Genomic DNA, 60,948 nt, shown 5'->3' on the forward strand with positions numbered 1-60,948 from the left:
ATATTTAGTTTTCTATATAGCTGAGATTATGATGTGAAATATCATATCAGTGTGTATCTTATTCATTTACTATTAAACTATAAATATTTTTCAAACCCAAAAAATATTATTTGAGTACATAATTTCTAGCGACTGTATAATATTGTATTGAAGTTATAACGCACATGAGCATCCTTCTACTGTTGAACACTTAACTTCATAAAGAGGTTAAGAAGATGTTTTTAGAATCAATGGCTTGGTTCAATTCCTGGCTAGCTCTGCCACTTATTAGCTATGCGACCTGAGTCAAGGTCTTAATTTCTCTAAACTGTAATTTTCTTATCTATAAAAATTAGGATAATAATACCAGCTACTTTATAGGGTTGCGATAGTAAACAAGATGCATACAAAAGAGCTAAGCACAGTGTCTGCCTTTTCTCATTAAATGTTAATTATTTTGATGCTATGATAAACATCTTAGGTCAGACAGCTTTGTTCTAGTTTTTTATTTAATTTAGACAATTGCCAAGAAGATTTGAAATAGAATAGGGGAGTATATTTTAAAAAGTACTTCTCAGCTTTGAGTACAACCAAGAGAAATTGTTGAACAGACTAGACTTTGTCTTAATATCTTAGATTACTGAGGGTAAGCAAACTAGCATGACAACATGGAAAAGCTAATGGATTTAAATGTTTCGGGAACAAAAACATTTTGTGAATGCCATTTTCCTTGGAATTATTCATTCATTTCTCAGATGAGTGTTAAAAATAGAAAGATGACTGGTCCACTCAGTAAAAGATGTTAGTTGAGAGACAGATAAAAGATAGATGATAGATGATAGACGACATACAATATTTTGTACATATCTTAGAATAAAATATTTAATATGAAGTAACTCTGACCTGTTCAGGCTTTCCATCTATCTGAACACTCTCTTCTTTCCTTTTGTTCATCTCTTACCCCACAGCTAACCTAGAGAAGTAGCTGCTAATTGCTGATCTTCCATACAGATGTTGACTTCACTGAAAAATACTTTCATACACACAAAATCTGTTTACTCCATAACTCATCGAATTTGAGAAAGAGGAAAAAAATGAGTAAAAGGAACTTAAAAATATCCAAACTCATTAATTCTTTTCTTTTTTCTTTTTTTATTCTTATGTTAATCCCCATACATTACCAAACTCATTTATTCTCACAAATCTCTGAAACACTTGTAAGAAATAGAAGTTAGTTACCCTAAAAATTAATTTATTGCATTTGTCATATGAATACACATGTATTAAATAGGTAACTTTTTTCCTTATCTACATTAAAAAACAAAAAACAACAATAAAAAACCCCCACAAAACTTGGGCAATTGAGTTTAAAGAGCAACTGTGGCAGCCAACCTCCGGGATGGCCCTTGAATAGTCACATCAAATTCGGTTCACATGCATAGCCAACAGGATACCTTGGAAATGACTGAATGTGATTTCAGAGGCGAGGTCATCAAATATATTGTAGCTTCCACCTTGCTCTCTCCCGGATCACTCACTCTGGTGGAAGCCAACCACCATGTTGTGAGGACACTTAAGCAGCCCCTATGAAGAGGGCCATGTTGTGAAGAGCTGAGGCCTCCCGCCTCTAGCCAGCATCAACTTGCCAGCCTTATGAGTGAGCCACTGTGAAGCAAGACCTCTAGTCCCTGTTGAGATGTTCTAGCTGACATCTTGACTGTAACCCTGTAATCCTTGAGACCCTAAGCCAGAATCACTTAACTAACCTAGTTTGGGTACCCCCAAATTCTTGACGTACAGGAAATTTGTGATATAATAAATGTTTATTGTTTTAAGGCAGGAAGTTTCGAAGTAATTTGGTATGTATGCAATGATATATAGATAATACAACTGAAGTTCGTGCTCTTACAGCATTACTGTTACTAGAGTACTCATTTAATTCACACTAACCAAGTAAAACTTTCCTTCATGATGTATAAAAGGAATATAGAAAAACAACTAAAAAAATTTAACTTTGGGGTCAGGTAGGTAGAATATTCAAGTTTTCTGTAAATATATGAAACAAATACTCAACCTCATTAGTCATCAGAGTGATTCAAATTAAAACCACAATAAGATACAACTATACACCCACTACAAGTACTAAAATTAAAAAGAATGATAATACCAAGTGTTGATAAGGATATGAAGCACCTGGAATTCTTATATACTACTGAAGAGTGTACAACCACTTTGGTAAACTATTTGGCAGTACAAACTAAATTTATCCATGCCCTACCACCCAACCGTTGCACACTCCTTGTAAGAAACCCAACAGAAATATACACATATGGGCACGAAACAATGTGTACAAAAATGTTTATAGTCAAACATTGGGAATAATCTACATGTCCCACAGCTGTAAAATGGATAAACTGAGATGTATTCATGCAATGAAATACTATACAGCAGTAAGAAATAAACAAATTACAGACATACTCAACAATAAGAATGAACCTCACATATTGAATGAAAGAAGCCAGTCTTTTAAGGCAAAAAAAGAAAAAGAAACAAAGAAAAAAAGAATGCAGTTATGTAATTCTGTTTATATAAAGTTCAAAACCAGACTGATCTATGTTGATAGAAGCCAGGACAATGGTTATCTTTGGGGAGGAGGAGGTAAAGGAGGAAGAAGTGACTGGGAAGGGCCAGGATGGGGAGATTTTGGGTGCTGATAATGATCTATTTCCTGATCTTCCTGGTGGTTACTTTGGCATGATCACTTGGCAGAAATTCATCAAGCTGTGTATCTATGATTTTTGTACTTTTTTTGTATGTAGGCTATTCTTTGATAAAAATTTCACTTAAAAATATGCAACATGCTAAGTATCAACCTTATTTTCTTTATTTTCATGGTTGAACTTCCATTAGATGGGAGAGAACTCTTGTTTTTAGGAACCACATATTGAAGTATTAAGGGAGAAGAGGGCACATGTCTGTAATTCTCAAGTGGCTTAGGAAAAAAGTAAAATATATAAATTATATATATATATAATTATTTTTTTAGACATTTTTCTCATCACTGGGTTTCTCCCCTTTTATATATATAAAATGTATATAGAGAGAAATAGTGATGAGAAAAATGTGTTAAAAAAGTTAACAATTGGGAAGTCTGGGCCAAAGTATGTGAGAGTTCTTTGTGTTATTCTTATAATTTTTCTATGAATTTGAAATTATTTCAAAATAAGAAGTTAAAACGCATATTTAAAATACATTCAACAGTTCCACTTACTGACTGCATTTCCATGAGTTTATAGTCAAATTAATAGGTAAACTTCTCTACGCCTTAGAAAGCATAGAAATGGGGATATTTGTATCTGTCTTTCAAGGCTATTATAACGTTGTGAAAAAATAAGAGAACTAATAGGTAACAGTTACATAACTTGCCCTATCTCATATACCTAGTAAGTGTGAGCCAGAATTTGAATTCAGGAACTCTGACCCAAGACTCTACACTGTCATCTAGCATACAAATCAGTCAACCAAATGACACAGTGAATGCCATGTAGCAGATGTCATTAACAGTATCTGTGATGATCATGATGATGATGCTTGCATTATTAGTTTGCTAGGTCTGCTATAACAAAGTACCACAAATTGAGAGGTATAAAACAATGGAAATTTATTCCCCCATAGTTCCGGAGGCTAGAAGTCCAAAATCAAGGTGTTGGCAGGCCCATGATCCCTCCAAAGCCTCCAGGGGAAGATCCTTCCTTTTTCTCATCTATTATAAGGACACTATTCATATTGGATTAGGGCCCTCCCTAATTCAGTATGACCTCTCTTAACTTGATTATACCTGCAAAGACCCTATTTCAAAATACAGTCACACTCACAGGTACTGAGGGTTAGGACCTCAACCTATATTTTGAGGAGACACGCCCATAAAAAATGCTTAAGAACTTTGTCATGTTCTTGCCAGAGGAAGTTTAACTGAAAGAACTCTCTTGCTGATTCCCGGGAAGAGAAAAATGATACTTGGAGAAGAGGAAAAGAAACCCTCTTATGGCTCTTCTTCTGCTTAAAAAAAAAAGTAAAATAAGTTGTTCTATTTTGCTTTCAGAAATGCAGTCATTTCAAAGTTTATGCAGTTCCTTCTGTATTAAAAGCTACAGAACAAGGGCAAATGGCTCTAGAGTACTTAAAAAAAAGGCATAGTTTTGAGGAAACCTCATTAAAGGGTACCTCAGAATAATAAATATAAATAAAGTGTTATATATATGTGAGCAGTGACCCTGTCAAATTGCTATATTTAGGTAAATGTTTCTCTTCCTCTCTGAGAAGTACTTTTTTTTTTTTTTAGATTTTATTTATTTATTTGAGAGAGAGAGAGTGAGAGAGAGCATGAGAGGGGAGAGGGTCAGAGGGAGAAGCAGACTCCCCACTGAGCAGGGAGCCCGATGTGGGACTCGATCCTGGAACTCCAGGATCACGACCTGAGCTAAAGGCAGTTGCTTAACCAACCGAGCCATGCAGGCGCCCTGAGAAGTACCTTTATCCTTGGGAAATATGTGTGTCTGTGTGTGTATTCATTTTGGTAATTGGAGACTTCCACTGAGAGAGTATATATCTATTTAACATTGGAGGAGGAATGGGAAAGAGAGAATAGAGAAAGAGGTTTGACTTAAATCTAGCACCCACCTTCGTCTAGCATGCTGAAGCCCCCAGGGGTGATATCCTAGCTTGAATAACTCATATTTTTAGAAATATGCCCTGCATTACTATTTCTAGAGATTGCATGGTAGAGGAAGATCAGACACATCTCTGCGAATAGAGAAATGGGTTTCCCAAAAGGGGATTAGAGGTTCGTATCGTATAGGCATGAATAAGAAAGCAATTGCTGAGAAATGTGGTGTAGAGAGCAGGAGATCAAGGAAGGAACCTGAGTTGTGCCCATGAAGGAAATCCTCCACAAGGGTTCTAGCCTTTGGGAGCTTTTCCCTTGGGCAGTGAGAAGAATGACATATAACATACACTTTAAAATTTTTCTCTGAGTCATCATTCTCTTTACTCCCAACACAATAAGTGAGTCAGATATATCTGTACAGCCTAGTGAGTGAGGTATGGGATTAAGGAGTAGGGTAATAAAGGCAAGTGTAGCCAGTTGTTCATCTATCTCTCTGCATCCAATCAAGGGAGGCCTATTTTCCAGAAAATGTAAGCATTGTTATTGTCAAAAAAGAGTAGTGATCAGTTCCAAAGCAGAACAGCATGAGATGAGAAAGATCAGAAAGCCAACAAAGGCAAAAGTCCAGAGGACTATTCAGGAGTTGGTGTAAGATAAACAAAATTTCCTAAAAAAAAAAAAAATCGATCTTGGGAGATCTATGAATAGAGAAAGGGAGTGCGTGATATTACACAGTCCCTGCAAAGTTCTCCCACAAAACCCCACCACTTCATCATTTACACTTGTACTGTATGTTCACATTTTTATGACTTGTATTAAGAAAAGTTACCAGAAATTTGGAGAAAAGATGATGTTGTTAACTTTTTAATATCACGTAAATAAGACCACGTAAGGGCCATCTAACCAGAGAATGTAACTTTCTTTGATTTACTTACTATTCACTACTCATTAGGGTCTGATGTTGGTTAAGTTAGGTGTTTAACTTGTAGAAACTGATCAATTGCAAATGATGTCTGTCCTAAAGAGAAGCTAACCCTGAAAGTTACGGTTTACTGTCATGTTGGAAATTAACTAGATTTGCATGTAATTTAGCAATTGAAATTCAGGACTCCTTTTTATTTATATATTTTACTTACCATATGTAACAGGCCCATATTCTTGTCTGCACTGGTTTTGTTAACCTACTCATTAAATAACATTAAATATGATCTGTGCTATCTACTTGTATACAAATTACATTTATATTTTGAAATTACATTAACACCTGCATACATTTGTAGCATATCTTATTAAAAGACAAATATTTTGGGGTGCCTGGGTGGCTCAGTTGGTTGGGCCTCCAACTCTTGATTTTGGCTCGGGTCATGATTTCAGGGTCGTGGGATTGGGCCCCATGTTGTGCTCCATGCTGGGCACGAAGCCTGCTTGGGATCCTCTCTCTCCCTCTGCAACCCCCCCTTAAAAAAAAAAAGACAGAGACAGGGGCGCCTAGGTGGCTCAATTGGTTAAGCGTCTGCCTTTGGCTCAGGTCATGATCCCGGGGTCCTGGGATCGAGCGCCGCATTGGGCTCCCTGCTCAGTGGGAAACCTGCTTCTCCCTCTCCCTCTGCCTGCTTCTCCCTATGCTTATGCTCTCTCTCTCTCTCTCTCTCTCTGTCAAATAAATAAATAAAACCTTAAAAAGAAAAGACATATACTTTCAATTTTGAGCCTGGTTGGTTAGAGACAGAATGGACAGAAGGGGGAAGAGCAAAAAAGAATATATTGGACATTTCAGGAAGTTCATTTATGGTTTGTAAAAGCAAACAATATGATATTTTATATTTGACTACAGTAAATAAAGCTTCAAAATTGATTTTGGCTGGTGGGAACATGTGGATGACAACAATAATTTTCAAATGGAGCATGATAGTTTTAGGTTTATTAGAAAAGGGGGATTATGGTCAAAAGAATTCCAAAATGTTACTTTAGGAAATTGTTCAGTATTGTAAACCTCATGCCTGGAAATATCATGCACTATTCTGTTTATTATTTCCCTTATTTTTAAATCATATAAATAAACCAAAATGCTGTGCTTGACACAAATATACTTTAAGACTTTATCTTTGGTGTTCCATAAATAATCATTTTGTAAGTTACTATGGTGTGTGACCAATTAGCTCATCTTGTTAGTTACTGTGCTAAGGAGGCCAAGGCCTCAGATCTGATCCCCAAACGATCAAGCTAGTCTCACAAACTCATGCTGTATCATTAGTCACAAGAGGGATCTAACATTTAGTAAGAACGTGGATGCAGCAGCACAAATCCATCAACCCCAAAATAACCTCAACTGAACACCCCAAATTTCACAGCTTGATAGTATTCTTTATTATAATGTGCAGGCTATAGAAACATGTCAAACCTGGAGCTGACTATGGCCAATGACTTCTTTTCCTAACTAATGAAAAATAAGAAGAATGTTGACCATAAAATTTTACAGAATGCTTTAGTTTTAATAATACATTCACCAATATTAATAGCTAGGGTTTCTCTTCTATTGAGAAATTGATTTTGCTCTAACCATCAGTTATTATAAACTGGAGCTCCATCTGATGCTGACCTACCCTCGGCTTCTGTTTAACTCACTCTGACTTATTTGGTTTATCCAGGGATTGTGGATTCTGTCATCAAACTAGAGTGTTAAAACCCCTTGCAGCCCTTCTTCCTTTGCCATAGGCTTTTGATGGCTTTAAGAAAAGGCACCTGGGTGGCTCAGTTGTTAAGCATCTGCCTTCAGCACAGGTCATGATCCCAGGGTCCTGGGATAGAGCCCCGCATTGGGCTCTCTGCTCAGCAGGGAGTCTGCTTCTCCCTCTCCCACTACCCCTGCTTGTGTTCCCTCTCTTGCTGTGTCTCTCTCTGTCAAATAAATAAATAAAATCTTAAAAAAAAAAAAAAATAATAATTAAAAAAAAAGAAAATGTACTCCCTTCTCAGTATCTAAGGACTATCTTCGTTGGTCTCTTTACAAAAGGAAGAATTTTGTTTTTCTGTTCCATATGACAAAAGCAAAGGGGGGGGATAATCCTTTTCTGAATATAATGACATATTCTTACCACATATCGGATATTTTTTATTGATTGATTTCCTACACCAAGTCCAATAGGATTTCATATCAAAAGCAGCAGTTTCCCTAAAAATTTGTTTGGTACTTAGTTTTTTCAAGGCTATTCTCTATTAAAGAGATCATATTTTTTCGAGCAACATTTTACATGCATTCAAAAGAGAAAGGCTCCTTCTAGAGGTTTCTCAGAGGCTAATTTTATTCTATTATTTCATTATGGAACATGAAATAAGTTAATAAAATCATCTTCTCATTTACCTATGAAATTTACAGTATATGAGATGGTGATAAGGCTCTATATAGAGGAAATGGTGTAAGAAATGGGGAGAAAGTATAGGAGGATGTGAAGGGGATTTGCAAACACCTTAGTAGCTCTCTTTCTTCACCCTCCAATCTTTCCTCTTAGTGAAGCCTGCCCTGGTCATTGCAATTATATCATTTTGATCTTCTATCATGTGTTCTGCTTTTGTCAATAAGACTCAGGGTCAAATTTATGTCTTTATTATGTGCATTGCTTATCAGATGCCTTCCATTACTCCATGAGGCAAGAATTTTCATCCATTTAATTCACTATTGTATCCCAAGATTCTAGAGCATTACATAATACAGAGTAAGGGCTCAATAAATCCATATATATGAAATGAATGGAAGGTGTAGTCAGGGATGGCTTCTCTGGAAAGCTGACAATGATGTGAAGTTGGTGAGAGGATGAGCCTTGAAGGTGGACTCATGCCTGGAGAGTTGAAGAAATGGTGGAGACTCCACTGTGGTTGCAGTGGAACAAGAGTGGGAATGGTGGAAGAGGACAGGGAAGTAAGGGGCCAGATGCACAGTGTCTGGAGGTCCTTGTAAGTGTTTCGCCTTTTACTTGGATGAGAAGAGAAGCCATTAGCAGTTAGAGCCGAGTTAAATCAGGATTATATATGCATTTATTTTTTTTAAGATTTATTTATTTTTATTTATTTGAGAGAGAGCATGCACGAGTGTGGAGGGGCAGAGAGAATCTTCAAGCAGACTCCCCACTGAGCGCAGAGCCTGATGCAGGAATTGATCCCTGGACCCTGAGATCATTACCTGAGCTGAAATCAAGAGTCAGCCACTTAACCAACTGAGCTACCCAGGCACCCCAGGATTCTATATGCTTTTAAAAGGATTTCTCTGTCTGGCTACTCTTTTGAAAATAGACTGCAGGGGGAAGACATGAGAAAAACATATAGAAGACAGTTGCAATAATCCAGACGGGAGATGACAATTATTTGGTGGTAGTAGAGAGTGGTCAGATTCTGTACTCATTTTGAAGATGTAGTTGATGGGATTTATTGACAGATTGGCTGTGGGGTAGGAAAGTAAGAAAGAAACTCAGGGTGCCTTCAAAATGTTTGATCTAAGCAAACATTTGGATATAGATGCCACTGACTAAGATGTAAAGACTATGGAAGACATTTTGGGGAGAATGAAAAAAGGTGTTGGAAATCAGTATTTTTTTGCTAAATTTTGATTTTGATGGTCAAAACGGTCTGAATTTCTTGTCTTATTTTCCCAAGCCACCTGGCAGTTTATGCTGTGGACTTACCTCCAGGTTTTGTGAGTTCCCTAATGGCTGCCACCCATTGCAGATTTCCAATGTAAGTACCACAGAACCTTTCTAGAATACCAGAACCTTTCTGGGAACATATGTACATATATATAAAGTTTGTTTGCATCAGAGAGCTGCACACAAGGGAGCAGAGCTCAAATCTGAGAGTGATTCACCCATGGCCCTTCAGTAAGAAAGGGAGGAACAGTGAACTCAAAGGGTTCAGTGGGAACCTTGCCTGTATGCCTCATCCCATAGGCCAGTAGCAGTCAGCTTTAGATCACATTCTTTGTCGTGAAAAGCTGTTTAAAAAATGATTAAGGAAGACAATTTAGGTGATACAAACAAACTTTATTTAACACTTCATGAAGTAGACAGTCTCCTTCTGGAGAACTGCAAAATAGGGCAGAAGACAGGAAGCTTTTATAGAATAAAGAACAAGGAACAAGGAAAACACAAATAGAAAGCATCTGATTAGCAGACGCCCCATAGTCAACCTTGTTTGGCATGAGAAGGAACAAGGAAGTAAGTATAGAGCCCAGAGTTGGCTTTTGTGGATTGGCTAACTGGTTAATACTGTGTTTTAGTTAAGTGGAATCTTTCCAGGCACACAAAAATTATCTAGCTTTTCATTTGCTGATGTGGCACCCCAGGCAGGAGCAGCTCCATGTTGGGCCTAGAAAGTTACTTCAACACTGTGTAATGAATTACCCCGACATTTGGCAACTTAAAACAACAAACATTTTTAACCTCGTAGTTCCTCTGAGTCTGAAATCCAGCAGGCTTAGCTGGGTGGTTTTGGCTCAGGGTCTCTCACAAGGGTGTGGTCAAACTGCCTGCCAAGGCTGCAATCCTTGGAAGGCCTGACTGCAACTGGAAAAGGAGAACTCACGTCAGTTCCTCACTACTTGGGCCTCTAACTACGGCTGATCATAACATGGCTGATAACCTCACCCAAGGGAGTGATCCAAGACCAAGGAAGAATGAGAGAGTCCCAGATGGAAGCTTCCCCATTGCCTCTGCGGTATGTTATTGGTCATACAGACCAACCCTGGTTCGGGGTGGGATGGGAGCCACAAAGGTGAGAAGACCAGAAGATGGACATCATTAGGGACTACTGTGGAGGCTGACTGCACAAATCCAAATTTATCAATTTCCATGTTTTTCTGAATAACTGTGTATCATCAAGATAATAGAATAGTTGTTAAACAGCATTTCACTATTATTCCCTTATTTAAGAAAGCTGGGAGAAAGATCTTCTACTGAGCTACCAGCACCCAGTTTGCATTTAACATTGGCACTGTCTTGATCTTATCACGTGACATTGAAAAGTTTGTTGGTTTTTCTTTTTTTTTTTTGCTTGAAAATTATTTCTTAATGTTCCCAGTGCCAACCTAGTATAAGACAATAGTAGGTGTTCTATGAATGCTTATTGAATGTATAAATCTTTCAAATGATCTAATCTAATTCCTTCATTTCCTTAGCCCATGGTTTTTCAGCCCTTTAAAAACCCTGAGTGTCAGAACAATCATATTTTCTGCATGCTAAACATCATCTGGTCATAGGTCACCTGGGTGGCTCAGTTGGTTAAGCGTCTGCCTTCGGCTCAGGTCATGATCTCAGGGTCCTGGGATAGAGCCCCACATAGGGTTCCCTGCTCAGCGGGGAGGCTGCTTCTCCCTCTGCCTGACTCTCTCTCTCTCTGACAACTAAATAAAATCTTTTAAAAAGATAAAAATAAAAAAAATAATAAAAATAAACAGCGTCTGGTCATCACTGGCAGATGGAAATACATGTAAAGCAAAAAAGGGGTGGTCTTTCATAAGAATACAAAATAAGGGTGAAGAATGTATCCACTCCCATAGTGTAATTGAATGGTACTGCAAAGTCCACCTCCAGCAAAATATCTTCTCTTTTGCCACCAACTACCACTATTACATGACCTGAAATTTAACATTGCCATTTTAAAGGAATAAATGCTTTTGAGAAGGGAAGACACCTTAGGATCCTTCCCTAACTTTATTAGTAAATCAGGAATCATCTGGTAAACATCATATTGAAATTTCAAGTGAGAATTGGCCCTAAGGTGTTATAGAAGATAAACACACTTTAGTACAAAACAAGAAGAGGGAGAATTAGAAAGACAAGCCCAAGAATGAAAGAGTACAGTTCCACTATCATTTTCTTTAAAAGGTTATCAACACACACACACACACAAATATGAATACACACACATATATAAAATTGAATTATTTATATAAACTATTTCCTTAAGTTTACAACATACTTTCTTTTTTTATATTTTAATATTCTGAAATTAAATGCAACTTAAAATTAATGTGGAGTGTTATACTTCTCTTCCTACCTAGCAACAAAAAACCTGATATAAAATTGAAGGTATACCTTAGAATTGAAACATTCATTGGTTGCCCCTTTCTAGGCTAAAATTTATGCTCCCAGGAGGGTGCCTTTTATCACATGCTCATGGTTCCCTATTGGTACCAGCACAGAATTTGGGGTGGGAAAAGGCAGTTTCAACTCTACTACTTCCTGGCACTATGACCTTGAGCTTCTATGGGCCTTTCCTTTCTGCATCTGAGAAATGGGAAAGAACAGGATATCCCTGATTGTGTTCTAATGGAAATGAGTGATAAGAACACTTCATTGACTGGAAAGCATTGTGCAAATGTAGTTGGCTATTTTTGACTGAGATTCTGAGTTGATGCTGATGACCCAGGGAACAACCTCTGCTGCTCCCTAGTGGTGGTATGTTCTCCTGGGAGCGCTGGTCTAAAAATAAATCACCTTCGCTTTCATCGCTCTGAGGAAATGCTTTCCTTTTGATATGCTGAATACTGTGTGTAGAACTGCATGAACTCATTGTATGAATATGTAGAGAATAACCTAAGCCAGAAATGGTTTATGTATTCTTCTGTGACTACACTTTCTTGAACAACCCCATTTCTCTGCCTTCATTAAGCTTAAATGACCTAAACGGCCTCCTTTTATGCATTCCAATCTCCTTGCCCTTTTTTTAGAAAGCATGAATTTTTGGTGATTACACATTTATGTTGAGTGGCCCCTTTCTAGTTTGCATTATCCTTAAAAATGAAAACTAATAATTTCATTTAAATATAGCTTTTCTAGCTTCCTTTCACTCTTAACCAGAACAAGTTAAAAGTTTTTCCTAAGAGCAAAAATCATGTTTATTCTTTATTATGTTATTTAAAGGAACTAGTCATTGCCCTGTACTCTCCTGTTATTATACACATGTTGAATCACTATCGTCTCAAAAAACAAAGGAGCCACATTCTTAAATACTTATTGAAAACTTGGTATCAAAGAACCCAAACACATTACATTTGGGTTTCACAAAATTTACATGTAAAAATCATCCCTTTGCATTTAATGACCAAAAAAAGTAATAATAAATTACACTGATGCTATTCTGAAATAGTTCTTTTGCTTGGAAGTTCTTTTGACATCCAGGTTCAACGATAAATTGATGCTGCATGTGTTCTCTGGGTTTGATATTTAATCTTAAACTAGATTCTTTGAGGGGAAAGGAGACATATGACAGATGACAATTGTATTTCATCTGTAATTGCACATATGGAGTCTTTTTTTCTACTCTTGAAGGTTTACATGGGTTTTTTTTTTTTGCTGCAAGAAAAGCATCCAAGTATCTTATTATGCTCTTATTATTTCTAGTGATCCAAAATATTTTTCTTTTGCTATTGATTTTTATATGGAACCTTTCCAGGTGTTAGATTGAAGATTTTATTTTAACCTTGCAAACTGACCTTTTCTTTTCAAACACTAAGGATATTGGTTTTAAGTGCTAAAAATATGATATAATATTAAAGATTTGATTTTTATGAATAAATTCTGAGAAAATACAGCTGATTAAATGAATTGATCTATGTGAAGTATAGAGAGCAGTGTGCAGCATGTAGTAAGTAATATATAATTATTAGCTATATATTTATAATGACACATAAACATTGCTATGGCTATACTTTTGTAATGGGGATATATATATATTGCTAGAAATCAGTAAAACATATTTTGCTGAAAGAAGTTATATAAAATTAATATAAATCCATACAAATTATTTCCTTTAAAAATTAATGCAAACAAGAGTTTTATAAAAACCTTAAAATACAGAAATTTACTTTCCTATGTGTTCAGCCAAAACATACACTTCAAAATCTATGTACGTGTTCAACTATTTTATTTCTAAATTTAAAAACTGACATACTGGCAAGCAACCCTGAAATAAAATAAAACTTTTACATGGTGATGATTACTTTTCAGCATGAGGGAAAGGGCAAGGTTCACCCACTTCCTTGGAGTCTTATATAGGAACATAAGGAGAGTCTATATCAGGCTGTGTTCTATTTCTATTTTTTTAATGATATTTTTTAAATCAAGTTTTAATTTAGCTTTTCCTGTTGACAGAAACACACCCTATGATAGAACCCAAAATCCAGGGTTTTAGGGCTAGAGGAACTTATATTTCTGACCTAAAGAACTGAAATAGTACAATATGCATTTATTTGTCCCTGCATATTATTTAGTGTCTCAGAGACAGGAGGAAGATACGAAGAATACATCTGTAGGATCTGGTACCCAAATCTTGGGTGTACATAAGCTAGGCTCTATATAGTCAATCCTAAGTGTCTGGAACTTTTAAGAATTCAGGCAAAACCAAATGTACCACTTTCCTCATTTTAGATAATTTCTATATTTGCAATTTATATTTGAATCTTGCTATATAAATAGTATTTGCAAAGTGCCAAATATAAAGCATTTCAAAGAATTCTGTGCCTTACCTCAGTTGGCAAATGATATGACAATTCTTGGATTCTGTCTAGATTAGTGCTGTCCAGTAAAAATATAGTGGGAACTACATATCTTTAAATTTCCTAGTAGTCACGTTAAAAACAGTAGAAAAAAAAGTAAAATTAATTTTAAGAATATATTTTATTTAACCCAGTATGTCATAAATATTGTCATTTCAAAATGTGATCAATTAAAATTATTAAAAATAACTTTTTTTATCATTTTTGTTATAAGTTTTTAAAACATGATGTTTATTTTATACTTACTGAACTCTCAGTTTGTACTGGGCACATTTCAAGTGCTCAACAGTCACATGTGACTAGTGGCTACCATATTGGACAGCACAGGATGGCACAGTTAAATTGTCAACAATACACTCTATTAAGTGGGGATGAGTCCTATCCTTCGCTAGATCTTGCAGTTAGAAGAGATAGATAAAGATGGTTGCCACAGTTCTAAGAATCATATCCAACAGAAAAGGGGTTGCTTTTTCCATAACCCTCTTTTTAAGAGATAAGAGTTTTCCAGAGGCCCTACAATAGACCTTCTACTATGTCTCATTATCTAAAAAGTGGTCATATGTGCACCCATATACCTATCACTGCCAAGGGAAATAAGATTACAACAACCAGCTTCTTTTGTAAGTATTTCTGGTCCTCTGAAAGGGGTAAATTGGAATAAAATTGGAGATCTGCCAGCAATAAGGTGGGGGGATAAAATTTTGCATAGGCAATTGTCTGCCACACATTGTCTTTACAAAAACTTTCTAATGGGGCTTTTAAGATTTTCTCCAATAGAAACTATCAAGGGCCTTATATCAAGTCAAGTTCCTAAACTTATGTATTCCTTTCTGAAAAAGAATGTATGTGTCTCAGAAATGCATCATTTCTTGATACAGAAATTCAGAAAGAAACATGGGATGTCTATTTGTTAAGTTTTTAAGGAGTCACATTACATTCTGTTAAGTATAACCATACATCCCAGTTTTACCAGAACCATGAAATTTCATGATTTTGTCTGACTGTAATTATTAAAGTGATGTTTACTCTCAAGTGTCCTACTTATTAAAAAAAAAAAGGCAATAAAAATTGCCTTTAAGGAAGCTCAAGCTTTGAATTTAGCAGACAAAACTTCAAAGTAGTTACTATAAATATGTTCAAAGAACTAAAGGAAATCAAATTTAAAGAATTAAAGGAAAGTACAATGACAACAATTCACTGAATTAAGAATAACAATAAAAAGATACAGATTATAAAAAAGAATCAAATGAGGGCGCCTGGGTGGCTCAGTTGGTTAAGCGACTGCCTTCGGCTCAGGTCATGATCCTGGAGTCCCGGGATCGAGTCCCACATCAGGCTCCCTGCTCAGCAGGGAGTCTGCTTCTCCCTCTGACCCTCCTCCCTCTCATGCTCTCTGTCCCTCACTCTCTCTCTCGCAAATAAATAAAATCTTAAAAAAAAAAAAGAATCAAATGAAACTCTAGAATTGAAAAATATAATAATGGAAATGAAATAGTCACTAGAGGGGCTCAAGAGTAGATTTGACCTGACAGAGAAAGAATGTGTGAACTTGAAGATAGATTCCTACAGATTAAACAATTTCAAGAATAGAAAGAAAAGAAAATGAAGAAAAGTGAAGAGTCTCAGAAAAATATGGGATACTAGTAAGTACATCAACATAAGCATAATGGGACTACTAGAAGGAGGAGAAAGGACAGAAACAAATATTTGAAGAAACAATATTTGAAAACTTCCCAAATTTGATTAAAAAACATTAATTTACAAATCTAAGAAGTTCAATAAACTCTAGGTAGGATAAAACCAAAGATATCCATAACAAGGCATATTGTAGTCAAAATGTAAAAATCCAAAGCAAAAAGAAAATCTTGAAAGCAAAAAAAAATGATTCATCATGTACAAGGGAATTCAGTAATATTCATAACTGATTTTTAATAAAGAACAATGGAAACCAGAAGGCAGTGTGATGACATATTCAAACTACTTAAAGGAAAAAAAAAAAAAAAAAAGGCTGCCAAGCAAGAATCCTACATGTAGCAAATCCTCTTCAAAACTAAGGCAGAAAGCAAGATATTTCCAGATAAACAGACTGAAAAAATTTGCGGCTAACAGACCTACTTTGCAAGAAATACTAACTGAAGTTCTTTAAACAGAAAGGAAGTAACATTAGACTGTAATTTGAATCCACATGAAAAAACAGAGTGCCAGTAAAGACAGTTACATAGCAATTACAGAAGATAGCATAATTTCAAGTCTTCTCTTTTTTCCTCTTAATTGATTTTTAAAAACAATAGCACAAAATAATACCTATAAAACTGAATATGGGGATTTATAGCTTATATAAGTTTATATAAATATGAATTTGGGGGCTTATAGCATAGAGATGTATATTTAATAATAGCACAAAGTGGGGAAAGAAGGAAACTAGTGGAGCAAGGAAGTGACATCATACAGTGACTCAAATCCACAAGAAGACATGAAGAGTATGGAAATTGGTTAAGAATTTAATATAAAAACTTGGTAAATATATTTTTTCTTTTCTTAACTTTTTCAAAAGACATATGATTATATAAAACAATAATTATAACACTATACTGTTGGATTTGTAACAAGGAATGGAACTATAGTGGAGCAATTTTTCTGTATCTCACTGAAATTAAGTTAGTATAAGTCTCAAATATATTCTGATAAATTAAGATATGTATTGTAATTCTTAGAGCAACTACTAAGAAAAATAACTCAAAAATATAGTTAAAAATCAATAAAGGAATTAAAATGGTACATTAGAAAATACCCAGTTAATCCAGAAGAAGACATTTAAAAAAGAACAAAACAACCAAGATACTAGCCAATAGGATCCAAGAGTACATTAAAAGGATTATTCATCACCACCAAGTGGGATTTATTCCTGGGCTGCAAGGGTGGTTCAACATCTGCAAATCAATCAATGTGATATAGTACATAAATAAAAGAAAGGACAAGAACCATATGATCCTCTCAATAGATGCAGAAAAAGCATTTGACAAAGTACAGCATCCTTTCTTGATTTCTTCACAGTGCAGGGATAGAGGGAACATACCTCAATATCATAAAAGCATATATGAAAAGCCCCTATCATTCTCAATGGGGAAAAACTGAGAGCTTTTTCCCTAAGGTCAGGAACACAGCAGGGATGCCCACTATCACCACTGTTATTTAATATAGTACAGGAAGTCCTAGCCTCAGCAATCAGACAACAAAAAGAAAAGACATCGGAATTGGCAAAGAAGAAGTCAAACTCTCACTCTTTGCAGATGACATGACACTCTATGTGGAAAACCTAAAAGACTCCACCCCAAAATTGCTAGAACTCATACAGGAATTCAGCAAAGTGGCAGGATATAAATCAATGCACAGAAATCAGTTGCATTCCTATACACTAACAATGAGACAGAAGAAAGAGAAATTAAGGAGTTGATCCCATTTACAATTGCACCAAAAACCATAGGATACCCAGGAATAAACCTAACCAAAGAGGCAAAGGATCTTACTCAGAAAACTATAGAGCATTCATGAAAGAAATTGAGGAAGACACAAAGAAATGGAAAAACAATCCATGCTCATGGATTGGAAGAACAAATATTGTTAAAATACCTATGCTACCTAGAGCAAGCTACACATTCAATTTAATCCCTATCAAAATACCATCAAATCTTTTCACAGAGCTGGAACAAATAATCCTAAAATTTGTATGGAACCAGAAAAGACCCTGAATAGCCAGAGGAATGTTGAAAAAGAAAACCAACATCATAATTGTTGGCATCACAATTCCAAACTTCAAGCTCTATTACAAAGCTGTAATCATCAAGACAGTATGGTACTGGCACAAAAACAGACACTTAGATCAATGGAACCGAAGAGAGAACCCAGAAATGGACCCTCAACTCTACAGTCAACTAATCTTCGACAAAGAAGGAAAGAATATCCAATAGAAAAAAGATAGTCTCTTCAACAAATGGTATTGGGAAAATTGGACAGCCACCATGCAGAAGAATGAAACTGGACCATTTTCTTACACCATACACAAAAAATAAACTCAAAATGGATGAAAGACCTAAATATGAGACAGGAATCCATCAAAATCCTAGAGGAGAATACAGGCAGCAAGCAACCTCTGTGACCTCGTCCACAGCAACTTCTTGTTAGACACGTGTCCAAAGGCAAGGAAAACAAAGGCAAAAATTAACTATTGGGACTTCATCAAGATAAAAAGCTTTTGCACAGCAAAGGAAACAATCAACAAAACCAAAAGAAAGCCCATTGAAGGTATTTGCAAATGTCTTATCAGATAAAGGGCTAGTATCCAAAATCTATAATTTATCAAACTCAACAGCCCCCAAAACAAAAAATCTAGTCAAGAAATGGGCAGAAGCCACGAACAGACATTTTTCCGAAGAAGACATACAAATGGCCAACAGACACATGAAAAAATGCTCAACATCACTCAGCATCAGGGAAATACAAATCAAAACCACAATGAGATACCACCTCACACCAGTCAGAATGGCTAAAATTAACAAATCAGGGAAAAAACAGTTATTGGCAAGGATGCGGAGAAAGGGGAACCCTCCTACACTGTTGGTGGGAATGCAAGCTGGTGCAGCCACTCTAGAAAACAGTATGGAGGTTCCTCAAAAAGTTGAAAATAGAGCACTGGGTGTTATATGCAACTAATGAATTGTTAAACACTACATCAAAAACTAATGATGTACTATATGTTGGCTAATTGAACATAAAAAAAAAGTTGAAAATAGGGCTACCCTATGACCCAGCACTACTAGGGATTCACCCCAAAGATACAAATGTAGTGATCTGAAGGGGCACCTGCACCCCAATGTTTATAGTGGCAATGTCCATAATAGCCAAACTATGGAAAGAGTCCAGATGTCCACTGGCAGATGAATTGATGAAGAAGATGTGATACACACACACACACACACACATATATACACACAATGGAATACTACTCAGCCATCAAAAAAAAAATCTCACTATTTGCAACGATGTGAATGGAAATAGAGGGTTTTATGCTAAGCGAAATAAGTCAATCAGAGAAAGACAACTATCAAGAAAGATAATTTAAGAAACAAAACAGAGGATCATAGGGAAAGAGGGGAAAAGTAATACAAGATGAAATCAGAGAGGGAGACAAACCATAAGAGACTCTTAATCATAGGAAACAAACTGAGGGTTGCTGGAGGGGAGGGGTATGAGGGGAAGGGGTAACTGGGTGATGGACATTAAGGAGGGCACGTGATGTAATGAGCACTAGGTATTATATGAAACAGATGAATCACTAATCTCTACCTCTGAAACTAATAATATATGTTAATTGAATTTAAATTTAAATTTTTTAAAATTTAAAAAATTAAAAAGAACAAAAAAAGAGACACAAGACTAGAAAGCAAATAGTAAACCTGCAGACATAAATTAAAATATATTAGTAATAATGTTAAATGTATATGGGATAAACAATCAACTCAAAAGGTAGAGATTGTCAGGTTTGACTTTGGACAATCAATTTTGATCCATTTAAATATAATGTCATTATTAAGTAAAGCTCACACTGGAATACCCGTTCTAATAATATATTAGTAGGAGTTTCTCAAGGACAATTCTAAGGAAATTTGCCACAGATTGGTATTAATTTAAAGTTTTTGAGATTTTTTTTTTTTACACATGGAGTTGAGGAACTGAAAGACTACAGTATTGAATGGGTCATTGATGGGGACAGTGATGTTACCAAAATAATCATAGAGGTTGAGGTAGAAGAAAAGACTGTGAGCCTGGTGCCCAAATCTCTGTAAGTAAGGATGGTGTTTATGAATTTGAGGTGACAAAGACTAAGAGTAGAGAGTAGTAGAGCCAGATCTTTTGAGCTTCTAAAGTTAACGTCTGTTATCTACTAGTTATTATATTAGGCATTCAGGTAAATACAGAAAAATAAAACATAGTCCCTGCCCATAAATATAATGAGATAGACAGCTTTATAAAGATGAATGCAATACAGTGTAAAGGTGTTATCATTAAAGTAAGCTCTGGGATTAAAGGAAGGGAAAGAATCATTGATTTGGCGACACAGGGATAAAGAAAGCCTTTAGTAGTGAAGAGCTATCTTTTTCTATCTTGGGATTAATTTATTATGACATTTTATTATTTGAAGCAGGGTCGCAGGGGTCCAGTTGCTAAGAAAGCTCTAAAAACTACAAAATACTGATGTGGTTATTTAGTCAAGGGTGAAATATAATGGAGGCTGGGGCTAAGTAGTAATCTCCAGCCCTAGTTCTGACAAATGGGGACATAAATGATCTAATATAAGTGGCAGAGAAATTCAACAGTTGGGCAGGGCTGGCCAGAAAGACCAAGATATTAGCAAATATTTGAAAATCCAGGCAGTTATGTCTAGGAAGAATAGGATAGGGACACTGACTGACAAAGAGTCCCAATCCCAGCTGGGGACTGGTCTAATTGGTAGAGGACTGGAAAAGGAACTTCAGATTAGAAACCAAAGCTGAAGGCTTTTTTTTGCAAATCTTTGCCCGGAATGTTCATTATCTGCACAGTAGCTGGAGCCCCATTTTCAGTTTTAGCATCCATTGATGATTCTAGTCTAAATTAATCCTTACTACCGGAATTGCAAAATTGTGATAATTTGGCTTTAATTTCAAGTTTCTTAAATACCCAGGGGAGCTAAAGTTATTGCCAAAATGAAAAAGATACCTGAAAATGTTAAATGTAATAGGAATTTGTGAATATAATCTATTATAATTGCCTTTAATAAATTCATATTGAATATATTATTAAAATTGATATTCTTTTTTTTAAGATTTATTTATTTTATTTTGAGGGACAGAGTGCGTGCGCAAGAGCATGAGTGCGTGCGTGGTGGGGAGGGGCAGAGGGAGAGGAAGAGAGAGTCTCAAACAGACTCTCCCCTTGGAGCCCAATGCAGGGCTCGATCTCATGACCTGAGCTGAAACAAAGAGTTGGATGCTTAACCAACTGTACCACCCAGGCGCCCCTAAAATTGATATTCTATGCTGAGTTATATTTTATTCAATTAATATCAAAATGATAAAAAATTCCATTTGGACCATTTAATTTATTTTCCAAATCAAGATACTTTTGAAGGTAGAAGTTGGTGCTATTTACAAGTACCAAAGAACAAGAGACATGAACTGGCAAAGTCCTGGGCACCCGAATTAGCTTCTCTCTACACTCTACTTCAACTTCCCACTTACATGACCACACCTTGATTACAGTCATCAACCAAAACTGCTCCACCCTTAAAAACCCATTCTCTAAAACAGTGCTTCCTTCCATCCTTCCAAGTAATAACTATTCTTCATTTGCACATTTGACCTGCTAAAGCCTTCCTCTTGTCTTTACTTCTCCCCTTGACCAGCTTAGATTTCACAGCCTATCAAGTAAATCACATTTGCGAAAACACCAAAGTCCCTTGACTCTTGTTCTTTTCTCACCCTCCTGGCAAAACCCCAATCCTGGATGAACTGAACCATCTACCTTCTTTGTGTCTGCAAGACTACCAAGCTGCTAGAGGAAAATCATACATTTCAGCAGTTTCTGTAAACTCATCATCACCGATTTCAAATGGGTTTCAACATTGCCTGGCAATCTTCCTTCACCCTGGCTTCTGCTACCACCACTCTACTGAAACTGGTCTTACCAACATCACCATTAACCTTGATAATGACAACACTGCTAGCCATAATGATCACCTTTTGGTCTTTTTATTGCCTTCCAACAACATTTAAAATAGCTGACAGCTTTTTTTGACTCTCTGTCCTTGGCTTTCATGACATCTTGAGCTACTTCTCCCTTAAGACTTAGTCCAAAACGCTCTCCTCATTCTGCTTTTTTTCCATGAAGTATCTTCGTATCTAGCACACTATAAATTTTATGTATCTGTTTTGTTATTGACTGTCTCCTCCTCTGAGAACATAAACTCCATGAGGGAAGGGATTTTTCTTTTTGGTCTGTTTGGCTTACCCTTGCAATCTCATTGCCCTCTAGCCTGTACATACTAGGGTCTCAGTCAATATTTTTTGAGTGAATCTATGAGTAAGTGAATAGCATCCTTGATAAATATTCATCAGATGAACATTTGCCACAATAGCAATTTTTTATAACACTATCAGCTACTATCAGCTACTGTATTAATTATATGAAGGCTAAGCAGTTAAAATCCACATGTACTCCTAGTGCATTAAATGCTTGCTTGAGCAAATTTCCTTTTTCTGGCCTTCTGACTTAGTCTATTTGCTGGGCCTGATTAGGCAAGGGTGTCTTCTTTCAGGCTTAAACTACTACTTCAGTGTCATTAACTTTCCAAATTTATTTATCTTTAGCCTCATATCTATTCCTGATTTGTATTTCTAAAAACTCACTGTATATTTTCATTTTGATGTCCACCATTATTTATATTTCAAAATCAACATTTAGAAACTCAAATTTATCTACCCAAACTCTCACACAAATAAAAATAGATACATGCCAAAACTGTTTTCCTCTCATTTTTTTATGTTAATTATTTGCTTCGCTGGCTACTCAAATAACCAAGCTAGAAACAATGGAGTCTCCCTTATTTCTTTCCATTTCATATTTCCTTTATGCAATTGATCTCCATATGATGCTGGTTTTACCTGATTTTGTCTCACATAAATCTCTCCTTTTCCATGCTTTCAAGTCTTTGATTAGGAGTTTGTTAATGCAAAACCTTCCTAGTTGGTTTCCCTGCTTCCAGATATTCAATTCATTCTTTGTATCATTGCCAACTTTACAATTCCAAACAGCTCCATACCCTTAAAAGAAAATGTTCAAATTTCTTAATACATCATAAAATACTTTAACCTTTAGATTAGAGAGGGAGTTTGTAGACAATACTTAATCCTATTATCCAAACTCCTGGGAATCACTTCACATGGCAAACTACGTCCACATGAGTAGATAAACCCTTGGAATAAGTTAGCCCAAAAAGGAGCAGTTTTACTAATCCTTAGAGGTTGGTAGCAAATCCCAGATTTAGTAATGAGATGGAGGCTTTTTGGAGAAAGGGATAAGTTTACACAAGGAACAAATAACATATATAACAAATAACAAACATTAAAGCACAGTTGAGGAACTGAAATCACGTATAAATATATTAAATAGTTTTAGATACAATAGTCCCCTCTTATCCCCAGGGGAAATGTTCCAAGACCCCCGGTGGATGCCTGAAACCACAGATGGTACTGAATCCTGTATATAACATGTTTTTTTCCTCTACATAAGAATGATAACGTTAAATTTATAAATTAGTCACAGAGATTAACAACAATAACGAATAATAAAATGGAACAATTATAACAATATACTGTAATAATAGTTACATAAACCTCGCTCTTTCAAAATATCTTACTATACTCACCCTTGTGATGATGCGAGATGATAAAATGCCTACGTGATGACATGATGACATAGCAACCGTGATGTAGAGTTAGGCTACTATTGACCTTGTGCTGATTCGTCATGAGGAGGATCAACAGCTTCCCTGCAGCAGTTGACCACGGACAACTGAAATTGTGGAAAGCGAAACCACAGATAAGAGGGGAACTACTGTATAAAAAGATGATCTCTGGGTCTTCAAGTTTCCTTTGGGAGGGGTGTGAAGTAAGAAGAGAAGAAATGAAAATATAATCACTATAGTGCATGCGTGCTCTTTTCCATTTGAAAAAGATAAACTCTTGGGGGATGAATTCATGTCTTTGTGGGAGCTTCTTCCATTTCTAGTACACTAGCTTGCTTATGACTAGCATCTTCAAGGAGGATATACTCTGAAGCCCAGAGAGATACACATTTATTCAACTACATCAGGGGAATGAACCATGAAGGAAATTACAAGTTCTTTATTACCCTTACCAGTCACTTTACAGTTTGTACTTTCAATAGATTACATGTTACAATCTGAAGAAGCCTGCAGAACAAATATGTCCATATTTCAGACAAGGCAACTATGGGCCCTAAAGTTGGAATGATGTGGCCAGGATCACATAGCTAGCCAAAAATTCATTTACTCATCTTGCCATTAACAAGATAGTTATTAGGTCTGAATTTTAAAACTATGGAGGTATTCTTCAGAAGTCGTTTTGGTAAACATCTTTAACTGAAAAAGCTGTGTCTCGGTTTGGAACCCACATTCTTTCTTAGTATATACGACAGCATTCTGAAAGACCACTACAAAAATTGGTTTAATCCCATGTTTTTTTCTTTATATAAATATTTTCTTGTTGTACCTATGTTTCTATACTTTCATTCCATCATAAGCCCTTTAAGGACAGTGATTAGGTAATACTCATCTATTTCCTTCTGACACTGTATTTCTGCCATTTAGGCAGAAAGGGCTCAATAAATATTTATTAAATTAAATATTTGAAATTCACAGGCAGAAAAAATATCCAATGCCAAATACTATTTATTTTCCTCTTACCACTATTCTCAGCATTATTTTCTCTGTTCTCTGCTTTCTATTTTCTATAAAAACCTAATGGTGAAAAAAAAAAAACAAACTAATGGTGACTGGGCAGGGAGATTTCCTTTATTGTTAGCTTTGAACCTTATCTTTTTTAAATTCAAAGTTGGCAAACACAATCTGAAGGCACTGTGATAATCTTAATATTTCTTTTGGAAATGTGAGAAATATTCAGGGCAGGAAGTTCACATATTCAGAAGTTCTAAAACAGAGCTCTTGATTCTAGCCAATAAGTATTCATTCGGGGGAGTAAAGGAGAGACTGGAAGAATTAGGGTAACAGATACATAAATAATAAGAAAATAGACTCCTTTCTGCAGCTGCGAGCCCCAGACTGAGAATAAAAGATAGGCAGTACTATTTTGTTATGTAATTCTGATAAGGAACATTTTAAAAAATCTCCGTAAACAGCAACATATATTTATTTTGTGGCAAAGGTGTTTTTTCTTTTTCAAAAAGAAACAAGTGTGCAGTATTTTTAACTAAGAAAGGTGTTCTCTCCTCCTCCTTAACCATTATCATTCCTCTCACCCAGGCTTGAGTCAAGTATTATTTACTGATGCAAGACACCATCTTTAAGCAGATTTCGGGCTAGTCCATAATGTGGAATCAAAACTTAAACGAATGTCAATTTCACTTTGTTTTGCCTCTATCACGTGAACTGTGGGCTTAATCTTTAATTACGGGGTCTTCGTTTTATTTATTTTCTTTTCAGTCTACTAAAATGGGAGTAGACGATTGCCAAGATGCTTTCTACCTTCGCCGCTGTAGGAACTATTCCTGGCGTTGCTCTTCTTTTCTGCCAGTGTTTTGACACTACTTAGCTGCATTCCAGTCTCTGGAGACAGGCTGCCCTGGGCAACGGGAATTTGCCCCTGAGGTCCTGCGGCCGCCTCACCTTTGCGAAAAGGCACAAGTCACGCTCAGAATGTAACACTGGGGCGACGACCCCTTCAAGTTCCGGGCCTAGGAAGCTACAGTCTCACTCCCCCCTTCCCCTCAGCGCGGAGGTTCGAGTTCCACGCCACAAATTGAGCGGGGCGGGGCTTCGGGTGGGGCGGCCGGGTCACGTGGCAGGTCAGGTGACCGCCCGGCGCGCCCCGCCGTCCGCGCGCGCGCGCGCTCCACCTACTCGGCGCCCCTCCGCACGTGGCGTCCCCGCCGCCGCCCCCGCTCGGCCCAGACCCCGACCCCGACCCCGCCGCCCGCAGCCATGGCACCCAGCCAGCTCGGTGAGCCCCTCGCGCGTCTTCCCGGAGCCCCGCCCGCGGCGCCCCTGCCTCGCGGCGTCCCGAGCCCGCAATGGCGGCGGCGGGTTGCGCGGCGGGACTGCGAGCCCTGCGGCCGGTTGGCGGTAGCGCGGCTCGCAGCTGTCTGACCCGGGGGAGGCCCCGGGCTGGGCCTGGCCACTGTGGGCCGCCGTGATGGCCTCGAGATTCGCGACTGTCCTCCCAGCCGACCCCTCCCCCCACCCCCAGGTCCTCGAAGGACTTAATGTCCTGTACTGCGAGTGATGAGAAAAATGTTTTCTGTTTCAGCCTTATTTAGTGTCTCTGACAAGACGGGCCTTGTGGATTTTGCCAGAAACCTAACTTCTGTTGGTTTGAATCTGATCGCCTCCGGAGGGACTGCAAAAGCTCTCAGGGATGCGGGTCTGGCGGTCAGGTAAGGCACGACTGAATTTTTAAGCTCAGCCCAGTCGGGACGTAGTGTGATCCGGTCCACCGGAAAGTCATGCCCCCCGGGCACAGTGAGTGAAAAGTCGTCCTGTCCCCCTTCCGACTCCGCTTACCCCGTTACAGAAGAGGGAAGTGAGGCTCAGAGCGGTGTAGTAACTTGTGCTCAAGTTTACAGAGTTAAGTGAGGAGTTAAGTTCAGGGGTGGAACCCCAGGAGTCCCCATTTCAGAGCCCTCTTTCTCAGCCACTTCCTATGGCAAATTAACGTAGGCGGGCCGTTTGTTATTAAAGAAAAACTCAAATTACGTGATTCACATGATCTGTTTCGACTGGCTCTTTAATGAAGCTGTTGGCCGCGTTGGGATTCAGGTCTACCTGTGTTCCCTTACCATCTCTGTTAATTATTTGAAGGCACAAATCTAGCATTCGTTCGCTTACCCACAAGCTCTTATTCCTGGCAAAGTGATGGGAAGAAGGAATGAGCAAAAGATAAATCAGGCTGCCATTCCTGACCTCAAGGAGCCGACATTCTGGTTGGAGAGGGGTAACTACTGAGGGGTAGAAAATGAAAAAGGCTATAGGACAGCTCTAATGAACGGCAGTGAGACTTCAGTGGAAGGACATGACCACTCCTGAAATAACGTTTCAGAAAAGGAGTGAAAGATCTGTCTGCCGTTGCCATGTGAATAACACTTGCTTTTGCCCTCTAGGTCGGATTATTACCTTTTTTAATCATGTAATTCTGCCTTCTGTGGGCAGTACACAGCTTTCCTAAATTTGACAAGTTCAAATGGCAAGAATGCCTTCCTTTATTTATTAAATAAAGGCTTTATATTTTCCAGTCTTTTTGCATCATCTTTTTGATGTTCTCATAAGAGCCCTGTAAGTATCATGAAGGACGGGTCAGCCTTTTCTGAAGAGCAGCAGGGTGAGAATCCAAAATCTAGACTTCTTTCTTTTGGTGCATGTTGGATGCTGTTGTAGTTGGACCCTTCAAATGAAGCCAACTCCTTCTATAGCCTTTTTTTCTCCACCAAACTGTATTATGGAAATATTTCAGACATAATCAAAAGTAGACTATAATGAGCCCTCCTGTTGCATATCCATTCCTCAGTTTAAATACTTATCAGTTGTTGAGTCTTGTTTGATCTGTACCTCTACCCACTCGTCGTTTACCCATTATAGCTATGTATTTCTTAAAAATTGGGAAGGAAAATATTTCTCTCCTGTTGAGGTGTAAAACTGTTCACACATATTACACACACACACACACACTCTCTCATATAATCCTTACAACAACCCTTTGGTGCAGATAGTATTCTCTCCCTTTAATAAATAAGGAAACTTGAGGCACAAAGAAGTTGGATAACTTGCCCAAGTTCATACAGCTAACACAGCTAATAAAATGCAGAGCCAAGATTTTATCCCAGGAAGTTAACCTGGAGGTGTGAGGTATACTGATGATATTTTAATTGATGACTATACAGCAGTGAGCATGCAGAGAATTATTTGAAGACTGCACCTGTTGCATGCAAATTCTGAAATCTAAAGGAGCAACAAGCTTTTTAATTACCCCACATGGTTTTTCATTCTAAGAATACATGTCCCTTCTTTGTTTTTAGCAATTATCCTCATTTGGAGAAACTGGATTTTATTTCCTGAATGCCAGAAAAGGGAATTTTGAATTGGACACCATGATGTCACCAGTTTTTAGTTTATTGGAAATATGTGAGCCCTTGGTCAGATACCAGTCATTTGCCAATGCCCTTAATAGGAGACTCTACCCAGGAAATTCTATGTCCTATTGGAATTTGCTGTTTTAAAATATCTATTATTTTTTTACTACACAGGCAATGTATGTTAGTTGTAGAAAATGTGAAAAATGAATGAAGTTATAAAGAAGATAGTAAATAGCTTATAATTATTTAACATGTTGATGTACTTCTTTCCAGTCTTTTTATAAGCATATATTTTATTTCATAGCTTATACAGAAGATAATTTTGCTTCTTGATATTGTTCACCTAACATTGTTAGCATTTTTTCATGTCATTGAAATTTGCTTGTAAATCAGGCGGACGGCTGGGGAGTTCATGCCAGTTTGGTGATCTGAATCGATATTTAAGTATTGCCTTGCATTTGACCCTTTGTCATATTTTGCAATTGTTTTTTCCAGCTTAATTTTTTTTCTGTGTAAAATTTTAACATTTTACATAGACAGATCTACTAATCTTTTGTTTAATGCTTTGAGTACATCCCTCATGTATTGAATTTTGGTAGTTCTTTGATTTTTTTTAAATGCTCAAACCTTTTATTCATTGGGAATTTATATGGGCTAAACCAGTATTATTCCAATACTGACACCACCTTATTAAAAAACAATCTTTTATTTCCCCACTCATTTGATTTGCCATCTTTACGTTTGTTTAATCATAAAGCTAAATGTTTGGTTTTTACTTTAGTCCGTTTCTGAGATAAAGATATTTTTAGTGCTTTTTGTATGTACTGCTAAATTACGTCTCAATTGAATGTATGGCATATGATTCAGTTTCTGAATTCTGAACATTCAGGCTCTGGAAAATCCCCCCAAATGAGGACAGTAGATGTAATGTTGGAAGATGCTTTAGAATAGTGTAAAATGACAGTTCAGCAGAAACAGCAATATTCAGTTCATCTATTTTCAGAGATGTCTCTGAGCTGACGGGATTTCCTGAAATGTTAGGGGGACGTGTGAAAACCTTGCATCCTGCAGTCCATGCTGGTAAGTGGTTGCTACTTTCAATTTAAAACAATCTGTGGTCTTCAGGAATATTTTGGTTGATTACTTTGTAGAATAAAATGAGGAAAAAGGCAGGTCATAAGCTCAGGAAATTATCTGTGAGTCTGTATTGGTTTTGTCACATTTGCTGCTAAAGTTCATGTGTTAGGACCTGTTTAAAATCTAGTTTGCTTTATTATGCGATAGATTCACATTGTTTTCCTCTGCTCACTATTAGTCCTGATCTGATAACTAATTTAGAGTGATATTTTCTTCTGGAGTTAATGAAAATGTTTCAGCTTCATGTGTGAAAAGACTTATTACAATCCAAACTTAGAATGAAGTATCACAGTGTAACTGACTTTTTTTTTTTTAAGATTTATTTATGTATTTGAGAGAGAGCATGCACATGTGCGCTTGAGTGTGGGGAGGGGCAGAGGGAGGGAGAGAATCCCAAGCAGACTGCCCGAGGAGCTTGAGCCAGACAAGGGGCTCAGTCCCAGGACCCTGAGATCATGATCTGAGCTGAAATCACAAGTCAGGTGTTCAACTGACTGAGCTACCCAGGTGCCCTTTTAACTGTCTTTTAAAAGAATTCTTTTTCAAAGTGCTTTAGTTCACTCATCTAAGACAAAAATTATGGTATCAACCAAAAATGGTGAGAAACAGGTATATTGCTAATTTACCAGTTAAAGTAAAATTCGGCAGAATAAAAGTCTGTTAGGCTGAGGAGGATCATCAGATAAGCCATTTACTTATGGGAGCACATAGGTTAATGGAACTGGTAACAGTTATGTGAAAAATCTTTTATATTTTGTTGCTTTAAAGAGGGTAAGGGGGGCACCTGGCTGACTCAGTGGAGTGTATGGCTCTTAATCTTGGGGTTGTGAGTTCAAGCCCCATGTTAGGTTACAGAGATTACTTGAAAATAAAAAATCTTAAAATAAAAGGGGGGGAATGAGGAACTGTTACAAGAGCTTTTTAAATATGCTCTAAATTTTTAACTCGCTCTTTGTCTTCTTGATTAGGCAGTATTAGAGACTTTAACTTGATTGGTGGGACCGTATTGGAAAGAAGTATCTTATTCTGATGTGTTTTTTGAACCTAATACTTTAACTTTGTTAAATTAGGAATCTTGGCTCGTAATATCCCAGAAGATAGTGCTGACATGGCCAGACTTGATTTCAGTTTTATAAGGTAAAAATTGGAAGTTAAAATTTTAATACATTAAGGATCAAAGACAATGAGTATGCCAAACCTGGTGCCCTCCCTTTTAAGACCAAGATTAACATTAGGTGTAATTTCCTATTCACTCACTATAACATTTATTGAATACCTTCTGTGTGACATTGTATATACATAAGCATTTTTAATTTACTAAGTTTATATTACCAAAATTCATACTTAAACTAAAAAAAACTTATTTTTTAAGGAAGTTATGACCTAAATGTTCGTACATATTAGCAATGTAGTTACTTGCATAAAAATAAGCAATATTTCTTTTCAATGTATATAACTTCCTTGAGCTATATAACCTATATACCATATAATTTCCCAAATTAAAATCTACAATTCAATAGTAGTTATTATATTCAGAGTTGTGCAACCATTACCATAGTTAATATTAGAACATATTCATCACCACCCCAAAAAAAACCCATGCCCATTAGCATTCTTTTTTTTTTTTTTGCTTTGTAATCAGTATATTAAGGAGACATTCATACATTTCAATTGCTTAATTCTGATACCCAGATTTAAGCTTGTGAACATGACTTTTAAAACATACAATTAAAGCTATTCATCATAATTTGCTATACTGCCAACATTAAATTAGTTACTTCGGAGCATAAGTTAAAGGGTTTAAAGTAAGCCTGTAACATACCTAAAAAACACCTTCCTATCTCATACATGCAAATTAACTTCTCCACGTAAATGTCTCTTCACTCTAAGTTACCCTGTTCCCGAAGTCACTACTCTGAAGCTTATCATGGTCCAAAGAGAAGGAAAAAAGTGTAATCAGGACTGATAAATATATATTAAAAAAAAAAAAAGATGGCACAGCAGAAGGGAATGCAGTTCTACAAGTGCAAGCCCTCAAGCAGCAGCATATGATAAATCCCTTCTTTAGAGAGGTATCCTTTCTGTCATTGATACTACAGGCCAAATTACATAGCATGCCATTCTCAAGTAACAGTTGAGGTAATAAATGTAGAGGCATCACAGTGAATCCCACTCAACTATAGACCAACACTTCTCTACAAATTCTTTGTCTGATTGTCTATTAAATACAAGTTTTAACTTCATAGCTTAACAATTAAGGGTCATACACTGAAGTCAATACATACACACAGCATTTCAGTCTGAGCTGTTTCATATACATAGAGCTGAAATTAATTACAAGGTATGGCCTAACAAATGCCAGGGGAGATTTTTTTTTAATTTTTTTATTGTTATGTTAATCACCATACATTACATCATTAGTTTTAGATGTAGTGTTCCATGATTCACTGTTTGTGCATAACACCCAGTGCTCCATGCAGAATGTGCCCTCTTTAATACCCATCACCAGGCTAACTCATCCTCCCACCCCCCTCCCCTCCAGAACCCTCAGTTTGCTTTTCAGAGTCCATCATCTCTCATGGTTTGTCTCCCCCTCTGATTTCCCCCCCTTCATTCTTCCCCTCCTGCTATCTTTTTTTTTTTTCTTAACATCTATTGCATTATTTGTTTCAGAGGTACAGATCTGAGATTCAACAGTCTTGCACAATTCACAGCGCTTACCAGAGCACATACCCTTCCCAGTGTCTTATCACCCAGTCACCCCATTCCTCTTACCCCACCCCCCACTTCAGCAACCCTCAGTTTGTTTCCTGAGATTAAGAATTCCTCATATCAGTGAGGTCATATGATCCGTGTCTTTCTCTTTTTGACTTAGTTCGCTCAGCATAATACCCTCCAGTTCCATCCACATCATTGCAAATCGCAAGATCTCATTCCTTTTGATGGCTGCATAATATTCCATTGTATATATACACCACATTTTCTTTTTTTTTTTTTAAAGATTTTATTTATTTATTTGACAGAGAGAGAGATAGCGAGAGCAGGAACACAAGCAGGGGGAGTGGGAGAGCGAGAAGCAGGCTTCCTGCCGAGCAGGGAGCCTGAAGTGGGACTCGATCCCAGGACCCTGGGATCATGACCTGAGCCGAAGGCAGACGCTTAACGACTGAGCCACCCAGGCGCCCTACACCACATTTTCTTTATCCATTCATCTGTCGATGGACATCTTGGCTCTTTCCACAGTTTGGCTATTGTGGACATTGCTGCTATAAACATCGGGGTGCACGTACCCCTTCGGATCCCTACATTTGTATCTTTGGGGTAAATACCCAGTAGTGCAATTGCTGGATTGTATGGTAGCTCTATTTTCAACTCTTTGAGGAACCTCCATACTGTTTTCCAGAGTGGCTGCACCAGCTTGCATTCCCACAAACAGTGTAGGAGGGTTCCCCTTTCTCCGCATCCCCGCCAACATCTGTCGTTTCCTGACTTGTTAATTTTAGCCATTCTGACTGGTGTGAGGTGGTATCTCATTGAGGTTTTGATTTGGATTTTCCTGATGCCGGGCGATATTGAGCACTTTTTCATGTATCTGTTGGCCATTTGGATGTCTTCTTTGGAAAAATGTCTGTTCATGTCTTCTGCCCATTTCTTGATTGGATTCTTTGTTCTTTGGGTGTTGAGTTTGATGAGTTCTTTATAGATTTTGGATACTAGCCCTTTATCTGATATGTCATTTGCAAATACCTTCTCCCATTCTGTCAGTTGTCTTTTGGTTTTGTTGACTGTTTCCTTTGCTTTGCAAAAGCTTTTTATCTCGATGAAGTCCCAATAGTTCATTTTTGCCCTTGCTTCCCTTGCCTTTGGTGATGTTTCTAGGAAGAAGTTGCTTTGGCTGAGGTCAAAGAGGGTGCTGCCTGTGTTCTCCTTTAGGATTTTGATGGACTCCTGTCTCACATTGAGGTCTTTCAACCATTTGGAGTCTATTTTTGTGTGTGGTGTAAGGAAATGGTCCAGTTTCATTCTTCTGCATGTGGCTATCCAATTTTCCCAACACCATTTGTTAAAGAGACTGTCTTTTTTCCATTGGACATTCTTTCCTGCTTTGTCGAAGATTAGTTGACCATAGAGTTGAGGGTCCATTTCTGGGCTCTCTAGTCTGTTCCATTGATCTATGTGTCTGTTTTTGTGCCAGTACCATACTGTCTTGATGATGACAGCTTTGTAATAGAGCTTGAAGTCCGGAATTGTGATGCCGCCAGCTTTGCTTTTCTTTTTCAACATGCCTCTGGCTATTTGCGGTCTTTTCTGGTTCCATACAAATTTTAGGATTATTTGTTCCATTTCTTTGATAAAACTGGATGGTATTTTGATGGGGATTGCATTGAATGTATAGATTGCTCTAGGTAGCATTGACATCTTCACAATATTTGTTCTTCCAATCCATGAGCATGGAGCATTTTTCCATTTCTTTGTGTCTTCCTCAATTTCTTTCATAAGTATTTTATAGTTTTCTGAGTACAGATCCTTTGTCTCTTTGGTTAGATTTATTCCTAGGTATCTTATGGTTTTGGGTGCAATTGTAAATGGGATCAATCGACTCCTTAATTTCTCTTTCGTCTGTCTTGTTGGTGGTGTATAGGAATGCCACTGATTTTTGTGCATTGATTTTATATCCTGCCACTTTATTGAATTCCTGTATGAGTTCTAGCAGTTTTGGGGTGGAGTCTTTGGGGTTTTCCACATAAAGTATCATATCATCTGCAAAGAGTGAGAGTTTGACTTCTTCTTTGCCGATTTGGATGCCTTTTATTTCTTTTTGTTGTCTGATTGCTGTGGCTAGGACTTCCAATACTATGTTGAATAGCAGTGGTGATAGTGGACATCCCTGCCGCGTTCCTGACCTTAGGGGGAAAGCTCTCAGTTTTTCCCCATTGAGAATGATATTCACTGTAGGTTTTTCATAGATGGCTTTTATGATATTGAGGTATGTACCCTCTATGCCTATACTCTGAAGAGTTTTGATCAAGAAAGGATGCTGTACTTTGTCAAATGCTGTTTCTGCATCTATTGAGAGGATCATATAATTCTTGTTCTTTCTTTTGTTAATGTATTGTATCACATTGATTGATTTGCGGATGTTGAACCAACCTTGCAGCCCAGGGATAAATCCCACTTGGTCGTGGTGAATAATCCTTTTAATGTACTGTTAGATCCTATTGGCTAATATTTTGGTCAGAATTTTTGCATCCATGTTCATCAGGGATGTTGGTCCGTAATTCTCCTTTTTGATGGGGTCTTTGTCTGGTTTTGGGATCAAGGTAATGCTGGCCTCATAAAATGAGTTTGGAAGTTTTCCTTCCATTTCTATTTTTTGGAACAGTTTCAGAAGAATAGGTATTAATTCTTCTTGAAGTGTTTGGTAGAATTCCCCTGGGAAGCCATCTGGCCCTGGGCTTTTGTTTTTTGGGAGATTTTTGATGACTGCTTCAATTTCCTTAGTGGTTATAGGTTTGTTCAGGTTTTCCATTTCTTCCTGGTTCAGTTGTGGTAGTTGATACATCTCTAGGAATGCATCCAATTCTTCCAGGTTATCTAATTTGCTGGCATAGAGTTGTTCATAATATGTTCTTATAATTGTTTGTATTTCTTTGGTGTTGGTTGTGATCTCTCCTCTTTCATTCATGATTTTGTTGATTTGGGTCATTTCTCTTTTCTTTTTGATAAGTCTGGCCAGGGGTTTATCAATCTTGTTAATTCTTTCAAAGAACCAGCTCCTAGTTTCATTGATCTGTTCTACTGTTCTTTTAGTTTCTATTTCATTGATTTCTGCTCTGATCTTTATTATTTCTCTTCTCCTGCTGGGTTTAGGCTTTATTTGCTGTTCTTTCTCCAGCTCCTTTAGGTGTAGGGTTAGGTTGTGTACTTGAGACCTTTCTTGTTTCTTGAGAAAGGCTTGTATTGCTATATACTTTCCTCTTAGGACTGCCTTTGCTGCATCCCAAGGATTTTGAACAGTTGTGTTTTCATTTTCATTGGTTTCCATGTATTTTTTTAATTCTTCTTTAATTTCCTGGTTGACCCATTCATTCTTCGGTAGGATGCTCTTTAGTCTCCATGTATTTGAGTTCTTTCTGACTTTCCTCTTGTGATTGAGTTCTAGTTTCAAAGCATTGTGGTCTGAAAATAGGCAGGGAATGATCCCAATCTTTTGGTACCGGTTGAGACCTGATTTATGACCTAGGATGTGATCGATTCTGGAGAATGTTCCATGGGCACTAGAGAAGAATGTGTATTCTGTTGCTTTGGGATGGAATGTTCTGAATATGTCTGTGAAGTCCATTTGGTCCAGTGTGTCATTTAAAGTCTTTATTTCCTTGTTGATCTTTTGCTTAGACGATCTGTCCATTTCAGTGAGGGGGGTGTTAAAGTCCCCCACTATTGTATTGTTGTCAATGTGTTTCTTCGCTTTTGTTATTAATTGCCTTATATAATTGGCTGCTCCCATGTTAGGGGCATAGATATTTACAATTGTTAGATCTTCTTGTTGGATAGACCCTTTAAGTAGGATATAATGTCCTTCCTCATCTCTTATTACAGTCTTTGGTTTAAAATCTAATTTGTCTGATATAAGGATTGCCACCCCAGCTTTCTTTTGGTGTCCATTAGCATGGTAAATGGTTTTCCACCCCCTCACGTTCAATCTGGGGGTGTCTTTGGTTCTAAAATGAGTCTTGCAGACAGCATATCAATGGGTCTTGTTTTTTAATCCAGTCTGATAGCCTGTGTCTTTTGATTGGGGCATTTAGCCCATTTACATTCAGGGTAACTATTGAAAGATAGGAATTTAGTGCCATTGTATTGCCTGTAAGGTGACTGTTACCGTATATTGTCTGTGTTCCTTTCTGGTCTATGTGGCTTTTAGGGTCTCTCTTTGCTTAGAGGACCCCTTTCAAGATTTCTTGTAGGGCTGGTTTTGTGTTTGCAAATTCCTTTAGTTTTTGTTTGTCCTGGAAGCTTTTTATCTCTCCTTCAATTTTCAATGACAGCCTAGCTGGATAGAGTATTCTTGGCTGCATATTTTTCTCATTTAGTGCTCTGAATATATCCTGCCAGTCCTTTCTGGCCTGCCAGGTCTCTCTGGATAGGTCTGTTGCCAATCTAATGTTTCTACCACTATAGGTTACATATCTCTTCTCCCGAGCTGCTCTCAGTATTTTCTCTTTGTCTATGAGACTCGTAAGTTTTACTATTAGATGTTGGGGTGTTGACCTATTTTTATTGATTTTGAGGGGGGTTCTCTGTGCTTCCTGGATTTTGATGCCTATTTCCTTCCCCAAATTAGGGAAGTTCTCTGCTATAATTTGCTCCATTATACCTTCTGCCCCTCTCTCTCTTTCTTCTTCTTCTGGGATCCCAATTATTCTAATGTTGTTTCGTCTTACGGTATCGCTTATCTCTTGAATTCTGCCCTCGTGATCCAGTAGTTGTTTATCTCTCTTTTTCTCAGCTTCTTTATTTTCCATCATTTGGTCTTCTATAATACTGATTCTCTCTTCTGCCTCATTTATCCTAGCAGTTAGCGCCCCCATTTTTGATTGCACCTCATTAATAGCCTTTTTGGTTTCTACTTGGTTGGATTTTAGCTCTTTTACTTCTCCAGAAAGGGTTTCTCTAATAACTTCCATATTTTTTTTCAAGCCCAGCTAGTATCTTTAAAGTGATGATTCTGAACTCTAGATCTGACACCGTACTAATGTCCATATTGAGTAGGTCCCTGGCAGTCGGTACTACCTCTTGTTCTTTTTGTTGAGGTGATGTTTTCCGTCTTATCATTTTGTGCAGAGGAGAATAGATTAATGAGAGAACAAAACGCTAGCAGAGTAACCACGTCCCCAGAAAATATACTCTAAACAAATCAGAAAAGACCTGAAGCAGTGGAAAAAGAAACGGAAAGAGAGAAAAAAGAAAAAGAAAAAAAGATAAAGATAAAAACAAAAACAAAAACAAACAAAACAAAACAACAACAACAACAAAAAAACCAGAATGTGATCAAATATGATCAGGCTGGTATATAGATCAGTGCCACACACTAGATTTGGGGTGTATTTTGGTCTTTTAGAAGAAAGTGCCTCCCAAAATTTTAAAGAAAGAAAAACTTATATATGTACAAAAATAAGGGTTGATATGATGAAGGGATGGAATATGACTGTAAAGATGAAAAGTATAAAAAATTTTATAAAAGGAATTGATAAGTTGTTTGAAAAAAGAAAAGAGGATTTAAAAAAAGAAAAAAGAAAAAAAAGGGAGAGAATGTGATCAGGCAGGGGAGTAGAAAAAAACATATACTAGAGACTTAGGGTATATTTTAATCTGTTAGAAGAAACTATCTCAAAATTTTAAAGAGAGAACAACTTATATATATAGGCCAAAAATATGGGTAACTACTATGAAGGGATAGAATATGACTCTAAAAATGAAAAATAAAAATGTTTTTTTAAAAAAAGGGATTGATAAGATGTTGGTTGAAAAAGGGAAAAAGAAAGATTCAAAAAAAAAAATTTAAAAAAAATTAACTTTGAAAGACTAAAGGATCATGGTAAAAAAGCCATGAATTCTATGTGCAGTATTCCCCTAGCGCTGGAGTTCTGCCGTTCTCATTGATCGGTAAACTTGGTCTTGGCTGGCTGTTCTCGCTGATCTTCTGGGGAGGGGCCTGTTGCCGTGGTTTCCAAATGTCTTTGCTGGAGGCAGATTTGCCCCGTCCTTGCCCCCTCCCGGCTAAGTAATCTGCTCGGGTTTGCACTCCGGAGCTTTTGTTCCCTGCGAGCTTTCCGTACAGCTTTGGAGGTGGAGAGTGAAAATGGCGGCCTCCCAATCTCCGCCCTGCAGGAGCCGGGAACTCGGGCCCCGCTCCTCAGTGAGTCCCCAGAGAAAAGCTGTCAGTCACTCCCGTCTCCCCGGTCTCTGGCCACACTCCGTGCTCAGCCGGCCTGTGACCGCGGGTTTCTATCTCTGGCACCCGACCCCGGGTGGAGTCTCCAAACCCAGCAGATCCCTGCGGTGCACTCCCGCACGGCTCCTCCCGGGGGAGGAAGTTGAGTCTCCCCGGATCTGCCGCTTGTTTGGTCCCTGCTGGAGGAACAGTGGCCCGACTGTGCCGCGGATCACGGTTTATGGTAACCCCGAGCTGAGAGCCCATGCCTGGGCTCCGCCTCTGCAGCCGGCTTCCCTGCTCCGATACCTGGGAGCTCTGCCACACTCAGGCACGCCCGGTCTTTCTGTGACCCCGAGGGTCCTGAGACCACACTGTCCCAGAGGGTTCCACCCCCCGCTTAGCCACCAGAGTGACGTCCCTCAGCGGAGCAGACTTTTAAAAGTTCCAATTTTGTGCTCCGTGGTTCTATCACTTGCCAGAAGTGGCCGACGGAGGCCCCTCGCCCGCCGTCTATCCTCCCGAATATCGCCTCGGATTCACTTCTCCGCACATCCTACCTTCCAGAAAGTGGTCGCTTTTCTGATGAGAAAGTTGTTGCTATTCTTTTCTTCGATCTCCTGTTGAGTTTGTAGGTGTTCAGAATGGTTTGATCCCTATCCAGCTGAATTCCTGAGAGGAGACGAAATCCAGGTCTCCTACTCCTCCGCCATCTTGCTCCGCTCCCCCTGCCTGGTCCATTTTATCAGTCTCTTTTACTTCCTTCCTCTCAGGTAGGAGTTTTTCCAGCAAAGAGAATTTAACAGGAGAGAGAAAGCCATTCTCAGGAAAGTTTACCTTAAATTCGATGATGATGCGACCCTTCTCATATGGTCTATGATAAACTGGCATGCCTTCATTTAGCACACACTTGATATCTCCATGCTTGACCATTTGACCTGGATGAGAGGTGATGACGATAGTTCAAGAGTAGATACTGGCTTTTGAAAGCTATGCAGTGCTTCAACCAGCTATATGTCCATACACGTGGAAAGATCTCCTCGCCGAATAAAAGAGCATGGTCCTTCGGATCTAAAACAATGATACTGTCTCCTGGTTCTTGGTCTCCTTCACCATGAAATGTTATCTTCTGGCCATTCTTCATGCCTTTGTCAATGTAAACTTCTAGAATCTTCTTTTGAACTATCTTCCTTCCGTTGCAGCTTTTACATCTATCTTTAGGACTAATCCGTTCCCCATGGCCCTGGCACTCCATGCACACAGATTGAATTTGCTGAACCATTCCAGGTCCTGTCTGATGAATTCTTAGATGCATTCCGGTACCTCGGCAATTGGGACAGCATTCGACTGCTCTTTTCTTACCACCTCGGCCTTCCCATTTATCACAAATCACATTCTTTTGCAAAGCTAGTTTTCTTGTTGCACCATTATATAAATCTTCTTACATTATTCAGAGCTGATGTACAACATTTTTACCTCCTTTCTCTCTGCATCCTTCCTCCTCCAAGAAACATACCAAAGATGTCCGTGGGGGAGCCAAAACCACCACAGCTCCACCTTCTTTAACCTTTGTCATATAATTCCCTTTTCTTTGCATCAGTGAGTAGTACTTCATAATCTTGAGAAATCTGTTTAAACTTGTCTCCTTCATTTGGATTCTTACCAGGGTGGTACTTCAAGGCCAGTTTCCTATAGGCCTTTTTCAATTCCTCTTGGGTGGCATTGGGTTTGACCCCCAAAACAACATTGTAAGTGGTTTCTTTGACCATTTTCTACAGCCGGTGAGAGGGCCGAGGCTGGTGTGGGGAACGGGAAGGAGCGTGTTGCTGGGCGCAGCTCAGGCACCTGTCACTCCTCCATGTCTCACTGAGCGTTCTGGAAAGTTCCCAGCATTCATTCTTCATTTCCCCTAAAACCTCTAGCCCTATACAACTATAGTCTTATCTGTCTCTATGGATTTATCTATACACAGCATTTCATACCGACAGAATCATACAATGTGTGGTCCTTTGTGACTGACTTGTTAACGTGTTTTCAAGGTTCATCCATGTTCTAGTATGTCTCAGCACTTCATTTTTTTAAATTACTACTGAAAAATAACCCATTGTATGGATATACCCCATTTTATTTATCAGTTCATCAGTTGATGGGCATTTGGATTGTTTCCACATTATGGGTATTAGGAAGAGTGCAACCATGAGCGTTCATGTACAAGTTTTTGAGTAGACATACATTTTCATTTTTCTTGGTTATATACCTAGGAGTGGAATTCCTTGGTCATCTGGTATGTTTAACCTTTCCAGAAGCTGCCAGACTATTTTCCAAAGTGCTGCATCATTTTACATTCCCTGCAGTAGTGTAGGAAGTTTCTCCACATCCCCACCAACATCTTTTGCCCATGATGGCTGGCATGTCATTGTGATTATTATTGGCATTTCCTAGTGATGTTGAGCATCTTGTCAAATGCTCGTTGGCCATTTGTATACCTTTGGAGACATGTGCATTCTAATCCTTTGCCCATTTTTTTGTTATTTCTCATTTTATTATTGAATTGTAAGCGTTCATTTTATCTCATTCTGTGGATTGTCTTTACTTTCTTTATGATGTCCTTTGACCATCATAAAACCCTTAAATTTTGGTAGTGCCCATTTTATCTATTTTTCTTTTGTTGCCTATGCTTTTGCTGTTCTATCTAAGAAGCGATGGCATAATCCAAGATAGTGAAGATTTAAGAGTTTTTTAGTTGTAGCTCTTATGCTTAGGCCTTTGATTTTTTTTAAGTTACTTTTTATATAGGTGTGAATTAGGGGATCCGACTTCATTCTTCTGCATGTGGCTGTCCAGTTTTCCCAGCATCTGTTGGAAAAACTTCTTTCCCCCATTGAATGGTCTTGGCACATTTGATCTGTATCTGTCGTTATGCTGGCCCCATATCATTATTGTATCTTTGTGGCAAATATTGAAATTGAGAAGTGTGAGTCCTCCAACTTTCTTCTTTTTCAAGATTGTTTTGGGCATTCAGGATCCTTTGCATTTCAGTGTGAATTTTAGAATCAGCTTGCCCATTTCCGCAAAAAACAGAGTTGGTGTTTCCTAAGGATTGCGTTCAATCTGTGTATCAATTTAGGGGAGGTTGCCATCCTAATATTGTCTTCCAGTCCATAAACTGGAATGCCTTTCCTTTTGTTTAGATTTTCTTTAATTTCTTTCAACAGTGTTTTGTAGTTTTTAGTATACAAGTCTTAAACGCTTTTGTTAAATTTATTCTTAAACATTTTTTTGTTGTTTTTGATGCTACCGTTAGTAAAATTATTTTCTTAATTGCACTTTGGGTTGTTCATTGCTAATGTACGTAAATTTGGTGAACCATATGTCCTATAACCTTTCTGAACTCAATGCTAATAGTTTTTTTTGTTAAATGCCTTAGGATTTTCTATATACAAGGTCCTGTCACCTACTAATAGAGATAGCTTTACTTTTTCCTTTCTAATCTTGATGCTTTTTATTTAATTTTCTTTGTTAATTGATTGTCTAGAACCTCCAGTACAGTGGTAAGAGTCGACATTCTTGTCTTGTTCCTGAACTTAGGGGAAAGCATTCAGTCTTTCAACTTTAAATATAATGTTAGCTGTGGATTTGGGGGTTTTTCTTAAATACCTTTTATCATGTTGAGCAAGTTCTCTTAATTTGTTGAGTGTTTTTATCATGAGTGGGTGTTCAGTTTTGTCACATGCTTTTTGTGCATCTGTTGAGGTGCTCAGGTGGTTTTTGTCCTTTGTTTTATTGAAATGGGCTCCTACATTAACTGGTTTTTAGATGTTAAACAAACCTTACAGTCCTAGGGTAAACCATATTTGGCTGTAGTGTATGCCTCTTTTTATATTTTGTTGGTTTCAGTTTGCTAGTATTTTGTTGAGGATTTTTGTGTCTGTATTCATAAGATACTGGTCTATATTTTTCTTGTGACATTTTGTCTGGTTTTGGTATCAGGGTTATAGGCATTGGGAAATATTCCCCCTCTTCTTCTGTTTTACTTTTTTTATTAGTTTTTACCAGTTGTGCTTATTTCACTGGGTGTGAACCTGCCCACAAAGCTCCTCACATTGCAGGCCTAGGCATGGAACTCTACTGGTTGTTAATTTTAGATTAGTTCTGTATTTTAAATTATTCTTTTGGACCTCCTGTTAACATCATTGTATATGATCTCTCTGAAGACAAAACAAGCAAAGAAATATTTCACCCTTAGAGTGGTCTGTTATTTTTCATCATTGTTCATGACCCATTGGAAATAGAATCTAAAATTGAATGTTGTAGATAAAAGTGATTATATTCCAAAATGAGGATGTTATCTGTAGCCTTGTATTTTGCATTTCTGTTAAAAATTTTTTTTAAATGGTTTTTTTGATATCTGGATTATATAATGGGTAGCTGGATTATGTAAGTTTACCCAGGCAGTAACATTGCAATATGATTTTGGGGAAATAATGTTTTGAGAGCACCTGCTAACCAAAGCCACTTTTATTTACTATGTTATGCAACAGTGGGAACTCCTGACATTTCAGTTTACTTTTTAGAATTCTAAAATTCTAGGATTATAGTTTGTATTTTAGATCTTTGGACTCACGTGATCTTTAGATCACATTAAAGCTAGTGACTGACTTATATGTAAACCCCATAAAGTTTGGGTTTCTAACAACAGCTAAATTCCTTTTTGGTTTAGGGTTGTTGTCTGTAATCTGTATCCCTTTGTGAAGACAGTGGCTTCTCCTGATGTAACTGTTGAACAGGCTGTTGAGCAGATTGATATTGGTAAGTTAGCAAAACTACATTTGAAGACTGATAGGGGAGGATTACTTATATTTTATTTATTTATTTTTGGACTATTTATTTTTAAAGATTTTATTTATTTATTTGTGAGAGAGCGAGGGACAGCACAAGCAGGGGGGAGGCGCAGAGGGAGAGGAACAAGCAGACCCACGCTGAGCCCAGAGCCTGACATGGGGCTTGATCTCACAACCCTGAGATCATGATCTGAATCGAAATCAAGAGTCGGACACCTAACTGACTGAGCCACCCACACACCCCAAACACTATTTATATTTTAAAATAGATTTTGTTTTGATGTTCACCCAGAATCAGAATATTGAGGGAGCAGAAAATCATTATTGTTCCCAGATTGTGTTCTGGGGTGATTGTAATTCATCTATATTTCCTAAGCTATTACTTTGTGTAGAGATTCATCTCGGGTATGTTTTCCTTATTTTTTAAGTCAAAAATTAGAAGTATGTGTACAGTAACTTTATTTGAAGGAAGTTAAACTCATGGAAATACAAATTGTTTTTTGTTCTCCCAAGGTGGAGTAACCCTACTGAGAGCAGCAGCCAAAAACCACGTTCGAGTGACAGTCATATGTGACCCCGAGGACTATGTGGCCGTGTCCACAGAGCTGCAAAGCTCTGACAGCAAAGACACCTCCTTGGAGACTAGACGCCAGTTAGCCTTGAAGGTAGGGATGCACTTCTATCCAGTGCAGTGTTTGCCAAACCAGATGGTATTCAATTTTCATGGGTCTCCTTGGAGCTGCTATCCTTTTCCTATAAATGAAGAGACCCAAGTATTACAGAGGTATAATATCAAAAAGATGGAAAGAGACTCCGAAAGAGAACGATTCGTTGTGTTTTTAGTGTTATTGGGTGTCTTTCCTGCACAGTCATATGTGTGGACAAGGAGTGTAGTTTGTTGTGTGCTACCTAAGACCCTCTTGTGCCCGCTTTGGTAAGTGCTGCTGGTGTTTCACAAAACTTAACACTCTTTGTAGGCTTTCACTCATACGGCACAATATGATGAAGCTATTTCAGATTACTTCAGGAGACAGTATAGTAAAGGAATATCTCAGATGCCTTTGAGGTATGGAATGAACCCTCATCAAACTCCTGCCCAGTTATACACACTGAAGCCCAAGCTTCCCATCACAGGTAAGGGCTGTGTGTTACGTGGCATAGTTTGCTGTGTCTGGGGGTGTGCGTGTCTTTCTCTGTATTGTATCTGATGTGGCTCACGTTGAGAAGATAAAGTAAATTACATAATGCCTTTTATAGCCACCTGAAGTTTGAGATGCCAGGTGGACTTGTGAGATAATTAGGGGTTCCGGAAAGAGGTCAGGCTGGAGATAGAGTTTGGAATGTCTTTGGCATATAGATGACTTTGGAAATGTAAAACAGGCAGGATGGATTTCACAGAAGAGGTTAAGCAGTGGAGGAACCAGCAGAGGAAAACAAGGCTGGAAAACCTGTAGGATTTCAAGTGGTTTGGAATGCTCCTGAGAACAAAGAAGCGACTGTTTGATCTGGGAAAAATTGCAAGAACAATTTCCTTGGAATGATGGATCTGGCAGCCCAGTTGAAGTGGGCCGAAATCACAAGTTGGACACTATATATGCATACATTGGAATATTACTCAAGCCATAAAAAAGAACGAAATCTTGCCATTTACAAACGATGTGGGTGGAACTAGAAGGTATTACACTAAGCGAAATAAGTTGGTCAGAGAAAGACAGATACCATATGATTTCACTCATGTGGAATTTAAGAAACAAAACAGATGAACGTAGGGGAAGGGAAGGAAAAATAAAGACAAAAACAGGCTAACCATATGGGAGGGGAGGTGGGGGGGGATGCTGGAGGGGAGGTGGGGGAGGTGGGGGGGGATGGGGTAATTGGGTGATGGGCATTAAGGAGGGCACTTGAAGTAGTGAGTACTGGGTGTTCTATGCAGCTGATGAGTCACTAAATTCTATCTCTGAAACTAATAATATAGTATATGTTAATTAAATTGAAGTAAAAAATTTAAAAAAGAGTTGGGCACTTAACTGACTGAGCCACCCAGGCACCCCCTTTTTTTTTATAATAGACTTTATTTTATAAAGTAGTTTTAGATTTACAGACAAATTTCTCAGAAAGTACAGAGAGTTCCCAGACATTCCCTCCCTCTGGATCTCCTCTTTCCCCAGTTTCCCCTTTTAATATCTTATATTAGTATAGTACATTTGTTAAAATTGATGAACCAGTAGTGGTTCATTATTATTAACTAAAGTCCATTGTTTACATTAGGACTCACTCTTTGTGTTGTATATTCCTTGGGATTTGACATGTGTAATGTCATGTATCCACCTTGACAGTATTGTGCAGAATAGCTTCACCACCTAAAAATTGCCTGCATTCTACCTCCCTGACTCCTGCAGCCACTTACATTTTTATTGTTTCCATAGCATCATAAGGTTGGAATCATACAGTATATAGCCTTTTCACGCTGGCTTGTTTCATTTAGCAATATGCATTTAAGGTTCTTCCATGGTTTGGGGGGCTTGAGAGCTCATTTCTTTTTGCTGTTTAATAATATTCCATTGTATATGGATATACCCTAGTTTAGTTTATCCATGCACCTCTTGAAGGACATCAGAAATAGACAGTTTTTGACAGTTAAGAATAAAGCTGCTAAAAAATTCAAGTATAGGTTTTTCTGTGGACATGTTTTCAACTCGTTTGTATAAGTACCTAATATTTTCTCTTACTGTTTACTATTAATTGCCTATTTTGTTTCTTCTATACCTCTTCTATAAGCTCTATGTGGGAGGAGCTAGTTTATTCATTGGTAATATCCCCAGTACCTATAACAGTCCCCAACATTGTGGTAGGCACTCAGTAAATACTTGTCGAAGTTTATTTTTAAAACTATGTACCATCCAAGATAACACAAAGGAAATGCAGTTATAAATTTGTTTTTAATTAATGGCCCTCATTTTTTTTGTATGTGTGGAGTTTATAATTTATTCACAAGAGATAATAGCTCCTAAAAAATCCGCCATTGTTAAGAAATAGGCAATGAGAAACTTGGAAGTTGTAATCTTTCTAACGGCATTTCAACTTTAGGCAGAGCCTACTGAGTTTCATATAAAGGAGGAAGAATCCAACTTATTTTTTTCCCCTTATTTTCTCCCACCCACAGCTCTTTCATTAGCTTGTAATAATATTCTTATATTGACAAGGTTTATAACTTAGATTTTGTACTGTTTCTGTAATTGCCGTGATTGTGTTATCTTAGTTCTGTACTGAAGTGGATCCCTGTCGATCACTGGTCTTGTCATTCTTTCTCCCATTCCTGAATTCTCTGTTGGTTTATTTCTAGATTGACTGGAGTTGGTTTCTCCAGTAGCATATGTATGTGAGAGAGAGAAGAGAGAGAGTGTGTGTCTTTCTTTTTTTTTTTTTTTTGTGAGGCAGGCTTACGCTCTAGTGTTTTGTTCTTTTTTCATCAAGTTCTTTTATATTTGTGTATATGTATTTGCCTCTTAATTATACTTTTCTGAAAACATATTTGCGCAGCCTTGACATATGTTATTTTACAGAAATGTACATATATCTAATTTTATTGATCCTGCTTGATAACGTATTTTGTTTCTATATGTAGTTCTAAATGGAGCCCCTGGATTTATAAACTTGTGTGATGCTTTGAATGCCTGGCAGCTGGTGAAGGAACTCAGAGAAGCTTTAGGCATTCCAGCCGCTGCCTCTTTCAAACATGTCAGCCCAGCAGGTAAAGCACTATCTCTGGAAGGCGCTGGAACTGTTCAGAATGCCTTCTTTTTGATTTTAGAAAGAATTGACATGTTCTAATGTGAATATAGACATTTTCTAAAGTCTCAAACCACTTTTGTGGAGTCTGTTAACAGTTTCAGTATAGTAACGTGACAAAATCTGGTAATAACATGTATCTGTTATTTACATATACATAATTGTATAACATCACTGTGAGATAGGAGGATTAGGAAATCACTTTTTTGCAGTGGAAACGTAAAAAATAAAGTAAAATGGCTTAATGCAATATGACTATTTTTCCACATGGTTGAAAATGGAACTGTGCGAACATAAAGAAGTTCTTGTGACACCTTATCGTAACTTTATAGCCATTGTATGAGATACCTTTTTGCCTCTATGTCTAAATCAACTCTAATACATAGTTCTTTGATATTTATTTGATATTAAATTGATGTAAACAGGGAAGAAATAAATGGTATGTGGTATCAAGCAGGGTGGAGAGAGAGTCCTTAATGAAATAAACTAGCTTTGTACACATGCATGGTGCTGGCAGACTCAGTAGTTGTTTCCAGAAGCTGGAGAGAAAAGATTCCTCCCTCCCTCCTTCCCTGCAACTGTATTTTTGGTGTTTAATTATCTGGCCAGATGTTTGTTTAATTTGGCATAGGCACTAGAAATTATGCTGTATGGACTAGATGTTAAGAAAAATGTTGTCTTGATTTAGGAGAGGATAACTAGTAACTTGAGACTTGGAGGTTTATTTTATGGTTTTCTGTACCAGGTGCTGCTGTTGGAATTCCACTCAGTGAAGATGAGGCCAAAGTCTGCATGGTCTATGATCTGTATAAAACCCTTACACCCATATCAACTGCGTATGCAAGAGCAAGAGGTCAGAACAGTAATAGAGTTTGTTTGTTCTTAAAAGAGAAAAAACAATATTTTATCCTAAGTAGAATAAAGTAGTAATATTCTTTGTTTCAGATTTCAAATTATCTTTAATTTGTTTTTTATTAATACTTAGGAATGACTATATGAGTGCCTTGGAATAAATTTGTTTATAAAAGTGTGTTTGGATTTTCATGTGATAAATGGAAACACAATTGGAATTTGGTGCATCCTATTTCATATTAGGCTGTTGAATGCGTTTGTATTGTTAATATATGACTAAAATTATATGGCTATTTTAACTACACTGAATATGGTTAGAGTTGTATTTTATATATTTCAGAAACATCTAATTCATGAGGTTAATAACCTGTGAATATTACTGTAACATTTTCAGAAGATCATCGAGAAACTTGATAGCATGGTTGATCTTCTGTAGTAGGGGTTGGCATACTATGGCGCATGTGCTAAATAAATCCAGCCTGCCACCTGTTTTTGTAAATACAGTTTGATTGGAACTGCCATGTCCCTTTGTCATTGTGGCTGATTTCTAGAACTGCAGAGCTGAGTAGGTACAACAGACCATGTGCCTGCAAAACAAAAAATGTTTGTTATCAGGCCCTTCCAGAAGTTTGCCTAGAGGGTAAAACTAAAGAATACTTTGTTATGATTGTTTCAGTTTAAATGACTTATTAATCTATTATTTAGATCTTAGACAATAAAGTTCTATTTAGAGGAATGGATTTTAAATGATCACATTGGGGTTTTTTAAACATCTTTTTCTGTGCAGGGATATTTGTGATACATACCTCATTTTAATTTTTATTTATAGGGGCCGATAGGATGTCTTCCTTTGGTGATTTTGTTGCATTATCTGATGTTTGTGATGTCCCTACTGCCAAAATTATCTCCAGAGAGGTTAGTGGACGTTCCTGAGGATTGATCCATACATAACTGAGTAAAGTTCTATTTATTCCTAGTATTCATTGAAAGCATAACTTTTTTGTGTATACCACCTGTAAATTAGTTAAGTTTATTGTTCAGAATGTTTATATTTTATGTAGAACATGAATCCTTGACTGAATTGTAATTTTGAGATTTAATGAATGTTTCAAATGGATATTTTGCTATTATTATGTTTTAATTTATATATTTAGTTGGTTTTTTTTCTGTAATAGTCATTATCTTAATGCAAAAATTATTGTTTCTAAAGAGCAGAGAATGCTATCTTGGCTATGTAATATTGAGCCTTACTGTAAACCTTTGTAGGTCTGTAATAAAAGATGTGTAGGGGAGGATTACAAACTACTTTGAAAAACTAACCCTCATCAGTTGCATACCAAATAAGGATTCCAGAAAGGTGGGATTTTGGGACGAGGAGACAGAAAAAAAGTAGCTCAGATTAGCTGGTAGGGAAAACAGGTGGAAATGAAGGCTACATGGGATTGATGGTATTTAGTTGTTTTAGGGATTCTTCCCATGACCACTATCATCCCCACCCACAGTGGAGCTGATCTGCTGCGTTTTATGTTATAGCACAAGGCTTTGTAGTATGAACTGTGACTTTTCTTTCAGAGATGTTAAGTCTAATCCCTTTGACTTGCTGTTGAGTACTTGCCTTGCCTAAGGTTATTAGCAGAGGTATAATCTGATCCCCATGTCTTGCTCTTGTGGAACTTGCTTTGCCTAAAGTCATTTTGCCTGGTACTGGCAGAGTGGGGACTCCAACATGCTTTTTCTAGTGCAAAACACCACTCCATGAACAGAATAGTGAAAAATTATTTTTCTTCCTAAGGTACATGTATTAGAGTGAATCGTTTTTATGTTCTTAGTTAAAACTGAAACAAACAACCAGAAACCCTGAAAGGATAGCAAATGAGATAAAGTTAGCTGTACAAAGCTGTATTCTAACATAGGCTTATCTTTACCGAGTACAGGTATTAGCATTATCTGTTGGAGGTAGAAACAAGAAAATGCTGCTGCATTAAGACAGATAATTATGTTTAGATTGGTTAAGAAGTGTTCCCTAATTTTTGAAAGTAGAAATTAATGTTTGATACATTTATAGGTATCTGATGGTATTGTTGCCCCAGGATATGAAGATGAAGCTTTGAAAATACTTTGTAAAAAGAAAAATGGGAGTTACTGTGTTCTTCAGGTTAGTTTAATTCATGTTTAAAAACGGTAATTTACTTTTTTATTTTGTGTTTCTTTTCTCCCATATTTAATCTTTCCTTTATGGTGAAAACCTTCTAATTTATCCTTTTTTACTGAGGTTTCTTTAATTCTTAATCCTACAATTTTCTTTTCCCTTATTGTTAATTTTTGGGTTTTAGATGAGAGCTTCCTTACTCTTAGTTTTAAATCTTAAATTTTTAAGAAAATAGTTAATACATGTACATGCTTTCCTATCCAAAAGGTATTAAGTGTTATTGATGAAAAGTCTCCCTGTCCTTTCCTTCTGCTACTCTGTTACGTCTTTAAAAGTAACTAATATTTTAAGTTTCTTGCTCATCCTTCCTGAAATAGTTGTACTTTTCAGCAAATATTTGTATTTTTTTCTTTTTTTGTTGTTGTTTTTTTCCCACGGACACAAGTCTAAGATTGTACATGGATAAAGCAAAGAATTATTTGAATTAAAATAAAAATTCCTAAAGCTGTTTTATGGAAAGTGCTGATGTCAAAAAATTTGTGGAGTACTAACTCCATATACTGGAAGTTCTAATTATATAGCCTTCATTGTAAGATACCATTAATTGTGACACACCACAGATTCCATGTCAGCTTTTCAAGGAAAGAAGAAAAGAATACTATATTAAATATACATACTTTTCCTCTAAGGCCCTTCATTGTAAGTTCAGCCGTTCGGTCAGCTGAGGCTGTATTCTTCAGTTTCTTAAGAAGTCTTTTTTAAGGATATTAAGTACTTATGGCTCTGTTTAATAGTTACATGTGTCATTGTGGAGAATGTTTTCCAAACCTTGAATTCATCATCGTGACCTCTTCACCTGACAGCATCACATTTGAAGATATCAAAAGATTACACTGGGCCTTCCCCCAATATATTATTTGAGAGTTTAGCCAAGTTTGCACATGGACACATAATTATAACTATGAAATAACTATTCCTATATCTGGCTAGTGTGACAAGTTTCTTTTGACATCAGTTAATAGGGAAGGCACATCCCAATTTTAGAAATCTGATAATACAGAGGAAAAAGGAACATTTTGGAATTCAAGAAAGTACAAATTAGGAAGAATTAATATGAGGTCTTGCTTATAAGTTATAGATATCAGTGCTTTCTTTTTTAAAGATTTTTTTTTTCATTTTTATTTATTCATGAGAGACAGAGACAGAGAGAGGCAGAGGGAGGAGCAGGCTCCCAAGGAGCAGGGAGCCGGATGCAGGGCTTGATCCCAGGACCCTGGGATCATGACCTGAGCCGAAGGCAGACGCTTAACCATCTGAGCCACCCAGGCGCCCGATATCAGTGCTTTCTAAATCAAAGATCATTCAAAGGATAAATGAAGAGATACTGTCAAGTATCACTTGGGAGAGAGTAGTCTTATGCAGATTATTCTCAAGTCTTAGTATCTTTCCAGTTCAAAATTTGTAAGAGGAAGATAGCAACAAATGACATATATTCCCAGGATGCCTGCCTGGCTCAGTTAGTAGAGCAGGTGACTCTTGATCTCAGGATCGTGAATTCAAGCCCCACGTTGGGCGTAGAGATACTTAAAAAAAAAAAAAAGACATATGTTCCATTTTAAATAACAAACATCTCGACTCCAAATGTTGCTTCCCCCTTTTAACTATTTAATTCAAGTGTTAGCTCTGTATTTTGTAGTAGATTATTAGAAAGAAGGGAAAACTAGAATTTATTTTTTATGCCACTTCCTGTTTTTTTTAGCAGATCTGTTTTTATCTGCTGATTTCCAAAAGGAAGATACAGACAATGGTTTCAGTTAGTATAACCAGAAATGCTGTCCCTGGAATCATTGGTTTTAATATGTTGTTATAAAACACCACAGGGTTGTAAACCTATAAAATTTTTTAGAACAAAATACTAGTGCCTGGCGATTCTATTATACCTTTACTTAAGTGATCTTACACATGCTTAAATTAGAAAAAAATGTATATGATCTTGCTATAATGATTTTTTTTGTACGTAAATTAAGCGAAAAATGTTGAAGGTTGTAGAAATACTACTTGTGACTCTAAATTTCTGTTTTAGATGGATCAGTCCTACAATCCAGATGAAAACGAAGTTCGAACTCTCTTTGGTCTTCGTTTAAGTCAGAAGAGAAATAATGGTGTCATTGACAGGTCATTATTTAGCAACGTTGTGACCAAGAATAAAGATGTAAGTTTGAAAATATCTGAACTGAATGCTAGTAATGCAGTAAGTCTGTTTTTAATATTTATAAGCTTATGTATTTATTAAGGCCCATATTTAAAACTGGTTGATCTGCAAATGTCTAGCTCATCTTTGAATTATCAAATAAGTTTAAGAGCTTACCAAAAGAATAAATGACCATATTAGAAGCTTCTGTGCATATGTACATACTCAGAGGTGTTTATCTTCAGTTATGCCTAAATGGGATCATGTCTTTCATAATTCTATAACTTGCCTTTTCTCCGTGCACTAAGCTACAAATATGTTTCTATATCAACAAATATAGATCTATATCTTCATCTGAAAGGCCACATGGCAATCCATGTATAGATGTACTCTGATAGATATTTTGTTTCCATTTTCAGTACTATGATCAGTGTTTCATGTGGTCAAGTTTTTGCTCTTGGGCTGTTTGTCATCTTTTAGGAAGGACATACTCATAGAATGATAGTGTGATTTTTTTTTTTTCACATATTTACATGTATTCTATCATTTAATATGCATAGCACTCTATGTGGGGACTGGGGGTGGGTGATTACTATCATCTCTATTGTAAAGATCACAAAATTGTGACATAAGTTACAGCTAAGAAATTTGCCCAAGGTTACATAATATGGAAATGGATGCACTAGTATTTCTTTTCTGAAATCTCTTAATTGGACCTTCAGTTTTGAAGGATTTTTTTGCTGGTTCCAACATTGGCTCTCCCCTCCCCCCCCAGTACTTAAGATGTGTAGCTTACATTGTTTTGTGTTCTTGTCTGCTGGTATGTCTGGTATTTTTTGGTTGAATGCTGAGCATTGAATGTGAAAAAAACGTAGAGATATTTTGAGTGTCTGGATGGTGTGTTTTTTCCTTCCAGAAAGATCTGACTTCTTTTGGCAGGCAGATTAGGTGGCAGTCAGATCATTTTTATCCCGGCAGGAATTAAGCTCTTTTGAATCTGGGCTTAAGTCTTTGTGAGCACTGGTCTGTTTATGGTTCACCCCTATTTTGCTGAAAGCACTAGTGTCTGCTGGTGTCACTAGGTGTACTCTGAACTCCATTTTTGCCACTTAGTCCTGTAACACTGCCAGGAGTTGTGCTCAGTTCCTTTACCATTTAGCTTATTGCCTTGCAAGTTGGAAAATGCTTTGAGGCGAAAAGCATAGATGGTCACACTCATTTCTCCTTACTTCCTTTATCTCTGGGATCTTTGCCTCTCAGTACTTGCTATTTTACTACTTTGGTGTTGAGCTTTTCTGTTTGTTCCTAGAAAAGGGTTGGTCTGTGAACGAGTCATTCCTTGTAACAGAAATAGAAAATGAGGAGGTGTATTTGTTTTCATCATCTTTAAGTAGAATTGCTGAAAATAAGCTTTAAAACCTTTATCGGAATAGTTCAATCTGTTAATAAGTGTATGGTAATGAAGACGTGATCTTTGTTGATTTAGTAGATATTCTTACATTTTTATTTTTGAAAATTAATGGTGCCCTGAAGTATAAAGGAACATGGTAGGCATCACGTGTAGAAATACCTTTAAATTCATTGCAGTCTACTCCTTTGGTCAAGGCTATAAGGTACTGGGATTTCCAGATGGAAGCCGTGTTTTGTACCAACGTTACTTACTGTATGTAAGCAGCTCACGGTAATATGAGCCCCCCCCCCCCCATTTTTAACACTTTATTAATCTGGCTGGTTAGTTTATCTTTTAAAATACTGAAACAGTATTGATCTAGATTACATGGTACCTGTGTTGATAGCTCTGCCTAACTATTGAAGCTCTTTTCTAAGTTTTCCTTGTAGGTTTATAGGTATTGGACTGACTGATAATTTAGCAGTATTTGATAGGTTTTGTGCCCCTGGCTGTGCTAACTTGGATGTTTTTTTACAAGGAGTGAGGTATGGTTTTAATTCATTTTTTATCTAAAATTTTCTCTACTTGTTTCATATGTATTTTTAATTAGAAATTTGGAAGCTCAAGCATGAGTGATGGTTTTATCTTTCTTTAGATTCCCCTTTTCCTTTAAAGCAGTGTTTTGTTAACATGTCAGCCTCAAAATCCTTTCAGGTGTAAGAACAGTGGGAGAAGTAGGAGTGTGTATTAAGCATTAGCGAACATGCTTGAATTATTTTCTCTTCCATTTCTCTTAAATAATGCTTTAATTTGTTTAAACTATTTGTGTCCCTCATTCCAACACCCACCCCATCCCCCCCTTGAAATGTCTCATATTTCTTGATCCTAACTCAGAATACCAGGGTTGCATTTCAAGGCAGACCTGCAGGAAAGCTGGTTTATGTGATTAATCTTTCTTAGAACTAAAAGAATAAAATGTATAGTTGGTATCTTAAACAGCAGATACAGATAAGAAAGGATATACTACATTAATACTATCTTAGAATAACAGATTCTTAAGAAATTCTAATAGTGTTTTTTGATTGAGCTTTCAATTTTGAGATCAAAATGAAAATTGCAGGTTCAACATGCACTGTTAAGAATTCCTGTGTACCCTTTGCCCCATTTCCCCTGGTGGTAATGTCTTGCAAAACTATAGTACATGATAATGATAGTGATGCAGTTAAGGCACAGAAAGAACATTTCCATGACCATGAGGATCCCTCGTGTTGCCCTCTTATAATGACACTCATTTCCCTCCTCCCTCCACCGCCTCCTTAACCTTGGGTAACATCTAATCTGTTCCCCCTTTTATAATTTTCATTCAGTGTACATTCGTGAATGGGTTTTTTGTGAATATAAGTTTTCATTTCTTTGTTATTAAGGCCCAGGAGTGTAATTGGTGGCTGCTGGGTGTATCGTGGTTGCATATTTAGTATTTTAAGCTGCCAAACTGTTTTCCAGAGAGCCTCTGCCATTTTACATTTTACACCAGCAACATATGAGTGATCCAGGTCTCTGCATTCTTACTAGCTTTTAGTGTTGTCTCTTTTCTTTAGTTAGGTATGTGGCAGTTATCTCATGATTTTAGTTAGCATTTTCTAGTGGCTAATGATGGGTGTTTTTTTGTATTTATTTGCCTTCTGTGTATCCTTTTTAGTGGTATGTCTCTTGATGTGTTTTGCCCATTTTCTAATTAGATTGCTTTTGTCACTGAGTTTTGAGAGGTCTTTACGTATTTTAGATACTGGTTCTTTTTCAGATACGTGGTTTGCAAATATTTTCCCCCAGTCTGTAGCTTGTCTTTTTATCCTCTTAATACAGGTTTTTTTTTGCAGAACAGAAGTTTTAATTTTGATGAGGTCTAATTTATCATCACAAGTATTTTTGAATAGTTTCTACTTAGAATTTCTAGACAGAGCAGAAAATGATCCTAATTTGTTTATTCCTGAACAGCCTTGGCTATATATGGGCATCACAGTTGTTTGTAATGTCTGTGAAAATTATTCTCAGTGTTTTTTCTGAACATAAATTTTATCATGTTTGCATATATGTTTCTTTGTTCTGTGGTTGAAAAAAGTTATTATTTGTCAGTTTGGGGTGGATATGGTATTTTGTAACTAGTGTGGTGTGTAAACAGGCTTCAGCCTGAGTCGCTGCAAATGGCATTAGTCTGAGTCTGTGATGCATTAGGCACTGCTGAGTTCCACAACAAATATGTTGAATGTTGATTGTTGTGTTCAGTAAAACTATAGTAGAGTTTCCTATGAACGGTTCATTTCATTTTGTCCTTTGAGAGATACAACTATATTATAGGTGTGTTAAAATAAGTAACATGTAAGATGCTTAAACGGAGTTATAAAAGTCTGATGCAGTTGACCATCCTGTATTTTTTCAGTTGCCAGAGTTTGCGCTCAGAGACCTCATTGTGGCCACCATTGCTGTGAAGTACACGCAGTCTAACTCCGTGTGCTATGCCAAGAATGGTCAGGTAACCAAACTCTCAGACCCACTTGGGGCAGACTGTTGTTTTACAAAATGATACTCATCCCTCAGGTCCTAGACTGCTTGGAAAGGAAAATCTGCCCACTCTTTCTCTTCTGGGTTTGTCAGTATTTACTCAGTAACGTAGGGGACTGTTAAAGCTAGTGATGATCACGAACTGTCTTTGGAACAACGTATTAAAATTGGTCATATTGCTTCTTGGCTCAGACTGAGTTGACACATTTGGATTAGTGGGACTCTAATAGCTGCTATAAAACTAGTTTATTCACTCCCCTCCTCCTGATTGGTGTGGTATTTCTAGTGAAGACAGTAAAGAATGTTACTGCCACCCATTATTCAGTGTTTTTGCAGCTTGTTGGGTATTTTCACATATATTTCTAAGGTTACTTTACCAAGAATCTATAGACTGCAAGTTAATGTGATCTTTTAAAATCTGGTTTACTGAGACATAATTTATATACAATAAAATTCACTCTTTTTAAGTTTCAAGTTTTGAAGTTTTCCCAAATTATGTATAAATTTCCCAAATTTCCCAAAACACATGTCCCAGGTTATGTGACCACTACCACAATCAAGATATTGAACGTTTGTTGCTGACGTTAATTAAGCAAGGTATTTAACTTGTTTTCTAGTGCGCTGAGCCATAGAATGCAGGACCAAGCTAGCTCATCACTGGGGCCTCTTCTAACTCTGGACTAACCTGGTTCTGGTTTTACCATAGCTTCAGCAGCATTGGGAGCCCTTTTCACAGTGTCTTGAACTCCTCTTAGCATTTGTTAAATTATTTGGCCCATAAGTCGGGGAGAGAAAGTGTGGATATTAATTAGCATGTGACCTGGAAGACTCTGAAATTCGGAATTTTAGTTGATTGTCAATTGTTTTTTGTTTGTTTTAAAGATTTTATTTATTTATTTGACTGAGAGAGACAGCGAGAGAGGGACACAAGCAGGGGCAGAGGGAGAGGGAGAAAGGAGGCTTCCCACTGAGCAGGGATCAATGCGGGGCTTGATCCCAGAACCCTGGGATCGTGACCTGAGCCGAAAGCAGACGTTTAACCAACTGAGCCACCCAGGTGCCCCTGATTGTCAATTGTTTAAAAGATTGCATGTCTCTAATAATGAAAACTTAGGAGATTGTGGCTACTGGTCTCCTTTGACTCGGGTTCTAAGAAGTTCCAGTAAAACTACTTCACTACTGATGTCCAGGAGTTCTAGAAACTTCCAGAGTATTAGTAGCGATACTTCAAATGTCACTGAAGAGGTAAAATGTATAAATAGTAGTTACAAACTTTTACCCTTACCTTTTAATGACTTAAAATTATATTTTGGCCTGATACTTTTTCCACAAAATTGATAGATTTTAGGGAATATGCACAAAAGATCTGTTAAGAAAAATATGTTGTTGGAAGAGATACTCCTCTTACTGTTCATGTTCTTCAGGTTATTGGCATTGGAGCGGGACAGCAGTCTCGAATACACTGCACACGTCTTGCAGGAGATAAAGCAAACTATTGGTGGCTTAGACATCATCCACAGGTGCTTTCAATGAAGTTTAAAACTGGAGTGAAGAGAGCAGAAATCTCCAATGCCATTGATCAGTATGTTACTGGAACCATTGGCGAGGTAAAAGTCTTGTCATTGGGTTTCTGGGTAGAGTATACTGGTATGCTCACCTTTTTCTGTAACAGACTACCTTCATCACTGCTGAGAGAAAATGGTATTTTTCTTGAAATTTTACATTGTCTAAAATTGTAATTCTAAACTTAACAATTCTTCATTGTCTTGCCTTTAACTTTGTTCACAGTTCTTCATCCCTTTCAGACCCCACAGACCTTCCCTGTCTTTTTAAATTATAACCATTGGTTTAGTTTTATATGTTTATACTTCCCCTGTTGATTTTGAGCTTTTGATGGCAGGGGCTCTTTTGTCACATATCTTGATGTTTCTGTCACAGTGCCAAGCATGATGCTTGCTACATGATAGGTGTGTATTCAACACGAAATAAAAATTATCTGATACGTAATCAGGGTCTTCTCCCCCCACATTTTCTACCAGTGCCTTTAACAACTGTATATTTTTGTTACATTTTGTGTTCTTTAATGTCTTCAGTTTTAAAGAAGGTATATGAGAGCAGTAAAATTACAACTATCTAGTAGCCTACCAAAAATATAGAATTTAGCCCCATTTTTGGACATAGAAAGTGCTTAATCCTATATGGAAAACAAAAGAGAGAAGTCTGGTAATCAGACTCTCGATGGTCTTCTGAGGGGATGAGTTGACCAAACTACCTTGTCTACAAATTCAGGGACAGGAATCCATGACATAATAAATGTCATTGAAGAATATGCCTTATAACCATAAAGTACTTAACATAAAAGCTTTTCTTTTTTTACTTTAATATTTGTATTTCCCTGTTTAATATTACCTAGCAAAATCCTGCTCATAGTTCTGGAAGAAGCTTTATATGTATGTGAACAAGAGTTAAAAGTACATTGTTTAAGCCAAAAAATCATCCAAAATGGAAGCACCTTTTTTAAAATATGAATACCATGAATCATATCTTGATTCGTCTGTTAAGATTGACTATAGACTTGGGCGCCTGAGTGGCTGTTGGTTAAGCGACTGCCTTCGGCTCAGGTCATAATCCCGGAGTCCTGGGATCGAGTCCCACATGGGGCTTCTGGCTCAGCGGGGAGCCTGCTTCTCCCTCTGACCCTCTCCCCTCTCATGCTGTTTCTCTCTGGCTCATTCTCTAATAAACAAATAAATAAAATCTTAAAAAAAAAAAAAAATAAAAGACTGACTACAGACTTGAGGCTGTATAAATATAGTTCTAGAACATCCATCATAATCTGTTTGCTTGCTTTGACACAGGGATATAAAGTAGATCTCACTTAGGCAGAGATTAAAAAACAAAATATATTTAAAATAAACTGATTTACAAAGTAAATGGTATAATCTTTATTTGGTACATCTAGAACATCCATCATCTGTTTGCTTGCTTTGACACAGGGATATAAAGTAGATCTCACTTAGGCAGAGATTAAAAAACAAAATATATTTAAAATAAACTGATTTACAAAGTAAATGGTATAATCTTTATTTGGTACACTTTAGAATTACTTTTCTTAATGAAATGTTAAAAGCATCCAAAAAAAAAAAAGATTCTAGAGATGTATGTAAACTGGAATGAGCCACTGTAATTAAATCCTGGGGGAAATGCCCAAGTGCTTTCTGGCATTCTGATTTGCATCAGAAAGTACTAAAGATCATGCCCAAAATTTTACTCTCCTTTCTCCACCCTCTACTCTTAGGATGAAGATTTGATAAAGTGGAAGGCGTTGTTTGAGGAAGTGCCTGATTTACTAACTGAAGAAGAGAAGAAGAAATGGGTTGACAAACTTAGTGAAGTTTCTGTCAGCTCTGATGCCTTTTTTCCTTTCAGGGATAATGTAGACAGAGCTAAAAGGGTAAGTATGGAATTGATGTTCATTTGCATAGAATTGATTATTATGTAAAAACTATTTCAGGGATGCCTGGGTGGCTCAGTTGGTTAAGCTTCTGCCTTCAGATCCCAGGACCCTGGGATCCAGCCCCACATCAGGCTCCCTGCTTAGCTAGTGGGGGGTGGGGGATGATCTGCTTCTCCCTCTCCCTCTGCTTGTGTGTGTTTTCTCTCTCTCTCTCGGACAAATAAATCTTTTTTAAAAAAACTATTTCAGAAATCCTGCTTCTGTTTAAATTCTGTGAATTCTACATCCAGGTTACAGCAGTATGATATGTCAGTAATATTTAATTATTTTACTTTTCCGTTTGATGTATGAATAACCCAAATCCTATTATTTTCCTGTTTTGACTGTGAGTGAATCACTCTGCACTGTAAATCATTATTAGCTTATGCTTTCTAGAGGGGAATTTTGATTTTGGCATGTCTTAACCTAAAATTGTGTTTTGAAAGTCAATGTCTCTTCTTCCCTCAGAGTGGTGTGGCCTATATTGCTGCTCCTTCTGGTTCTGCTGCTGACAAAGTTGTGATTGAGGCTTGCGATGAACTGGGAATAATCCTTGCTCATACGAATCTTCGGCTCTTTCATCACTGATTTCATTGCACAGTATTTTATGGTTTGCTTATGTGTAGGTGAAAAATCACATGTGACATTTTGACTTTTTTAAAAAATAAAACATTCAGTCTTAGTCATCTTGGATCCATAGCTTTTGGTTGTATTTAATTTCTTAAAGTTATAGGCTGTCTAGCATACAAACATTACCCACAAATATTTGTGTGTAAGAAATACAGGAACATCCCTGCCTCCTGGAGCGCAGCTCATCCCACAACATTGCCTGTGTGAAACATCTAAAAATCAGCAAGTAAGCCAGGGAAACTGAGCAGACCCTGGAGTTAGATAGCATAAGCATCCTGCAGTCTCCCTGGTTTTCTCCTAGGGGATTCCACTCATGCAGCTTTGCTTTTAGTCAGAGTTCTAAAAAGCTTGGTTGTCTCCTTTCTAAGCAAAAGTTTGAGATTTGTTTGAATTTTAGTGTGATGTATGGGTCAAGTTTCACTTTCTTTCCATACATTTATCTAGGTGTTTCACCATCATTTGAAAAAACTGTTGGATTGCCTGTTTGCTCAGTTAACCATTATTTGCAGTGGGTCTATTTCTGGACTCTGTTCTGTTCCATAGTTATGTTTGTCCTAATGCCAGTACCATGCTGTCTTGAAAATTGTAGCTTTATAGTAAAATTTTGAAATCAGATCATGGGAGTCCTTCATCTTTGTCCTTTTTAAAAGTTGTTTTGGCTATTCCAGGGCTTCGGCATTTCCATATAAACTTTAGAACTAACTAGTCTCTTTCTACAAAAAAATTTGTTGGGATGTTGATTGGAATTGCATTGAATCCATAGATCAATTTGTGGAGATTTGTCATATCTCCTTTCCCTTTGAAGGTTGATCCTGTCTGGTTTCCACCATCTTTTGGTTGCTCTCCAATGGTTTCAAGTAGATTTTGTAA

The 60,948-nt window shown here is 37.3% G+C and overlaps 1 protein-coding gene and 1 pseudogene across 3 annotated transcripts; one reads left to right on the plus strand and one right to left on the minus strand.

The window, feature by feature from the left end:
• The first annotated feature begins 25,834 nt into the window (after nt 1-25,834).
• ATIC (5-aminoimidazole-4-carboxamide ribonucleotide formyltransferase/IMP cyclohydrolase) lies at nt 25,835-60,141 on the plus strand. Of its 3 annotated transcripts, XM_045868062.3 has the most exons (16): nt 25,835-25,984; nt 26,291-26,417; nt 29,113-29,189; nt 30,317-30,383; nt 42,902-42,990; nt 43,536-43,687; nt 44,000-44,156; nt 46,648-46,773; nt 47,557-47,664; nt 48,493-48,578; nt 49,729-49,818; nt 51,896-52,024; nt 55,831-55,923; nt 57,377-57,559; nt 59,251-59,406; nt 59,917-60,141. In XM_045868062.3, exons 1-16 carry the CDS (start codon nt 25,966-25,968, stop codon nt 60,034-60,036), a joined length of 1,779 nt encoding a protein of 592 aa, XP_045724018.1. In that variant the 5' UTR covers nt 25,835-25,965; the 3' UTR covers nt 60,037-60,141. The 3 variants fall into 3 exon arrangements, with proteins under 3 accessions (XP_045724018.1, XP_064443085.1, XP_064443083.1); XM_064587015.1 differs by lacking the exon at nt 57,377-57,559; XM_064587013.1 differs by lacking the exon at nt 25,835-25,984 and having other exon boundaries at nt 26,251-26,417.
• LOC123839784 (dnaJ homolog subfamily A member 1-like) lies at nt 31,420-39,982 on the minus strand (annotated as a pseudogene).
• Nucleotides 60,142-60,948: the final 807 nt, after the last annotated feature.

Source organism: Mirounga angustirostris, unplaced genomic scaffold (assembly GCF_029215605.1).
Source record: "Mirounga angustirostris isolate CCGP_5_RB_7025 unplaced genomic scaffold, mMirAng1.0.hap1 SCAF_3, whole genome shotgun sequence".
Lineage (NCBI taxonomy): Eukaryota > Metazoa > Chordata > Mammalia > Carnivora > Phocidae > Mirounga > Mirounga angustirostris.

Excerpts from the sequence above, each read along its gene's own strand:
- ATIC (XM_064587013.1), top strand. The coding sequence starts at position 26,266 with ATGAGAAAAATGTTTTCTGTTTCAGCCTTATTTAGTGTCTCTGACAAG. Across the intron at positions 44,157-46,647 it reads GCCCAAGCTTCCCATCACAG|TTCTAAATGGAGCCCCTGGA; the intron begins GTAAGGGCTGTG and ends TTCTATATGTAG. Across the intron at positions 48,579-49,728 it reads CCAAAATTATCTCCAGAGAG|GTATCTGATGGTATTGTTGC; the intron begins GTTAGTGGACGT and ends ATACATTTATAG.